This window comes from Dipodomys merriami, unplaced genomic scaffold (genome assembly GCF_024711535.1).
Source record: "Dipodomys merriami isolate MVZ:Mamm:240054 unplaced genomic scaffold, mDipMer1.0.p SCAF_130, whole genome shotgun sequence".
Classification (NCBI taxonomy): Eukaryota; Metazoa; Chordata; class Mammalia; order Rodentia; family Heteromyidae; genus Dipodomys; species Dipodomys merriami.
In genome coordinates this window covers 143094-215182 of record NW_027202605.1, presented here as the reverse complement: position 1 = coordinate 215182, position 72089 = coordinate 143094, and the positions used below count along the sequence as shown (strand labels likewise).

Genomic DNA, 72089 nt, shown 5'->3' with positions numbered 1-72089 from the left:
TATGGACAGTCAGACCTGACCGTGTGTCCACGTGGTGGCAGCGGCAACAACTAACCAAACCCAAGACAGCAATGGCGCTGTCCCCACTCTGACTCTATAGCATTTCCACCGCTGCCTGACTAGCAAGCTGGGCCATACCACTGAGTCACAGCTGCAGGGTAAGTTGGCGCCGCCAATGCAAGTGTTGGGCACTGTGAAGCCACCACAGACCCATGATTCCCTATTCTACACTTGCTAGCAAATGCTTGTATCACTCGCCTTCACCTTCGCGTGCAGATTCAAGTCTATCTGGGTGCCAACTGTGGGTCCAACACTAGAGGTCCTGTTATACCAAAATTCGGGGACCCCCAGAAGACCACCAGAGACCACGATCAATGCAAGCAACAAAGAGCCGGTTTATTGCAAGCTCGAGCTTGGTCCTCCGGGCACATGGTAACTGGTGACACTAAGAGGCCCTGAGCCTCAGGGCCGTTTTTATAGTATTGAACCAACAACTTTAAGGAACTTTTACATAAGAAATTACATGATTGGTTAACATTTACATTTAAAGCAAGCTAAACTGGGCAAATAATGATTGGTTGACCTTTACAGAAAAAATGTCCTTGGTCCATAGCTTGACCGAAAAAGGTTACGTCACACCCGGACCAACAGAATGCATGGCATGCCTTGCCCCGGGCACTGAAGAATGAGTTGGTTAACAACTCTTAGTCCTAGGTGGGTGGGGGGGCAACACCACTTGGGGGCTAACACCTGCCTTAAGCAAATGCCATCTATGGCTCCAAGGATTGTGCATGGCTTTCTGTCATAAATTCCTAGCATTGGGGCTAAAGTGGATCACGAGTCAAGTCGCAGAACTGAGATGGAGTGTTAAACAAAAATGGAGTTGCTTAGGTTTCTTAAAACATTATAATTCTTCCCTAGGGCTTTACTGCCTCAGCCTCCAGGAGGGGCGTTGCAGCTGTGGGGATAATTCTGAGGACTTTGCCCCCTTGGTCAGGGCTGTAAACCCTTTGAAGTCTTTTACTAAGCAACTCTAGGCTCCCAGGCTGACATTCCACTACTAAGTAACTAAAACCAGTCACAGTTAAAATCATACAAAAACCATACAATCATCCAGTACAAAGCAATTCATACAGAAGCAAAAATGGCTGTTAGGTGCTGTCATTATATATATATATATATATGATTTTTTTGCGTTCTTCAGTCCCTCTTCTGAAGCTGCGACCGTGCATCCTGCTCCCCGGTAGCTCCCTCACCCACTGGGCAGTGAGAAAGAGGCGGAGTTGGGTTGTTGGGAGCTAATTGGTGCTCGCTGGGCATTGGTGCTCCTGGTGCATTTTGGTGCAGTTGGAGTGCACTCCAGTCTGATCCCTGCCTCCTCTGCTGCTGCTAATGGTCACTGGAATCGAGTTCCTTGGGCTTTGGAGATAATGCTGGAGTCGCACCTTTGCTCAGCCCCCGGGGTCTGGGGCTCCCCTGAAGGCTTGGGTCACCTTGGTTCCAGTGCACATTCCTGGGGATGACACACAAGAGTTAATGAAATGGGGGGGAAGTAGTAGCTCATGCCTGTATGCCTAGCTACTCGGGAGGCCGCGATCTGAGGATCAATCTCTGAAGTCAGTCTGGCAGGAAGTCCATGAAAGTGTTATTTCCAATAAAGACTCAGAAAAAGCCAAAAGCAGGTCAGGGCTGTGGCTCAAGTGGTAGAGCACTAGCCTTAAGCACAATGAGGGTCAGGAGCAGGACCCAGGCCCTGGAGTCAACCCACAGGGCTGGCCAATAAAAGTAATCAAACTTCTGCTGTCTTTTCTGCCCTTCCTCATCAGCCTAGGGCTGGCTTTGTGTGCTCTGCTCTGCCACAGTGCTGTTGCACCCAGAAAGCTTGCTCTTTCTCACCCGCACTGACCGACTCATTCTCCACTCGAAGTTGAATTTTTTTTGCGCAAGGCTGATATTCTACTGTTGAGTCCCACTTCTACTTCTGACTTTTTGGTATAATTGGGTTAAGAGCCCCAGAGATTTTTCTGCCTAGCCTGGCTTCAAGCCTCCATCCTCAGTTCTCAGCCCACTGAGAAGCTAGTATTATAAATGTGACCCATGGGTACCCAGCAAATTTGACTTTTATTTATTTATTTTTACTATTGTTTAACTATGGATGTGGAAACAAATTGTCATTTTTTATATCTGGTTTATTTCACTTACAATATATAGATTCATTCATGTAGCATGGGTCCGAATGCCATTCCTTTTTAAGATTGAATAGTATTTCATTGGATGCATAGATCACATTTTGTTTATTCATCCATGGACATTTGGGTTGCTCCTACCTTTCCACTACTGTGAATGATGCGATGACTAATATTATAGTTCTTTTATATTGGGCACACTGCTGTAACAGAGTAGCCAGAGGAGCGGCTAGAACCCCAGGTGAACTGTGGGGACTCACCAGTACTTTTCCTTCACATTAACAATCCACAAGAATCCTTACAGCCTGCAAGGTCCATATGATATGACCGATTTACACCTTTTGCTTTTCTCCTAGTTAGGCTGATCTTGCTGTTTTCCTAACTAAATAAATACCCAAAAAGTTAACAAATCAGGCAGGGCCTTTGCAAACTTCTAGAAATTTCTTCTCTAAACCTTTGTGTGGACCTGGATACTTGAAGGCTTCTGCTTATAACCCTAGCTACTCAGTAGGCTGAGATCTGAGGATACTTGTTAAAAGCCAGACTGGGCAGACAAAGCTGACAGACTCCTATCTCCAATAAACTAGCAAAACACCTCAAAGTGGAGGTTTGGCTCAAGTGGTAGAGGATCTGCCTTGCACGAAAAGCTAAGCAAGGGCATGAGACCTGGAGTTCAAGCCCCCTGGCATGCATACACACACACACACACACACACACACACACACACACAATAAACCTTTGTGTAGTTCTCTCCATTTTCTCAGGAACAGGAGCAGAAGTTCTACCTCAGCAACCCCTTCCCTTGCCTGCTGACCTAAAATATTCATTTTCTCACTAGTTCTTTGATTTCTCCACAGAGCAGGTCTCAGTTTGGGCCTCCCTCCTGAGGATGTGAGCTCCTAGGTCACAAACTATTCTATACCATCCTTATCTCTAGCAGCACCTGCTACTGTTTATTGAGAATAAACTAGAGCTCTTTCTGGACAGAAGAATTTGCAGAAAAGGTCCCCCTCTTCCCTGAGCCAAGCAGCCAAAGTAAAGCTGAGACCTGAAGATTTTAGCTCATATACTTCTCCACCTTGGGAAAGTAAACTGAGGACCTTCCCCAGCTAGGTACATTGTAGCTATTGTATTCAGTAATTACTGCTTGAAGGAAGTATAGCAGTCAAAGTCATAAAAGGAAGGAAATTATTTAGTCTCTCTCCCCTTCACCTCTCTTCAACTAGCTTCCTAGAGTACTCTGAAGGAAATTGGAGTTGAGGTGTGTTTTGTTTTCCTTTTATCTTCACAGAGTCACTTTTTAATCAAAGTTGCAAACCAGGCCAGGCTTCCCCACAATACTTTAAGAACCCAGATTTAATCTCATGCCCTTTCATCACTTTTTTATTTTTTTTTTTGGTTCTGGTCATGGGGCCTGAACTCTGGGCCTGGGCGCTCTCCCTCAGCTCTTCAGCTCAAGGCTAGCGCTCTACCACTTGAAGCACAGCGCCACTTCTGGCTTTTTTCTTTTTGCTTATGTGGTGCTGAGGAATCGAACCCAGGGCCTCATGCATGCAAGGCAAGCACTCTACCACTGAGCCACCTTCCCAGCCCCTTTCATCACTTTTGTAATATAGGATGCACCAAACAAGGGATTTTTATCCTCCTCCCAGAGACAAGACTACTTTCAGTGGAAAAACAGACCTGATCATTGACTGAAAGTAAATGAGAACTGATACTTTCAGACTGAGCCCTCCTATTGGGGCAGCCATGGGCATTAAATGAGATAATATATAGTAAAAGGTTGCCTGGCTGTGGTGGCTCACATATGTAATCCTATCTACTCAGGAAGCTGAAGTCTGAGGACTGGGGCTTGAACTCAGGGCCTGGGCCCTGTCCTTGAGCTTAAGGCTAGTGCTCTACCACTTGAGCCACAGCTTTTTTAAGTAGTGTATTGAAGATAAAAGTCTCATGGACTTTAGTGTAGTGACCGTCTACTCGACCAGCGAGGAAAAACGACCACCACACCAGGAGTCTTCTCAGATCACGCTTTATTGGAGAGCCTTTTAGTTGTAGGAGAGCTTGGGCGCGAGAGAGCGTGCACCCGAAATACAGCCGCTTATATAGGGAATTGGAACACGGGTCTTTCTATTGTTGGTCGCCTGCCTTTCACCGTCACCAGGTGTCATGGGATTGGCTGGGAACTCTACCTGGCTCGTGCACGCGCACAGCCCAGGCCTCCCGCCAAGCACCGTCTGGGGTGGAAACCTCAAAGCTGCAAGGGAGTGGGCGGAGTCTCGCCTCGGCTCCCTACAGTTCCCCCTTCTTTGTTTTATGGCAACAGGTAAGAGTAGAGGTTGGGCCTCTGTCTAAGACATTAATGAGAGGACCTTGCACTGGCCTTCGCCTGAGGGGCGCGCCTTCCCCAGTGATGACCAGGCCCGTCCGATGCCTTTTTTGCAGAGGTGGGATCTTGGGCATCAACCCACTTGCAACCCAGCATGCTCTTCTTGAGGAGATGAGAACCATCTCCTCAAGTACAGTGCACTTGCCTTGCACCCTGTCCCAAATTGCAAATTGCATACCTGTCCCAGTGCAATGGGATCCCCTGATCCCTCGGGGTGCTAAGGCTATGCAGAATGGTAAGGCTTAACTGCCTCTTAGGGCCGACAGCCAAATCTGGGGTGAGGATCCACTCTCCAAAGCGGCTAATGCTTGCGAGATAACAACCTTGTCCCTTCTGGTTTGGGCTCGAAGGCGACAGACCAACCATAGGCAGACCACGCATCCTCCCAAGCAGCAGGCTAAAAACATTCCGACTCCCACCCGCTCTTTGACAAAGGACACCACAGAGGCAATCCAGTCAGTAAATTGTAACAGCCCACAGCATCATTGGTTTAGCTATCACAGGGATTGCTATTAGCACTGTTGCTAACAGCAAGAAGATCAGCTGCATCTTCAAGAGGGGGTTTTTCTGCAGTCTCCACCGGCCTGGTCAGTCTCGTTGGCACCCAGTGAGGTACTTCTTGACTCTGTGGAAAAACACAAACAGCTCCCCTGGATCTCGTTATTACCGGATCCGGTCCATACCATTTATTATTAATAACATCCTTCCACATAACCATGTCTTTAGTATCCATGGAGTCTCTTGTCATATGCCGATCTGCGGCAGACTGATCGTTGTCATTTAGAATTAAAAAATTAAGGGTAAAGAGCGCAAGAGAAAAGTCTTTCCCTGGGGGACGCGGACTCAGCAACTCCCCCTTTTTGTTTTTGAAGCATTTCTTTTATGCTTCTATTAGCTCTTTCCACTATACCTTGTCCTTGAGGATTGTAGGGCAATCCGGTGGTGTGGGCAACCTGCATTTGTGCGCAAAAGGCGCGAAAACCATGGGAAGTATAAGCAGGGCCATTATCCGTCTTGAGTCTAAGGGGCTTTCCCCAAGCTGCCCAAGCTTCTAAGCAGTGTATTCTGACGTGAGACACCTTTTCTCCTGCCAAAGGTGTGGCATGAATGACACCGGAAAAGGTGTCCACAGACACATGTAAATATTTCAACTTACCAAATTCCGTCAGATGAGTAACATCCATTTGCCATAGGGCGTTTGGTCTCAACCCCCTGGGGTTTACCCCCACATGGGGAGGATGAAGAAAGGTAACACAAGATTTACAGGCTTTAACAATATCTCTTGCCACATGCCTGGACAAATTATATCTTTTCCTAAGGGTATTAGCAGGTACATGATACAATCTATGAAAGGCTTTTGCCAATTCTACAGGATCAGCAGCGACCAGAGCCACAGCCCGAGTTGCCTGGTCCACCAAATCATTACACTTTGCCATTGGGCCCGGTAACATAGAGTGGGCGCGAATATGTCCAATATAAAAAGGATGTTTTCTGTTTAAGATAAGGGACTGAATCTGTAACAAAACATTAGAAATTGTACTGGCCTGCTTAACTGAAGCAGCAACTTCAAGAGAAGCAACGGCATTTACAACATATAATGAATCAGAAAATAAGTTAAAAGGTTGATCAAATCTTTTAAAAACTTCAAGCACAATTAAACATTCAACAGCCTGTGGGACATTCGGCCGAAAATTAAAAACTACCGGCTGTTTGTGTCCTTGAACAAAAAAGGCACCTTGTCCAGATTTTGATCCATCCGTAAAGATGGTCAGAGCATCAACCAAGGGCTCCTTTGAAGTGACAACAGGAAAATACACTAAATTTTTGTTAACTATGGCAAGCAGAGGATGCTTAGGATAATGATTATCAATTACATTTGGAAATGAGCAAACAAGAATTGCCCACATATCCATTGTGGCTGCTAAAATTTCAACTTGCTCACGGGTGTATGGAATAATTAATTTATCTGGAATTTTTGCAAAGTGCATCAAACAATACTTTATACCCAAAATTGCCTCTATTTTTTTTTATTTTTATTTTATTTTATTTTTTTCTCAGATCAAAATTGCCTGTTTAGCCACTAATTTAGGAAAATATTGAACAGTTTTTGTTCCCACAGAATCATAGCATTAATAGTTAGCCTTCGAAGCAAGGCAGTGGTATAATTGGCCGTCACTCCATAAGTCCGGACTGCCTCAACTAAATCCTTAAGCTGGAAGTAGGAAACCGGCTCAAGAATTCTCTCATTAGTAATGGGATTTTCAAAAACTGGAAAGGCGGCCGCTAACGGCGACCAGGTGCTGCCTTTTATAAAGTGACTCTTCCCTGCCGGCGGGCACGGCGGGGGGGCCGACGGGTGAGGGGCAGCTCCGTTTCCTCTCCCTGGCTGCTGCGGTACTCCCACCCCTAGGGGGCGCCACCCTCCATATCTGTCTGCCACGTGCTCCGCCGCAGCCTCTTCTAAGTCTTCACTATCAGCTGGATCGAGCTGCTCTCCCTCCTCCTCTAACATTTCTTCCTCTGAGTCACTCACAAGATTACTATATTCTTGGTCCCGCCCTTCCACATGTAGGGCTGAGAACCGGTTTGCTTTTAAAGAAGGGCAAGGGAGTCTCCTTGAGACCCCCTCCTCTCTGAAACCCTTCTCCTTTTGTGAGGGCTGCAGCCCCTCTTGCTTTAATTCTTTAGGATCCTTTTCTCTTTTTTCCCTTTTTCTTTTAGGCCTATTTTCCTCCCCCTTACTGTATGCTGACTCTGATAGACTATCCTGATGCTGCGTTAGTACTTTGCGTCCTTCCTGGATTAAATCAAACCCTCCCTCCTCGAGGCAAGTGCGCACCATCAAAAAGACAAGCCACAAAGGAAGAAGCAATGCAAGCAACCAATAAATATCTAAATCTACAGTGAACAGCATACCGGGGGATATTTACCGACGTCTCCTCTCCGCGTGTTGAGTTCTGGCTCCAATTCGGCCTCTCGCGCGGGTCCCGTCCCAGGTTTGTTCCCGGGTTTCAGCACCAGTTGTAGTGACCAGCGAGGAAAAACGACCACCACACCAGGAGTCTTCTCAGATCACGCTTTATTGGAGAGCCTTTTAGTTGTAGGAGAGCTTGGGCGCGAGAGAGCGTGCACCCGAAATACAGCCGCTTATATAGGGAATTGGAACACGGGTCTTTCTATTGTTGGTCGCCTGCCTTTCACCGTCACCAGGTGTCATGGGATTGGCTGGGAACTCTACCTGGCTCGTGCACGCGCACAGCCCAGGCCTCCTGCCAAGCACCGTCTGGGGTGGAAACCTCAAAGCTGCAAGGGAGTGGGCGGAGTCTCGCCTCGGCTCCCTACACTTTAGTGCCTGGGCTGGCTTTGAAACAGGATCCTCAAATCTCAGCCTCCTGAGTAGTTAGGATAACAGGTGTGAGCCACCAGCACTTGACTCACAATGACCCCTTTAAAGCCCTCTCACCTGCACTGTTGATCTTGCTATGGTTGCTTCACATATTTGTTTATTTACTTGGTTGTCACTGTGCTTCCTCAAATAGATGATTGGTTGTGACTTGGGTCAGCACCTTGTCAGCTTCTAGACTATTGTATTTGATGAATGGTAAGTCTCTCCTCCCACTGTCCCCTTGCTACTTCTCTCTTTATTATTTTTGTGTGGTCCTGTGCCTTGAACTCAAGGTTTGGGTCCTGTCCTTGAGGTTTTATTGCTTATGCTAGCACTCAACCCCTTGAACCACAGCCTCCCCATTCAGTTTTCTTGGTGGGTAACTGGAGATAAGAGTCTCAGACTAGTGGCGCTGTAGCTCAAGTGGTAGAGCGCTCGCCTTGAGCTGAAGAGCTGAGGGACTACGCCCAGGCCCAGAGTTCAAGCCCCACGACCGACAAAAAAAAAGAGTCTCAGACAAGCCTATCCTGGTGGCTCCCACCTGTAATCCTAGCTACTCAGGAGGCAGAGATCTGAGAATCTGGGTTTAAAAGCCAGTAAAGGCAGGAAAGTTCAGGAGATTCTTATCTCCAGTCAATCACAGAAAGAGCCAGATGTGGCTATTTGGCTCAAGTGATAGAGCACAATCCTTAGGCAAAAGTTTAGGGACAGTGCCCACGCCTAGAGTTTAAGGCCCAAGACTGGCAAAAAATAAAAAGGAAAGCAAGCAAGCAAGAAAGAAACTCATAGACAGGCTGGGAAGGTGGCTCAGTGGTAGAGCGCTTGCCTTGCATGCCTGAGGCCCTGGGTTCGATTCCCCAGCACCACATAAGCAAAAAGAAAAAAAAAAGCCGGAAGTGGCACTGTGGCTCAACTGGTAGAGTGCTAGCCTTGAGCTGAAGAGCTGAGGGACAGCGCCCAGGCCCAGAGTTCAGGCCCCACGACTGGACCCCAAAAAAAAAAAAAAAAAAGAAACTCATAGACATTTCTGCCCAGATTTGCTTCGAATAGTGATCCTCAGATCTCTGCCCCACAAGTAGCTAGGATTACGAGCATGAGCCACCAACATCCACGTCTCTTTTTATTTAAGTATTTATTTTAACAAACTGTGGTCTGTGTCTTCAACCTTCCTGGTGGGATACAAAATTTCCTACCAGGTGTCCTTACTTTGGCTTTTTTAGGGATCTTCAGTGTTGATGCTATTTATTCTGGGACCTCAAGCTGATGAAGCCAAAGCCTTAGCCAAGGGTTTTGAAAAAAGAATGGATTCACCTGGAAGTGCTGGTTTATCGGTCAGTATTTAAAACACATTTTATTGTGTGTGTATGTATGTGTGTGTGTGTTTGTGTGTGTGTGTGTGTGTGTGTGTGTGTGTGTGCGCGCGCGCGCGCGCATGCATGTGCGAGTACTCTGATACTAGGGCTTGCTCTCTTGCTTAGCTTTTCTGCTCAAGTCTGGTATTTACCACTTAAGCCACACTTCCATTTCTGACTTTTTTGGTTCGGGTTGTGGGGCCTGAACTCGGCCTGGGCGCTGTCCCTCAGCTCTTCAGCTCAAGGCTAGCACTCTACTGCTTGAGCCACAGCACCACTTCCGGCTTTTTTCTTTTTGCTTATGTGGTGCTGAGAAATCGAACCCAGGGCCTCAGGCATGCAAGGCAAGCGCTTTACCACTAAGCCATCTTCTCAGCCCCCATTTCTGACTTTTTAAAACTTAATTGTCGGTAAGAATCTCACAAGCTTTTTTGCCCAGGCTGACTACAAACCAAGGTCTTTAGATCTCAGCCTCTTTAAGTTGCTTGAATGGCAGGCAGGAACCAGTGCCTGGCTTGTTCTTAATATTCTTTTTTATTTTTTTTGTCTGTCGTGGGTCTTGAACTCTGGGCCTGGTACTGTCCTTGCACTCTTCAGCTCAAGGCGAGTGCTCTACCGCGTGAGCCACAGAGCCACTTCTATGTTTTTAATATTCTTTAACAAACTCCTGATTCAAAGACTGGGTCTCCATTTTCCCATCTCATCATCACAAACCTTTAATCCCCATTCATTCTCTTCTCTATGAAGAAAGGATGATGATAATGGTGTGATTTCCAGGCTGGCACCAGACAGATCGGCTTAGCTGAAAGCAAAGCCCAAAAATCATAAGTCTGAGACTTCTGGCAAAGATCCAGGAGAAAGGAGAAGGGATTGGAATGCAAGGGTTTAAGGACAATGTCTGTGAACTATGGAGGAAATGAAGGCTCAGAAGACAGAGGTGACCTCTCACAGTCCCAGTGGTGGCAGTGGGGTACAGGAGGAGCCTAGTGCCTTGCACCCCAGGACTTGGCATGTCTGCAGTGAGTGGGCATTCATCTAACTCCTTAGAGGTCTCCAAGAGGGCAGTGGCATTATCAGAAGCCCCAAGATCACTCATACTGTGGCAGATGTAAGAGGTAGCAGGCTCAGATTCCATACTGTCTATTCCTGGCTTATTTCCTTATGTTTGCCCTAGTCATCATAATAGCATTGCAGTAGATTCCTAGGACCAGAGACTGAGTGATTCATTCAAAATAGGAGGGAGTGACAATCAACACCAATGATAGCAAGGGAGTGAAAAGCCAGGGCAGGAAGCTAGGGAGGTTGGCGGGACTGAAAAATGGACAAGAAGAGAGCTGTAGCCAGGTGCTCGTTACTCACACCTGTAATTCTCACTACTCAGGAGGCTGAGATCAGAGAATGATGAAAAATCCAACAGACTCTTATGTCCAGTTACTCAAAAAAACAACAACAACAACAACAACCTGGAAGTGGAGCTGTGTCTCAAGTGGTAGAGGGCTGTCTTGAGTGAAAAGTCAAGTGAGGTAGATGCTGGTGGTTCACACCTGTAATCTTAGCTACTCAGGAGGCTGAAATCTGAAGATCATGGTTCAAAGCCAACCTGAGCATGAAAGTTTGTGAGACTTCTTTTTTTGAGTTACTACAGGGGGTAGGAGGGAGTCAGTACCAAGGCTTGAACTCAGGACCTAGGTGTTCCTGAACTCTTTTGCTCAAGGCTAGCACTCTACCACTTGGAGCCATAGCAACACTTCTAGTTTTCGTTTGGTTAATTATAGATAAAAGTCTCATGGAATTTCCTGTTTGGGCTAGCTTTGAACCATGATCCTCATATCTTAGCTCCCTGAGTAGCTAGGATTACAGGCATGAGCTATGAGACACTCATTTCCCTTTAATTACTAAAAAGCTGGAAGCACAGATGTTCCTCAAAAAGTAGCATGCTAGCCTTGAGCATAAACAGCTCAAGGTCAATGTCCAGGCTCTGAATTCAAGCCCCAGGACCTGCATACATACACACCAAGGACCTGCATACACACCAAGGGGGTCCACTAACAGCCAGAGTGATGAAGGCCATGAAGAGAACATTCATTCACCTGCCTACCACACTAGGACCTTGCAGAACAATCTAGAACTGTGTAGAGAGTTCTGTCTCCTCCCCGTTTGCTGTTCTCCCTTAGATTTGGATGCTGGCTCTTCCTGTTACTGAAGTCCCCATTCTTAGGCCTTTAGGAGACCCTTCCTCCAGTTCTGTCCCCAGCACCACACCCAAAACATGGCTCCCAGTCAGCCACCCCCTCTATACCCCATACCCCATGGTCATACTACTGTATCTTCCTCTGTGTGTGTGTGTGTGTATGCACGCATGCACACGTGTGTGTATGTATGCATGTGTGCATGTGTGCACGCTCATCCTGGGAATTGAACTTAGGACCTGCACATTGTCCCTCAGCTTTTCTACTCAAGGTTATCTCTGTATCTCTTGAGCCACAGCTCTGCTTTCAGCTTTTTGATAGTTAATTGGAGATAAGTGTCTTATGGACTTTCCTGTCTGGCTGCACACCATGATTCTTGCCTCACTCCCAGTCTCCTGAGTAGCTAATACCAGTACACAGAAAATCTATCTATCTATCTATCTATCTATCTATCTATCTATCTATCTATCTATCTATCTATCTATCTATCTATCTATCTATTATTGTTGGTAATGAGGCTTCAACTCAGAACCTAGTCACTATCCCTTAACTTTTTTGATCAAGGCTGGAACTCTGCCACTTTAAACACAGCCCAACTTTGGAATATTTGCTGGTTCTTTGAAGGTAAGTCTAGGGACTTTTCCTACCCAAGTTGTCTTTGAACCAAGATCCTTAGTTCTCCGCCTCCAGAATCCTTCCTATGTTATTTTTCCATATCTGTTTGTTACTATTTATCTGCTTTTGTCCAGAAAGCTGATCTGAGACCCTTCCCAGATCACGCATGCTGCCATGTGCAGTATGGCAAAGGAATGGCTTGCAGAATGAAGGAATGAAGTCTGTGTGTCCAGCCTCCATCTAGGGATGTGGCAGGTTTCAGGTTAAGGCAGTAAAGGTGGCTAATTTATGATCCCTGGCTCGTGAGCCCATGTTCTTCCCATAATGAGAAAGCCTACAGCTGGAAAGAAAGACATGAGCTCTTGGGGGTGGCAGCCCTGAACTCCCATTCTGGTAGAAAGGATGTTCTCCCTAGGAGAGTTTTGGGAGTCTGTGATGAGAAACAAAGTAGTCACCAGGAAGGAATAGGAATAGCCCAAAAGGCAGGGAGTAACAGAACACTCCCCTCCCCTCACCCAAAATCTAAGACCACTGGACAATAAATGGTTGGTGTGAACATTGCTCTGTCCTTTGACTGGGCTTGGACAATGTCCCTGCTTCTCTCTCTGTGTGTGTGTGTGTGTGTGTGTGTGTGTGTGTGTGTGTGTGTGTGTGTATGTGTGCACGAGGGTACACACACACACACCATGGATGAACACAGAAATATTATCTTATAAGAAATGTACTCATTATCTTGCCCATGTAATTGTAACCCCTCTGCACAGTATTTTCACAATAAAAAGAAAAAGAAAAAAATATTACTTTAAAAAATCATCTCTAAAACAACTCACTGATGGCTTACGACTGTAATCCTATCTATTCGGGGAGGCAGAGATCTGAAGATCTCAGTTCAAAGCCAGCCCCAGCAGATATATTTGAGAGATTCTTTTCTCCCATGAACCAGCAAAATCCCAAAAGTGAACATATGGCTCCAGTGGGAAGAGTGCCAGCCTTGAGAAGAAAAGCCAAGTAAGAGTGACAGACTCTGAGTTAAAGCCCCAATGCTAGCAAAAATCAGGCAAATAACTAATTTAAAAAATCAGCTCAGAGCTTTCCTCATCTGTAAAATGGAATGATGAGCAAGATAATGGAAGAATGAAGGAATCCTGAAGGGCCTCAGTTCACCCCATTCCACCCCCAACACCTGACAAATATACAAAATCACCTGCTCATTACTCAGATCCAACCAACTAGGCCTGCCTAACCTTGTTGTTTTAGTGCCACCTGCTGGTAAAGATGCAAAATGCTGCATGTTGCCATTCTCTGGTCTCATTGGGTCTCACCTTGTCTATCTCCTACATAAACACAGTAGACTCCTTCTGCTCCATATCCTGCATCTTCCTGGCTTGTGATTTTCAGATTATTTCTTTTCTATTCCTTCTGTTGATCCTGGGGCTTGATCTCAAGCCAGGGTGCTGTCCCTTAATATATATGCTCAAGGCTAGCACTCTACCAATTGAACCACACCTCCACTTCTGGCCTTTTGGTGATTACTTGGAGATAAGAGTTTCGTATGAGCTAGGTGTCAATTGCTCAGGCCTTTAATTCTAGCTTCTCAGGAGGCTGGTATCTGAGGATGTCAGTTCAAAGCCAGCCTGGGCAAGAAAATCTGTTAGTTTCCTATCTCCAATTATTTACAGAAAAATCTAGAAGTGGTGCTGTGGCATAGAGTGCTACCTTTGAGCAAAAGAGCTCTGGATAGCTCCCAGATGCTGAGTTCAAGCCATAGGAGTAGCAAAAAAAAAAAAAAAAAAAAAAAGTTTTATAGATTTTTTTTTTTGCCTGGGCTGGCTTTGAACCCTGATCCTCAGATCTCAGCCTCCTGAGTAACGAGGATTACACACAAAGGGCCCCTCTTATAGAGGTTCTGCCTCCTATCACCTTGACCTTCAGCCTTCCTGTATACAGGCTCCCAGACTTCATCTCATCCTGCCTTGAGCAGTTAAGCATGTGGGCCCCTGGGCATCACACTGTGGCCCATCACCCCTGGAAGACTTGTACATGAACACTGGACTGATTGGACCTCAGAGGTGTTTCCTTTCTTTTTAGTCCCCTTCTTTGTAGAGATCTTCATTTCTTTGATTTTCAATCCCAAATAATTTAATAATCTTACTGATATCCATCCCTTCTTTCAAAACTGATCACACCTCTTTTGTGGGCCTATTTTTAAGGCCCTGATAATACACCTTGTGTCCTGTTGTGGCTTCTCCTGACCAGCTAACTCAGGAGGACTAATGCTTGTGCAAAAGATCTGATAAGTTTACAGGTGTTATGAAGGAGTCTGGATGGATTCAATTGACTGGATGAGTTTGTACTGATTTATACAAAACACTGATTTAATATTTCATATTAATGAAATGTAATCTGATTACTCCAAAGCATTGTATGTGTGTTTATATACACATATGTGTCTGTTTCTTTGAAAGAATGGCAGTTTTTATTTTAGAACTATATCAAACTCAAGAATAGTAATTGGTATAGTTGATATTTCCAATGACAGCAGATTTTTTTTGCCTCCAATAATCAATATTTATTGAGCATTTACAGTGTACTGACATAATAGAACATACAGAAAATATTGTCCCTGCTCTGGAGGATCTTACATTCTGAAAGAAAAAAAATATATCTTTTTTTTTTTCTTGGTCGTGGGGCCTGGGCACTGTCCCTCAGCTCTTCAGCTTGAGGTGAGTGCTCTACCACTTGAGCCACAGCACCACTTCTGACTTTTTCTGTGCATGTGGTGCTGAGGAATAGAAACTAGGGCCTTATGCTTGTGAGGCAAGCACTCTATCACTGAGCCACCTTCTCAGCCCCACCTGTCTTTTAAAATGGCACTTTTATTTGGTGTCTTCTGTAACATTCTGAGGAAATACTCTGTAGGGTGAGATTTGGTATAACTCAGACCCATCATTACTTAGAGAAGATTTAAAGGCAAACAATGGCAGACCATTTGGGATAGAGTTTATAGGAGATATACAGTCTCATCAAGTAAGGTGAGATATGCTGCAGTAGAGGATGAGGTTAATAGTTTGTGGGATGCAAGCAAAGAAAGCAAGGGATCTTAGACAGTAAGTAGAGCCAGAAAAGTCATGTGACCTTTTCCAAAGCACATGGCCACCAAGGAGGAATGTTTGGTGACAAGACAGAAGACTAAAAAAAAGGAAGGTAATCCTGTGCACCTGACAAATAAGATGACCAAAATCAGAAGGCAAACAGAATCAAGAAATTCTCAAAAACCAAAACAGAATTTATAGTTAATGCTAACCAATGTCATGATGGGTCAAAAACGTTGTGGCTTCCTAAGTTAGAAAATGCTATATATCAAAATTTTAACTGGAACATATTACTTTTCAAATCAATTTTCCCCTCCCAAAGGAAAAACTTGGCTCTGTAGGAGATGGTCATTAGATAGATTAGTATTTTTGCTATTGTGATAAACTTTGCACTTTAAACTTGGTGAAAGCCCATTAGCTGCCAAAAGGGAGTAAGGAACAAGTTTATAATAATGTACAATTTCTTTTGAGGTGTTTCAAAACCAAAAGACTAATTTACATGAAAGTTGTAGAGAAAGTAGTAATAATGATTACCAAACAGTTCATTTTCACTGCATCTTTACTTTTACATTTGTTTGTAGGTTGCCTAAAACATTTAAATACAAATAAAATGTGTAGCAAAAATAATGAGCAAACATTACAAATAATGGAATGTGAACCATTTCTGCCCTTATCCAGAGTTAATTGAGACGCAACTTTGTGTCAAAGAATACTTCTAGTGCTGTACTCTAAGTTGTGCACACTGAGATAACTCTTCCACAGAAATACATGATTCCAGCATGTAACAGCCATGGAATATGTTTGTACCACAGCCCTGCAAGTGCGCCCAAACTTTCTAATATCCAGAATAACTACACCTGTGCCTGGAACCAGTTTTCCCTTTTATTCTCCACCAGTACAAACCAATATGTAGGAAAATTTCTTCACTTTGACCTGGAAGCAGTTTTAACACTGGCCTTTGTGAAGTCACCATGTACCAAAGTACATGCCAAACATTTACAACTTGTATAAAAATTCTACATCCTCATATTGGTCATCTCAAGATGAAAACAGATAGCTTACTAAATGTTAATGGGCAATATCTATTCCCCTAATATTAAGCAACAAAAAAAACCCTGGGAAATATAGAAATTCAAATAGAAGCAACGTAAACCTGTCATAAATCATAAACGACAAACTATTTGTGGGACAGTATGGATGACAAATGGTCTACTGTATAAATTTTAGAATGAGGCAGACAAAAGTTGGAAAGCCATTTAATTTCCCCTCCTTCTCCTGCTTTCACTTCATCTTATATCCACAATGTCAACTTTTCGCTCAGTAACTACGTTATTAGCGTGCAGTCTTTGAACCACTCTTCACTGAATGTATCAAGTTCAGCAATGACTTCATCAAAAGCTGTCTTTGCAAGAAAGCTAGCTTCCTCTGGGGAGTTCAGAATTTCATAATAAAACACAGAGAAGTTAAGGGGCAGACCCAAACTGATAGGTTTATCAGTTGTGAAGCTTGAACTCTGGGTCTGTGCACTGTCTCTCAGCTCTTCAGCTCAAAGCTAGTGCTCTACTACTTGAGCCACAGCGCCACTTCTGGTTTTCTGAGAGGTTTATCAGATATAAGAGTCTCAAATGTTTCTATCTTGCTATTGTTTCTAACATATTTATAAGATTTCTTTATTGCTTTGTATGTCCCTCCCTGATGGTATAACCCCTGTTTTCACTGTATTTGATGTTGTATAATTTGTGGAGGGGAAAGGAAAAAACAAATTGTTTAAATAGGGATACAGGTGGACCCATTGCAACAATATGAAGTACAACACGTTATGCCGAAAAACGAATTTTACAATTTTGGCACATGGGGGTGGAGGGTGTGATGAGATGTGAGGGGGGGATAGGAAGGGATGGGATGGGGAAACAAAGGAGGAGGCAACAATGCTTGATATGAAATGTACTCATTACCTTGCTCATGTAATTGTAACCCCTCTGTACACTATTTTGACAAGAAAAACAAAAGTCTCTCAGACATTCCTGCCCAGGCTGGGCTGGCTTTGAACGGTGATGCTCAGATCTAAGCCTCCTGAGTAGCTAGGATTACAGGTGTGAACCCCTAGCACTCAGCTTGCATTTCCTTTTGGCTGATCTCAAAAGCTTCTTGGTATGCTGGTTATGAACGATTCACAATCCCTTTCTTGTCATCAGCAGCAGCAATCTCAGCCAAGTAGTGGTAGTAGTCTCTCTTCATTTTCAAATACAAGACTGCTTTCTGCTTGTGAAGCACTAGGGATAGAGAACTTTTCCAAAAGTGACAGTGCATCATTGTAGCTATCTCCTAGCTCATTCTTGATTCTATGTTCTTCATCATCTGCTGTTTTTCTCAGCACCTTCCATTTTTTTGCTCAATACTTGAAATGACCCTCTAAGATGACCTATAGGCATCTATAACATTTCTGTAAGCAACTGAGAGAAGATTCCTTTAATCATTAGACAATTCAGCTCTTTGCTCAGTGAGACTTCATGTCACCATATTGCTCAGCCTGCTAGGTCAGTTTGGCCTTCTGTACCAGCTCATTTGTACCCATGACTGGATTTTGTGTCCTGAGTAGGTGGTGGAGGACAGACAGGGTTTCAGTGGCTTCTGGGTGGTGGCAGGAGTGGCATTAAGGCTGAGACTTGGCCCTGGATCTTGAAGTTCACGGGCTCCAGTGATGGCGTTTCCTCCAATCCAATTTTATTGTTTTTTTTTTAATTCACACTGAAATTTTCAATCAATGAAAGTACATTTTGATTGATGCTCTCTTTTGCCATTTTAAAATGATTTCATATCCAGACATTATAGTAACATGTGGTTGTGGGATTTATTTTTGAAACAATACGATGTCAATGTGTATGTTGGCAGGTGCTCAATGTGAACATTCTATGACCTCTTACCACAATGAGATGAAGAATGAAGTCTTGCCTTCAACTCCAACTGTCATTGAGAGCCAAGAGGTTCACATTTGTGAACAGTTGGGATATGCTCAGGTTCCTTCTAAAATTCTGAGAAATGGGAAATCTTTACTATTGTTATGGAGGTATGTTTAGAGTTTCTGAATGCTGCTTTTACAAGAGACTGCTCAATGTTACTTAATCTATATTCCTCATCTTTTTTTTTTTTTTTTTGGTCAGTCGTGGGACTTGAACTCTGGGCTTGGGCTCTATCCCTGTGCTTCTCAGCTCAAGGGGAGCTCTCTACTGCTTGAGCCACAGCGCCACTTCCAGTTTTTGAGTGGTTTTTATTGGAGATAAGAGTCTCATGGACTTTCCTTCCTGGGCTGGCTTTCAACCATGATCCTCAGATCTCAGCCTTCTGAAAAGCTAGGATTTCAGGTGTGAGCTACCAGTGCCCAGCTATTCCTCATCTTTTTAAAAATTCTCTAATAGGGGCTGGGAAGGTGGCTCAGTGGTAGAGTGCTTGCCTTATATGCATTAGGCCCTGGGTTTGATTCCTCAGCACCACATAAGCAGAAAAAGGCAGAAGTGGTGATGTGGCTGAAATGGTAGAGCGCTAGCCTTGAGCTGAAGAGCTGAGGTACAGTGCCCAGGCCCAGGAAAGACAAAAAAAAAGGAAGAAAGAAAAAAAACCAAACAATATCTTTACTTATTTTTAAATATGCAACAAAATACTACATTTTGACTTAAGGTTCTGCAATGAAACCATTTTTAAAAATACTTTTCTAATTTAAAATATTGTAGTTCTTTGAATGTAAACATCTTTTTGTAAACATCTTAGAAGAGAAAATGTAACAGGGGGCACACCTTCACTGCCCTTATCAGAAGGACTCGTGATACAAAATAGAACAATATCAAAATTTGATATGTGGCATAAGGAGTAGAGCACCAAGCTTGAGCATAAAAACCAAAGACTAATGTGCCATGAGTTTAAAGCTCTCTATGAGCACAAACAAAAAAAGATAAATATAGTAATAGAATATCATGAAACAAATTGTGCATCATCTTATTTGTGTTGATGTCCAAATAGAAAACATTAGACATGGAAATCCAGAAATTTTACATGGGTTTTCAGAGTAGTGTGTGTGTGTGTGTGTGTGTGAGAGAGAGAGAGAGAGAGAGAGAGAGAGAGAGAGAGAGAGAGAGAGAGAGAGAGAGAGAGAGAGAGAGAGAGAGAGAGAGAGAGAGAGAGAGAGAGAGAGAGAGAGAGAGAGAGAGAGAGAGAGAGAGAGAGAGAGAGAGAGAGAGGATAACTGTCCCTGAAAGAGAGAAGATAACTTTGTCCCTGTGACTAGGGGGATCCTGAGGAAGTAGTCACAAGGCGTAGTGTCATCAGGTCAGTAGAGTGCATAGTGGATGATGAAGGGAAAATAGCTTGGATGGTTCTCAGTGAGTTAAGGACTGTGGGAGTGACTGGGTATCTATCCTGAAGCACCTGGTGAGGGTAAGACTGACTGGGCCCCTGATTGTTGAGGAGTACCTGAAGAGGCAGATAACTTTTCTCAGCTGACCTTGACCCCTGGCGTGTTTGACTCACATCAGTAATCAGCAGAAAGTTGTCATTCCCTTCATAGCATCACTTCAGTAGGACAAAAGACTAACCGGGGCCAATCAGTCAAGGAAAAGTGAATTCTTGGCACAGATATCAATTGGTAATTGGTTCAGGATGTTCTGATCTGTGAACCATCTTGGGAGCCACGTAGAACAATGGTCACAGGTGGGGTCACCTACTGATCAGAAAGGGTCCCTAGAGGTCTTTGACAGCAAGATGGTGAGTGGATTGTACAAGTGTGCTCTTCCTCATGTCCTTCAGAAAAAGTCCATTTCGAAGAAGGTGACCTATTTTTCGCCAGGAGTGGAAATGTAGACTTGGTAGGCATTCATGATTTGAATCTTTTCCTGGCTTAGGCTATCTACTAGAGCATCAGTATTTCCAGGATAAGTTGATGAAGATTTGAAGAAAGGGAAAAAAACTTGCTCTGGCTTTGGATTCCATGACATTATACAGAGGAATGAAGGGTTCCAGGAGATAGCTCTCCAGCACTCAACTAGATTCTTTTCTCATTACCATTACTCAGGAGTGTTGGGATTCTGAGGAAGTATTTAAAAACAATCTACCCTTCCCTCAGGGCTGGGTTGAGATCACAGGAAACAGTAGATATTATCTATGAGCTGCAATATAAAGGATGTAGAGTTAAGGCTCACTTGACTTTCCCATGGTTAGACAATTGGAATAACATAGGCAGGAGTAACATGTCCACAACAACCAACATGGAACTGTGGCATAGAATAATCTATTCATTGTATAGATGTCATGTTCTATTTGAATCCAGGGCTCAGCTATGCTTTAATGGCTAAGGAATTTCCATATTTGTTACATTCATATGGCTTCTGTCCTCTGGGTATTTTCTGAGACAAACTGACCTATGTCTTCTTGAAAAACTTTCCACATTTGTTGTATTCATAATATGTCTCTCCTGTGGGTAGTCAATGAAGAATCCTAAGCTGTGCCTTCTGAGTGAAAAACTGCACATTTGCTACATGCATGAGGCTTCTATCCAGTGTGGGTTCTCTGATATAAATTGAGTTTTTTCCAGGTGAAAGATCTTCCACATTTGTTATATTCCTAAGATTTCTCATGTGTATGAATTCACTTATGCCTGCTGAGTTGGGAGGTTCTGGTTAAATGATTTTCCACATTTGTTACATCTATAAGGTTTCTCAACTGTGTGAATTCTATCATGTGTGACCTCCACTTAAAATCTTTCCATAGTTGTTGCATTCATAAGGTTTCTATCCTGTATGTGTTCTCTGATGCAAAGTGACATGTGACTTCCGGCTGAAAGACTTTCCACATTTATTGCATTCATAAGGTTTCTCACCTGTGTGAATTCTCTTATGCCTCTTGAGGTTTGACTTCTGGGTAAAGGATTTTTCACATATCTTACATTCATAAGGTTTCTCTGCAGTGTGTATTCTCTGATGGACACGAAGTTCTGTCTTCTGGATGAAAGACTTTGCACATTCGTTACATTTATATGGTTTCTCACCTGTGTGAATTCTTTTGTTTGTTGAGGGTTGACTTTTGGGTAAAGGACTTTTCACATATCTTACATTCATAAGCTTTCTCTGCTGTGTGTATTCTCTGATGGACATGAAGTTCTGTCTTCTGGATGAAAGACTTTGCACATTCGTTACATTTATATGGTTTCTCACCTGTGTGAATTCTTTTGTTTGTTGAGGGTTGACTTTCAGGTAAAGGACTTTTCATACATCTTACATTCATAAGGCTTCTCTCCTGTGTGTGTTCTCTGATGAATAGTAAGTTCTGCCTTCCAGTTGCAAGACTTTCCACATTTGTTACATTCATAAGGTTTCTCTCCTGTGTGTGTTCTTTGATGAACATGAAGGTATGCCTTACGGGTGAAAGACTGTCCACATTTTATACAGGCATCAGTTTCTCTCCTGTGTGTATTCTGTGGTGAACATGAAGGTGTGTCTTACGGGCGAAAGACCTTCCACATTTGTCACATTTATAAGGTTTCTCTGCTGTGTGTCTTCTCTGATGCAAAGTGAGGTCTGACTTCTGTCTGAAGGTGTTTCCACAGTTGTCACATTCAAAAGGTTTCTCTCCTGTATGGATTCTCCAATGAACAGTAAAGTTTGCCTTGTGTCTGAAAGATTTTCCACATTTGTTACATTCATAAGGTTTCTCTCCTGTGTGTGTTCTTTGATGAGCATGAAGGCATGCCTTACGGGTGAAAGACTGTCCACATTTTATACAGGCATAAGGTTTCTCTCCTGTGTGTATTCTGTGGTGAACATGAAGGTGTGTCTTACGGGCGAAAGACCTTCCACATTTGTCACATTTATAAGGTTTCTCTCCTGTGTGTCTTCTCTGATGCAAAGTGAGGTCTGACTTCTTTCTGAAGGTGTTTCCACAGTTGTCACATTCATAAGGTTTCTCTCCTGTATGGATTCTCCAATGAACAGTAAAGTTTGCCTTGTGTCTGAAAGATTTTCCACATTTGTTACATTCATAAGGTTTCTCTCCTGTGTGTGTTCTTTGATGAGCATGAAGGTGTGTCTTACGGGTGAAAGACCTTCCACATTTGTCACATTTATAAGGTTTCTCTCCTGTGTGTATTCTGTGGTGAACATGAAGGTGTGTCTTACGGGAGAAAGACCTTCCACATTTGTCACATTTATAAGGTTTCTCTCCTGTGTGTCTTCTCTGATGCAAAGTGAGGTCTGACTTCTGTCTGAAGGTGTTTCCACAGTTGTCACATTCATAAGGTTTCTCTCCTGTGTGTGTTCTTTGATGAACATGAAGGGATGCCTTACGGGTGAAAGACTGTCCACATTTTATACATGCATAAGGTTTCTCTCCTGTGTGTATTCTGTGGTGAACATGAAGGTGTGTCTTACGGGTGAAAGACCTTCCACATTTGTCACATTTATAAGGTTTCTCTCCTGTGTGTATTCTGTGGTGAACATGAAGGTGTGTCTTACAGGTGAAAGACCTTCCACATTTGTCACATTTATAAGGTTTCTCTCCTGTGTGTCTTCTCTGATGCAAAGTGAGGCCTGACTTATGTCTGAAGGAGTTTCCACAGTTGTCACAGTCATAAGGTTTCTCTCCTGTATGGATTCTCCAATGGACAGTAAAGTTTGCCTTGTGTCTGAAAGATTTTCCACATTTGTTACATTCATAAGGTTTCTCTCCTGTGTGTGTTCTCTGATGAAAAATGAGGTATGACTGCCTGAAGGTCTTTCCACATTTCTTGCATTCAGAAGTTTTCTCTTCTGTGTGAGTTCTCCGATGCCTGCTGAGAGATGACTTCTGGGTGGGAAATTTCCTACATTCCTCATATGCATAGGGTAGCTCTACTGTGCGTGTTTCAGGCTGGAAAGTCAGGTCTGACTTCTGAAAGATAAATTTTGCAAATTGGAAACTCATCAGACTACTCCTCTGGAGCTTTGCTCTGAGGTTTTGTAAGGTATATTGCTTTAGTGAAAGACTAATGGACTAATGTCCACTACATGGACAAGGATTCTGTCCTGAGTATATTTTCTGATGTGTAGTGACTATAAGGCTAAAGTAGAATGTTTTCGTACAGACCATACATTCAGGTGCTCTCCTTACTCTCTGAAGTATTTCTTAGACAAGGAGAGCTGACTTATAGTCTTTTCTATATTTACTAAGTGGAAGGTCTCTCTCACACAAACCCAGTTACATCTAAAAAATATGATCTCTAGCCGGGCGCTGGTGGCTCACGCCTGTAATCCTAGCTACTCAGGAGGCTGAGATCTGAAGATTGCGGTTCAAAGCCAGCCCGGGCAGGAAGGAAGGTTCATGAGACTCTTATCTCCAATAAACTGCTAGAAAAACGAAAGTGGTGCTGTGACTCAAGCGGTAAAGTGCTTACCTTGAGCTGAAGAGCACAAGGACAGCACCCAAGCCCAGAGTTCAAGCCCCATGACCAAAAAAAAAAAAGAATATGATCTCTAACCCAGGCACTGGTGGTTTATGCTGTAATCCTGGTTACTCAAGAGGCTGAGATCTAAGAACTGTGGTTCAAAGCCAGGCAGGGCAGGAAAGTCTGTGAGACTCTTATCTCCAATAAAGTACCAGAAAACAGGAATTGGTGCTGTGGCTCAGGTGGTAGAGCACTGCGTTGAGCTGAAGAGCTGAGGGACAGTGCACAGACCCTGAGTTCAAGCCCCACAACTGACAAAAAAGCTTTTTAAATAAGAAAAAATTTAAAAAAAGAATATGGTCTCTGAGTTTAATACTTCCCTTCTCCATATTCAAAATTCTGCAGCTCATTTGGAGTTCTCATACTTTTGACTAAAATGTTCTGAATATCTGCAGGATTCTTCAATTACAGGAGACACACCAGGCCTACATGCAGCATGCATCTCATCAGGCTCACTATACTGATACTCAATGAAATCCTCAGTCCTTATCTCTAAGGAGTTCACATTATTTCTAATCACCTCTGGCTTATGTTTTGAGCTCAAATTAAGGGTCATTACTAATCTCACCCTTTCCTCCACTGTGTTAATTTTCGTGACTGTTGCTTCACACAGACATTCATCTGGACTTTTCTGGCACATCTTAATCACATCCTCAATTCCTGGGACATCTAAGATGAGTCATAGAAAAAAATATAAAAAATAAGTAAAATCCAAAGTTCACTTAGTGTAGACATTTATTTCATTGTAACTGTTAGAGATTTTAAAATATCAAAGTCAGAAATGATTTATAGAAAATATATGCTTTTTTCTCAAATGTATTGAAGTAATACTGATTACTTCCAGTGGAAAATAATGTTTTTGTGTTTAAATTTTTTCTTCTTTTATATCAGAGGAAATATTTACTCAAATCACTCAACTATGTGCTGCTAGAATTTTAAGCCAAGTACTAGCCATCTGCCTTTAGTAATTACGGTGTTGTTTTTCTCAAATATACTTTTGTTTGATCATAAGGGGATAGCTGCTGTGTTTTTCATTTTTCTTGAAAAAATTTATGTACTGTGCTGCTTTTTTCTTAACTAGTAGGTTAGGAAAAGTAATATTTTCTAGATTCAGAGACCAAAAGAATGTTTTATACACCCCTTGTCCTTTCACTTAAACAGGAATTGTTCTCAGAAGTAAGGATTCATACCTATATCTCTTCAGTTCTAACTTCTTAGTAAGAATTACTTTTAGGTCCCTTTGAGAATTTTAAAAACCATTTCTCTCCATCTTTAACAAAGTTTCATCAAAATTCCTTTTCTAACACTCCTGCCTTTTAGATTCATGGAAGACCAAATATCCTCCAGGTAAAGATCACTCAATTATCCTCTCTATACTAAAATCTTTGGTTCTGAATCCCAGTCTCTGCCAACCATGACTGATAAGAAATTTGCCTTCTCTGGGGCTGGGAAGGTGGCTCAGTGGTACAGCGCTTGCCTTGCATGCATGAGGCCCTGGGTTTGATTCCTCAGCACCACATAAGCAGAAAAAAAAAGCCGGAAAGTGGCACTGTGGCTCAAATGGTAGAGCACTAGCCTTATGTTGAAGTGCTGAGGGACAGTACCCAGGCCCAGAGTTCAGGCCCACGACTGGACCCCCCCCCCCCCGCCAAAAAAAGAAATTTGCTTTCTCAAAGGATAGTAGCCCAGAAGTACTCCTTATTTCCACTTACCCGGATTGTGCTAGTTTCAAAGAAAATGATATCTCATTTCCTCCATTACTTTTTGTTGGTTTGTTTCAGAATGATTTCCATACAGAGAAAGAGAATTGCTAACTATAACTCAACTGCCACACAGAATTCAGGGTATCTCCATATTAATTCTTGATTCACAAAGGAGATAAAGGATCACATAATTCTCTGACTAGGAACATTATTGCTCAGTTCAGCACAAGATGAACTTACCAACTGGGGGCTGGATCCAATGTCACTATGCAAGGTGCATTAACTTACCTGAGAAATTCTTGTCTGAGGCTTCTCCTATCCATGGTTCTACACCTTGCTCCAGCTTGACAATCAAGTTAGGTTTAGGAACACAGTGCTCTGTTAATAAGAACCAGTGCAGAACTATTGTTCATGCTGAGTCATTATTCCTCTAACATCTCAGACATCCTGTTCACAATGTTGCTCTTAAATGTTGTTTCTCAGTTTTCACTGGCTTCATGATTGACTTTCCCCCAGCTTTGGATTTATTTTACTGGTTTTGTTGCTTAATCTCGGCCCTTGTGCTCTATGATAGCATTGTAAAAGTTTAAGTCCCCTCTACACTTTTAATTTTTGAGTGGTTAATTGGAGATAAGAGTCTCATGGGGACTATTCAGCCATTGCTGGCTTCAAACTGAAATTCCCCAGATTCAGCCTTCTGAGTAGCTAGGATTATAGGCCTGAACCATTGCACCCAGGGACAGGTTTGGATTATAAATAGCCACTTTCAACTAGTGATTTCCAGTTCATATTTCCAATAGTCATACCTCTTCTACTGTATACCACCTAAAATAATCACCTCAAGTTTGGAAGACAGTCTCCTGTTAGTGGAGCATAGTTTAAAACTTTTGTCAAATTTCTGATTTGCTCCTTGAAGAATGAGAATAAAATTGCCTCAAGAGTTACATGATAAAGTTGAAGTTTTCCTTTGGAAGACATGATACTTCTCACACACTGGAACTTTACATTTAAATACTATTGAAAATCTGAGAAATATTCAGATATCTACTGAAAACAAATCATTTGACTTTGCAAATTAGTATGACTTTTGCTCACCCAAAGACACCAGGTTGTTGTAGGTCTCCAGCATTACATCTCTATACAAGGTCCTCTGAGCAGTGTCCAGGTCCATCCACTCCTCCCAGCTAAAGTCCACAGACAAATCATCAAATGACACCAGCTTCTGTGAGGGTATATTTCCATCAAATAATTAGCCTTCAGTCATGGGAACAGTAGGTCCGGAATTTCACCCTTTTAACATGTATTTTGTGTCATCTATACATTGGGAGAATTAAAAATCAAATATTTTGCCTCTATGTTAACACTAATTAAAATACAAAGATTCCCTAATAAATCAGAACACATTTTTGGTGCTAGCAAGAGAAAGAAGATAACAATTCTAAGGAGCTAATAACCTGACATGATAACATTAAATATAAGTAGGTACCAGAAAGATGTTTTGATAAAATTTACTACATATTAGGGTAACAATATAGTAAAAAAAATTACTTTTTCTTCCCAGTGAAGAGCCTATTTAGATCTTCTATTAAAAAGTATTGTTGTAAGCAATCAAAACACATTAAGGACATCACATGGACTACATACCACTTTAGTAGATCTACAAAAAGCACAGTGTCCAGGTTAATGTTAAATGGAGTAATAGTACTCAAGAAAGTAGCTAATGATTGATAAGGCCATACAAGATTTGACTTAGTTCCCACAATAACAATATCCTATGTCAATCATTTTTGTTATTAATTTTCTAAAGAATGTAGTAAGGTCATAGATATTCTGATACTTCCTTCCTAAGTAAAAAAGAACTGCTAGCATGAATTTTTGTAAACACTGCCTACCTCCTACAATATAGACTATAGGTGAGGGAGTAATAAAATATTTCTTGAAAAGATTATTTGAAATAAAATACAACACTTAATTTGAATCATGAAATATTTGAGTTTAGGTTGAATATTAATTCTGCATAAACCAATAACAATAATCTTGTTTCATTGTAATATCCAATTAACTGTTAATGTTAAATATTCAGGTAAGAATAAACAAAACAATTGCTTCTGGCTCAACTGGTATCCTATCCTACTTACTTTGGAGGCTGAGGTCTATAAACCAGCCTGAGTAGACAACTCAATTTAAGCAGCTAATAAGCAGGTTGGACTCATGGCTAAAGTGATGGGCCCAACATTGAATGAAGAAGCTAACTGACTATGAGGGCTGTGAGTTCAAGATCCAGTACTAGCCCAAGAAAGGTATGATGGTGATTGAGGTAGGAATATCAAATGAGTTTCCAAGTTAGATACCAACTGTGACAACACAGCAATCCTCATCTCAGAGCTAAAGAGAAAAGAAAAAGTGGAACAGGGAGAGAAGGGGAGCAAAGGGGTAGGGAAAAGAAGAAAGAAGAGGGGCAAGAGAGGTGTGGAGAGGAGGGAAAGAGAGGGAAAGGGCAGGAGGAAAAGAAGAGAGGAGGGAAGAAAAGCTTCATGACATTAGATTTGACAGTAACTCCTTGGATAGGACACCAAAAGTATCTGATACAAAGCTAAACATTATTTAAATTCATACACTTAAAACTTTTCCTTCAAAAGGTACAATGAACCAAAAAGAAAAAACATGGTATAAAAGAAAATGTTCTCAAATATTTCTAAATATGTTAATTACTGGAATGCATTAGAAAATATAAAACCAATCCAAAACTACTGCACAGAAAATCTGATTTTAAAATGGGAAAAAAACTGAAGAATATATGCAAATAGTAAATAATAGTAATGAGAAAAATTCATATCAAAATTATAATGAAATAACTAACAATCTCTCTATGTGTATATGTCTTTAGGTTTTTCTAATTTTCTTTGGCTCTGGAATCCCATAGAACTATCTAGGCAACACTTTCCCTATATAATGGATAATAAAAATCTGAATTCTAAGAGCCACATCAGCAAATTAAATTGATCAGTAAGAAAAACTAGTTCCCAGATAGATCAGTTGAAGAAAAGAAAAAAAGAGACAGATGGATGGAAGAGGCCCTGAGAGAAAGAAAATGAAAAAGTGATAGAAAAATAGATACAAAAAGAGAGAGCGAGAAAAATAATGAAAGCTAGTGAGTAGAAAATCTAGAATAAATAGTTCTGGAATCCTTAGCCAGAGCAATAAGGTAAGAAAAGGACATTAAAGAGAGCCACAAAAGGAAGGAAGAAATTAAACTATCCCTATTTGCAGATGACATGATCTTATACCTAAACGACCCCCAAAATTCCACTCCCAAACTCACAGAACTTATAAGTCACTTGAGCAAAGTAGCAGGATATGAAACTAGTGCACAAAAATCAGTTGCCTTTCAGTATATCAACAATATACAAGAAGAAAGGGAAATCAGGAAAACAACATCATTCATAATAACCTCCAAATGGCTAGGAATTAACCTAACCAAAGATGTAAAGGACCTATTTAGTGAAAACTATAAAAGCCTAAAGAAAGAAATTAAAGAGGACATCAGGAAATGGAAAGACCTTCCATGTTCTTGGATAGGCAGAATCAATATTGTGAAAATGGCCATCCTGCCAAAAATGATATACAAATTCAATGCAGTTCCAATAAAAATCCCAATGACATTCTTTATGGAAATAGAGAAAACAACCCAAAAATTCATCAGGAACTGCAAAAGACCTAGAATACCCAAAGCAATCCTAGGCAAAAGGAGCAAAGCAGGAGGTATCACAATACCAGATTTCAAGCTCTTCTATAGAGTCATAATAACAAAACAGCTTTGTGTTGGCACTAAAATAGACCTGAAAACCAATGGAATAGACTAGAAGACCTAGAAATAAAACCACATACTTACCATCAGCTGCTGTTTGACAAAGGAGCTAAAGACATACACTGGAAAAAACATAGTCTCTTCAACGATTGGTGCTGGGAAAACTGGGCAGCCACATGCAGAAAACTATAGTGGACCCCAGCCTAATACCATGCACTAATATCAACTCAAAATGGATTAAAGATCTTAACATCAAACCTCAAACTCTGAAACTACCGCAGGACAGAGTAGGAGAGACACTGGAACTTAAAGACACAAGCAGTACCTTCTTGAACAGAGAGTCCCAGGGTCACAACAATTGGAGAGAGACTCGACAACTGGGACTACCTTAAAATAAAGTTTCTGCACAGCTACAGACATAGCTACCAAACTAGAAAGACAGCCAAACAACTGGGAAAAGATATTTACCAGCAATATACCAGACAAAGGCCTAATATCCACTATATACAGGGAACTCAAGAAACTAATCTCTCCCAAATCTAACAAACCAATAATTAAATGGGAAAGGGATCTAAAGGGAAATTTCTCAGAAGAAGAGATAAAAATGGCAATTAAACACAGGAAATGTTCATCATCCCAGGGCATAAAGGAAATGCAAATAAAAACAACCCTGAGGTACCACCTTACCATAGTCAGAATGGCTTAGATCCTAAATTCAAACAACAACAAATGAAGGTGGGGATGTGGAGAAAGATTAGTGGTGGGAATGCATTAGCAGTGGGAATGTAACTAATGCAACCACTCTGGAAAAAGCAGTCTGGAGGTTCCTCAGAAAACTAAACATACACCTTACCTATGACCCAGCTATATCACTCCTAGGTATCTACCCTGAGCAACAGGAACCAGGATACAAGGACACATGCACCTCCATGTTCATTGCTGCACTTTTCACAATAGCCAAGATATGGAAACAACACAGATGCCCACTACAGATGAATGGATCCAAAATTGTGGTACCTATATACAATGGAATTTTTTATGTAGCCATTAGAAAGGACAAAATAATGACATTTGTAGGAAAATAGAACTAGAACAAATCATGTTGAGCAAAATAAGCCAAGCTGACATATGGTCTCCCTGATATACAAGTGCACATATGAGGAAATCTAGGAGGAGGGTATAGAATCAGAAAGAAACAAGTGATAAAATACAGCAAAGGGGTCTATCAGCTGCCCTGGACATCCATGAAAGTGAACTACATACACAACTCAAGGGCAGTGGTGCAAGGGAGGGAATGAGAGAGAAAGAGGGAATAGCTTACACTAAGCACAAAGAAAGAAATGTGCATATCACCCGACATGGAAGAGATAGTTGTATTGTCAAAGTTTGTAGAGTTCACAAGCTTCATAGACCATGATGATGACAATTAGCCTTGTAAAGTTAAAAATGTGTTTTGACTTTGGCTAACTATCCCAAAATATTGTGGAAATTTAAGTAATCACTTCATCTCAATAAATAAATTTTAAAACATTGGAAACAAGCAAATCTGCACTCAAGACAAAAGGTGAGATTTTATAAACTACTAAATCTATAAGCAATTTTTAATTAATTTATGAACATGTTCCTCAAGCTGGACCTGTTTTTTCTGTTTTTAAATCTTAGACATACTTAGGTTCATAAAATGGAATGTACAGTAAAGAGGAATAAAAAGCAACTCACCAGAGATCCGTTCATTCTTTCTTGCTGTTGACAATGAACAGATGATTCTGGAAGCATGGCTGGAAGATAAGCCAAATTACAGAGTCAGGAAAAAACCTGTGTGATTTTGCCCCAGATTTTCCTGCTCAAACCATTATACATAAGCTGGAAAAGCATAAAGCCTTCTTATAAGGGAAGATTGTTTCAAGTGTGAAGTAAAGCATTGAACACTAAAGACAAATCCACAGTCCATTAGTTGGTATAGTATAAAAGCAATTCATGTCTATGTTTAATATACATGTAGAATTCATAAAAACTAATGTTCCCACAAAATAATTGAATAATTGAAACCAAAAAAAATTATATCACATTTTTAGTAAAACTAGTTATTACTGAAATACACTTAGGGACACATGAGCTATTAATCTATTAATGCACAGGTATCCATCTTAGGACTCCAGTGACCATTTGTGCTCTACCTCATACATACTTAGACACCATGGAATGCATGTATGTTATAACTTAATTTTTCTCACCCAGAGTTATACCGGAAAAAATATATACAATTCGTTTTTTTAATGTTATAGTGTTCCAATAATGGTTGTCAAATGGCCTAATTCCCTGTATCGAAATACTCAGAGCACCCTTGTGCAATGACTTGCTATTTGCCATTGAACCTGCTTGACACCAGTAAAGATGATGCAAACACAGGTTTGAGAAGCTCCTAATTCTCACTTTCCTAAACAGTCAAATTAAGAACCTTGGGGGCTGGGAAGGTGGCTCAGTGGTAGAGCGCTTGCCTTGCATGCATGAGGCCCTAGGTTTGATTCCTCAGCACCACATAAGCAAAAAGAAAAAAGCTGGGGCGACCCCTGCCACCGGCAGCAGGATGCGGGAGGGGCCTGGCCACAGAGAACTCAGAGAACTCTGGGGCCTGGAGCACGGCCCTGCCCAGCCCCGGCCTCGCCTCACCTCCCGGCCCAAAAGGCCGCGCACTCCCCAGTACCCTGATTTCTGCAGCAGGCAGTGGGATGTAGTCTCCAGAAAGCAGTGCTTCCTCCAGCACCTCCTGTTGGACTTTGTGGTGACACCTCCCTGGGATAGCTTCCCTGACAGCCTACAGTTCCATTAGACTGGTTGTATGTTTGTCATCTGGGTATGCAGAAGGGCCTGGGGTAAGTGCCACTGACCGCCAAAGCCTTGGTCCTGCTGAAGTGAACAGTCTTAGGGACCCTGCAAACTACTTACCAGCACTGAGGATGCTCCCTATTTGGAAGAGATTCTAAGTTGCACATTTCAAGTCCTGGAGAAGTAACATGTCCAAAGTGGAAAGGGAGCAATGACAAGGCCTTCAGCCTGTCAATGGCTTATGCTGTCAAAGCCCGGATTGGAAGCAGGCCCTGGGGTTTTGAAGACCAGCCGTGGAGTTAAGCTGGGAAATGCAAGATAGAGGGACCCTTCATGCTGCATCATCTCATAGCAGAAAGCAGAAGAGGAAGGGGCAATGAGAGAGAAAGAGCTTGGACTCACAACTTCAAGCTCTTTAATAATGAGCATGAAACCATTTGGGGATTTAAGTTTCCACTGCACATTCAAACCGCAACAGCACCTATCATGGGCCAGCAGTTTGTAGATGAAGTTGCATTGGCTACAAGATCTGGTGGATGTTGTGAATGAAGACTTACGAGTGAAATTGGTCTGTCTGTTACTCATCAGTGAGAAGTTCCTGGCTGTCACTCTTCCTTCTAATACTCTATTGAATTTAGAGATTCCCCAACTGCTTTCATCTGATTCAATAAGCAGAGCAAAGGAAAATGTGATCAACTACCTGAGGCTGTTACCATTGCTTTCAATTTGGGGATGAAAATGGAAGGAACTGGAAGAATGTTTTAATGGTCAGCTATTGGCTGGAAGCAGCCCCTAGAGCACATGACCTCATTTCTCGGCTTCTACAAGCAAATGCAGTCTGAAAATACTAAGTGGAGGATTCCAAAAATTAACTAACTTCTTACAGTTTGTTGTTGTGATTGTTGTTTTTGCCAACCCCTTATTGTACCTAGTTTACAAACGAAACATTATCCTAGGTGTACATGGATAGGAAAACCATTGGTCCTTCAAGGCTCAGTTCCGTTTGTGGTTTGGGGCATCCTCTAAGGGTTGTGAAATAGGATACAAGGGATTGTAACATGGCATGTCTATAGGCCAACTCCAGGTAGCAGGCCTTCGATGAGACACATGTTGTAAACATAGGCAGAAAGAGGAAATGTTTGTAGACAAAGAACAAAAATGTCACCCCATTTGTAGATTTAAAAAAATAAATAAAGCCAGGAGCCTATGGTTCAGGCCTATAATCCTAGCTACTTAGGAGGCTGAGATCTGAAGATTTCAGTTCAAAGCCAGCCTGGGTAGAAAACTCAGACTCATATCTCCAATTAATCACACACACACACACACACACACACACACACACACACACACACACACACACATACACACACAGCTAGGAGTGATGCTGTGGGTCAAGTGGTACTAGCCTTGAGCAAAAAAGCTCAGGGACAGTGCATGAGTTTCAGCCCAGGACTGGCACAAAAATAAATACATATATATACATACATACATGCATACATACATACATGCATGCATGCGTTCACGTCCTTCCATGAAGCCATGGAACAGCAACCACGTCAGAATTGCTTGGTCAAGAGGTAACAGAGAACTCAGCCTGCATTAGGTTCATAGGAGGAAAATCTTCCAGCTCAATATGAAACTAACTTTGACCCCATTTTACAGTTAAAAAGAAAGAAAGAAAGAAAAAAACATACCCAGAAGTCCCAATCCTTTAAAATCCTATCTTTAAATAAAACAGAATTCTACTCTCAAAAAAAAAAAGAAAAAGAAAAAAGCCAGAAGTGGCACTGTGGCTAAAGTGGTAGAGCGCTAGCCTGGAGCTGAAGAGCTGAGGCCCCATGACCGGACCCCCCCCCCCCAAAAAAAAAGAACCTTGGCCATCCTGCTGGAGATACAGGGCCTAATAAAGATGCAACATAAAATACTGCTCATAGGAGTGACACAATCCCAACCAACCACCCTCAGCAAAGGACCCAGAATATTAAAGTTTTCTATGTTTCTTAAACAACATTAACACAAAAGACTAAGCTGAGGACACCCCAAATTTTAGATTCATAAAAGTTAAATATAATGAATTAAATAGCTGTGAACTTTTGCTTATACTTGTTGGTTTATCACACAGGAATTGCTATTATCCACAGTTCTGGTTTTTTTTTTTTACACAATTACTTAGAATGGAAATTTGCTAATCTAAAATAACATGAACTGGGTTGTAGGGGAGGGAAAGTAAAAGAAAATTGAGGGAAGGAAGAACAAGTTTGAAAAGAAATGTACTCATTACCTTACTTATATAACTGCAACCCCTCTGCAAATCACCTTGACAATAAAAAAGGAAAAAAAAAGGAAGTAAAATCTGAAACACCATCTTACTGACCATACATAATTGCTCTGTGAGAAAACACAGAAACACATAGACCTACAAAGTCCTTGATCACCTATATAAATGTTTGGTAATAAAATTAGAGATAATTATGTTGAATTCTCTATTGGTGAAAAAAAAAAAGAACTTTACGGTGATATTTGCCAAGAATGAGAATCTACTCTGCAGATTTCAGTGAGGATGTTTTAGGAAAGACAATATGAATCATTTTAAAGCAACGTTTGTATCTTACTACTGGTTTTGTCCGCATCACCTGAATGCTTTCATACTTTAAAAAACTTTAAAAGATTTAATTATTGGCAATGTGTCTATATTCACAATGCTTGACACTGGGAGTGAAATATATTTCAGGGTGGGCATTTTTTTCTTTTGGGATTTGGACTATCATCATAAACATAAGTGACTGAAGATCACTCCTTAAACATTAAAAAATTTCTATTTCAGGTTGGCCGCAGTTGCTGGATGGTAGGCGGTGGCCGTGGCCTGCTGGAGAATGCAAACCCCCTCATCTATGAGCGCTCTGGGGAGTGGCCCGTGACTGCAGGGGAGGAGGACGAGGAGGTTCCCTACAGCACTGATGCACCAGAGATCTTCGATCTTACTCGCTCCATCAATGACCCAGGGCATCCCCTGACCCTAGAGGAGTTGAACGTAGTAGAGCAAGTTTGGGTTCAGGTTAGAGACCCTGAGAGCACAGTGGCGGTGGCCTTCATGCCCACCATTCTGCACTGCAGCATGGCCACCCTTATTGGTTTGTCTATCAAAGTCAAGCTTCTGCGATCCCTTCCCCAGCGTTTCAAGATGGATGTGCACATTACCTCAGGAACCCACGCCTCGGAGCATGCAGTGAACAAACAGCTTACAGATAAGGAGCGAGTAGCAGCTGCCCTGGAGAACACCCACCTACTAGAGGTTGTGAATCAGTGTCTGTCAGCTCGTTCTTAAGCTTGGCTTCTGACTCCCAGCCTGCATACTGGTCTCTACTGGCCCCAGCTGCATCCAGGGGTCATGACTTTGTTTTCTTGAATCAATGACAATGAGAAATTAACATTTTGCATTTTGTAATAAACCTTTAATTTATATTCATTAAAAAATTTCTATTTCAGATTATTTTATTAGACATATTACTACCAATTATAGCTGGGAGTAGAGATGTGGCTTAAGTGGTAAACATTACCCTTGAGCAAAAGAAGTTCATAGTGTTTAGACCTTGATCTCAAGAACTGGGACTAGCACACAAAAAGAGGGCATTGTATTTTAATTATAGTTTATCAATTGTCTTGGAATATATTTTTAGGCACTCTCTCATTTTAAGTGGTGTAAAATATGCTCATTATTCTTTTGGAGAAATTGTAATTTATCAACAACAGAAAGTAGAGGAGCTGGGAAGATGGCTCAGTGTAGAGCGCTTGCCTTGCATGCATGAGGCCCTGGGCTAGATTCCTCAGCACCACATAAGCAAAAAGAAAAAAGCTGGAAGTGGCGCTGTGGCTCAAGTGGTAGAATGCTAGCCTTGAGCTGAAGAGCTGAGGGACAGCACCCAGGCCCAGAGTTCAGGCCCCACGACCAACCCCCCTCCCCCAACAAAAAAAACCCAAAAAACAACAAAAAAAAAAGAAAGTAGAGAATATCCATGTTAGTAACATTTTAAAGTTGCACATGCCATAAGAAGTGCACAAAAATAGGACCAACATGTTCCTATAAGGTATTTTAAGGAATGTTTATGCCTTATTAACTTCAATTTCCAAAAGGAATTTCCTAAGTGAATTATTACTTTTTTAAGAAGATTGTGGCAAATGGGTAATACTAGCTAAATCTTCAGGATATACAACATCTACAAAGCATACAACCTTGAGCAATATATATTTTCTCAAGGTTTCTTCTACAATTTTCTTAGAAGGCCAAAGGTCTCTTCAACTCTCTGAACTGCCAGGAAGTACCAACATGTTAGAGCTAGCATCAGCAAATCCACAGATGGGGCACTGAAGATAAGTATGACAGATCACATACTATAAATAATTGTGGAAAGAAGCTGAATAAATCATTGAGAATTGGATTAGGGATTGGTACCTAGACCGATACTTTCAGTTGTGATAGTTTTCCTTCTACCCTAAACCATACCCTCCTGTACCCTCTGATAACTATGCTCTGGCTTATTCCTCAGCTCAGCTCACCTTCCCTCCTGAAAGTTGGTCTAAACCTTTCAAAAGCGGCAAGTGATTGCTCCTTTCCAAAGCATCAAGTGATTGCTTTAAGAAGTAGAACCAATTATTGCTTAGGGGAAGGAAAGCTAAAAACATCTTCACCTTCCTGTGCTTTTCTGCCTCTGTTCTTTAGGAGGGAGATTTCTATTTGTAGGGTGCCCTCCTTGCTAGGCTTCATTCCTGAAACTATAGGACCAGCACACACTACTCCAATATCCCATGTAGACCTTTCTCTAAAAACAAGGTTACGTACAAACATGAGTAAACAAGCCAGAAGTGCTAAGAAGGCTAACAAACAGAAGCAGAGTAAAAATGCCTCTCAGATAAACAACACAGAACCCCAAAATAGAGCTGCAATATAAGAAGATTCAAGGCACACACTTTACAATTTTACTGCAATTGTTACCATGCTCATGTTACAGCAGGGCAAAGTGAATTAAAGTCACATGGGTTAACAACAAAATCTCTAGGTCATAATAAATAATAAACATAAAGTTCCAGGGTCTCCTAGTCTGGAGAAACACCCAAATTGCTCTTGGAGCTTCAGAAGCCAGATTCTGGTGTCTGGAAGCACACAGGCAAATGGCAGCACAAGTTCATGACTCCCAAACAAATCATCAACCCCAGACTATAGGAACACCTGCAAGGTAGAATCACCGGGTCCTGTGCCCAACTTGCAGTTAGTGCCTGACATCGTATCTGTAGCTTGAGATCCCTTACAGGTACAACTCCCAAAGTCCACTGAAGAGAGGCTGAGTGCCTGCCTTGGGGCTTTCACCTACTGAATGCAAAACTGCACTTCAGAGCACTTCCAACAGCAATGCAAAGGGCCAGGAACCACAATTTATAAATGGAAAACACCAATCATGGGTGGGGAGGCCCACATGCAGAAGGATCTACTCTCTCTCTCTCTCTCTCTCTCTCTCTCTCTCTCTCTCTCTCTCTCTCTCTCTCTCTCTCCCTCTCAAACTATCTAGGTGCAATTGAGATGATATTTCCCACAAAGTGATGAGCCATCCTTGAGGAAGTAGGCTCCTTGCAGAGCTTGGACCAATGCTTGACCCTACGCTTGCTTAGATGCATGGGGACCTTCCTCTCCCAACTGTAAGTTGAATTTCTTCTTGAAAAATCAGTTTGCTTCCTGAAAAATTCCAAGACCAAACAGAGAAAGGAAATGTTTGGGGAGCATTAAATGAGTTGGCATTTTAGTTCTTTGTTCTAATAATGTAATTGAGGTTATGAGACTATTGTTTCCATTTTCTATTTTTGTTTAACACATATGTTCTGCTGAATGTAAGTTATGTCTCTGTTTTGCCTTAAATTTTGGAATAACTACCCTCTCACTGTAAAGATAGTCACAGCCACTAAATTGATTCTTGGATCATTTTCCACTGCTCAAATGTATACACTGGAATGAAACGGTATGACTGTTAGGTAGATATAAAACACAATGCTTGTGTCGTTAGATTTCTCAAAAATCTATTAATTAATTTCCCAGAAACTACCAAATTCCATCAATGAAACAATAAGGCATTTTTGGTTGGTTGTTTCTGAATTTTGACTTTCCTTTAATGTGTTTGTTGCTATTGGTCCTGTTGCTTGAACTCAGACCTTTGGCAAATTTGCTGTGTTCTACTTGCCTTTTCTTCATTAATTTCTTCAGCTAACTAGTGAAACTCCTACAGGAGTTTCTCAGAGCATGGTATATTACTTCTATTGCCCTTCAAGAAATGCTGGATTGCTGTAATCAGGGTGAATATGGGTTTGAGTAGAGGAATGAAGTTTAGGGTAGGTCTGAGTTGTGGTGACGTTTTATCACTTGCCTCAATCCAGTCTGTTTTTGTCTTGTTTTGCACGCCCTACTTTGTTTTGAATTCCTACCTCTTGTCTGATCCTAAAAGTTCCACTCAGTAACTCCAGGCTATATATCTAAGGGACCTCTAACTAGTCTTCCCAGACCTTATCAATCAGCAATAAATCTACTGTCTCCCTCCCTCATATCTGAGTTTCCATGCTGCTCTCTTAAAGGTTTCTTGTGATTTTGGATGATAAAATATGATTTGGAAAGACTGGATAGGAAACGTTCATGCCTGATATTCAGTCCTCCAGTGTATGGGATCTCCATGTCTCTTTTGTGGACCTTATCTATTCCTCATAAAAATGGAGATCATAGGGCATATTTGTAAGTATAAGCTTCAAATTGAGAGCATCTATACTAATATAAAGGAAAGAATAATTTCCTTCTATAAAAGTAAATTACTGAGAGGCAAGGAGGCAAGGATCAGGTAAAAACAGGGTGCTTTGAAGACTAGCTATACAGTGCAGTTTTCATTTTTCGAGATTACATTTTAGATCAATTTATTTTAAAATGTTTTATTTTTTATACTAGTATAAACAGAACTGACTCCCTACATTATTTTAAAATTGTTCATTGCTCACAAAGGAAAGTTCATTATTATTTTTGGGGGGAGGTCCGGTCATGGGGCCTGAACTCTGGGCCTGGGCACTGTCCCTCAGCTCTTCAGCTCAAGGCTAGCACTCTACCACTTGAGCCACAGCAACGCTTCCGGCTTTTTCTTTTTGCTTATGTGGTGCTGAGGAATCAAACTCAGGGCCTCATGCATGCAAGGCAAGCGCTCTACCACTGAGCCACTTTCCCAGCAAGTTCATTATTTTTATACATACATTATACCCTGTTAGTTCAGTGAATTCAGTTATTGACCATAATTACTTTTAATGAGTTTTGTGATTTTCTAAATAAAAGAAAATGTTAGCTTTAGGCACCAGTGGCTGTTGCCTATAATCTGAGTTTCTCAGAAGATTGACTTCTGAGGACTACAGTGAAAGCCAATCTGGACAAAGAAGTATATGAGATTTATCTCCAATTAACCATCAAAAAACCAGAAGTGGAACAACAGCTCAAGTGGGAAAACTCTAGCCTTGAGTAAAAATCTCGGGGATAACACACTATCCCTGAGTTTTAGGTCCAGGATTGCACAAATAAAAAGATAATTTTATCTGCACAAAAGATAATTACACCCCTTCCTTTCTACATAGATACTTACATTTCTATTGTCAAATTGACCTTACAAGGAACTCTGTAGCTTGAGATCCCTTACAGTTACAACTCCCAAAGTCCACTGAAGAGAGGCTGAGTGCCTGCCTTGGGGTTTTCACCTACTGAATGCAAAACTGCACTTCAGAGCACTTCCAACAGCAATGCAAAGGGCCAGGACCCACAATTTATAAATGGAAAACACCAATCATGGGTGGGGAGGCCCACATGCAGAAGGATCTACACACACACATACACACACACACTCTCTCTCTCTCTCTCTCTCTCTCTCTCTCCCTCTCAAACTATCTAGGTGCAATTGAGATGATAATTCCCACAAAGTGATGAGCCATCCTTGAGGAAGTAGGCTCCTTGCAGAGCTTGGACCAATGCTTGACCCTACGCTTGCTTAGATGCATGGGGACCTTCCTCTCCCAACTGTAAGTTGAGTTTCTTCTTGAAAAATCAGTTTGCTTCCTGAAAAATTCCAAGACCAAACAGAGAAAGGAAATGTTTGGGGAGTATTAAATGAGTTGGCATTTTAGTTCTTTGTTCTAATAATGTAATTGAGGTTATGAGATTGTTGTTTTCATTTTTTATTTTTGTTTAACACATATGTTCTGCTGAATGTAAACTATGTCTCTGTTTTGCCTTAAATTTTGGAATAACTACCCTCTCACTGTAAAGAGAGTCACAGGCACTAAATTGATTCTTGGATCATTTTCCACTGCTCAAATGTATACACTGGAATGAAACGGTATGACTGTTAGGTAGATATAAAACACAATGCTTGTGTCATTAGATTTCTCAAAATTAATCTATTAATTAATTTCCCAGAAACTACCAAATTCCATCAACAAAACAATAAGGCATTTTTGGTTGGTTGTTTCTGAATTTTGACTTTCCTTTAATGTGTTTGTTGCTATTGGTCCTGTTGCTTGAACTCAGACCTTTGGCACTGTCTGTTTGAATTTGCTGTGTTCTACTTGCCTTTTCTTCATTAATTTCTTCAGCTAACTAGTGAAACTCCTAAAGGAGTTTCTCAGAGCATGGTATATTACCTCTATTGCCCTTCAAGAAATGCTGGATTGCTGTAATCAGGGTGAATATGGGTTTGAGTAGAGGAATGAAGTTTAGGGTAGGTCTGAGTTGTGGTGACGTTTTATCACTTGCCTCAATCCAGTCTGTTTTTGTCTTGCTTTGCACACCCTACTTTGTTTTGAATTCCTACCTCTTGTCCTAAAAGTTCCACTCAGTAACTCTAGGCTATATATCTAAGGGCCCTCTAACTAGTCTTCCCAGACCTTATCAATCAGCAATAAATCTACTGTCTCCCTCCCTCATATCTGAGTTTCCATGCTTCTCTCTTACAGGTTTCTTGTGATTTTGGATGATAAAGTATGATTTGGAAAGACTGGATAGGAAACGTTCATGCCTGATATTCAGTCCTCCAGTGTATGGGATCTTCATGTCTCTTTTGTGGACCTGATCTATTCCTCATAAAAATGGAGATCATAGGGCATATTTATAAGTATAAGCTTCAAATTGAGAGTATCTATACTAATATAAAGGAAAGAATAATTTCCTTCTATAAAAGTAAATTACTGAGAGGCAAGGAGGCAAGGATCAGGTAAAAACAGGGTGCTTTGAAGACTAGCAGCTATACAGTGCAGTTTTCATTTTTCGAGATTACATAAAATGTTTTATTTTTTATACTAGTATAAACAGAACTGACTCCCTACATTATTTTAAAATTGTTCATTGCTCACAAAGGAAAGTTCATTATTATTTTTGGAGGGAGGTCCGGTCATGGGGCCTGAACTGTGGGCCTGGGCACTGTCCCTCAGCTCTTCAGCTCAAGGCTAGCACTCTACAACTTGAGCCACAGCACCACTTCCAGCTTTTTTTTCCCCTACTTATGTTGTGCTGAGGAATCAAACCCAGGGCCTCATGCATGCAAGGCAAGCGCTCTACCAATGAGCCACTTTCCCAGCAAGTTCATTATTTTTATACATACATTATACCCTGTTAGTTCAGTGAATTCAGTTATTGACCATAATTACTTTTAATGAGTTTTGTGATTTTCTAAATAAAAGAAAATGTTAGCTTTGGGCACCAGTGGCTGTTGCCTCTAATCTGAGTTTCTCAGAAGATTGACTTCTGAGTACTACAGTGAAAGCCAGTCTGGACAAAGAAGTATATGAGACTTACCTCCAATTAACCATCAAAAAACCAAGTGGGAAAACTCTAGCCTTGAGTAAAAATCTCGGGGGATAACACACTATCCCAGAGTTTTAGGCCCAGGATTGCACAAATAGCCCAGGATTGCACAAATAAAAAGATAATTTTATCTGCACAAAAAATAATTACACCCCTTCCTTTCTACATAGATACTTACATTTCTATTGTCAAATTGACCTTACAAGGAACTCTAGTACAGTGCAACTTAAAATTGATGAGAGTATATATATATTTATTTTAGGATATAACTACTTGTTGTTTCACCATTATGTATCATTATGTATGGCTATCAACTGTTCTTTTTAAAAAACAAATATTTTTACTAACATCTATCAGTTATGCAGGGAGTTTCATGATAACATTTTTTTTTGGGGGGTGGTAAGTTGTGTGGCTTAACTCTGGGCCTGGGCGCTGTCCCTGAGCTCTTCAGCTCAAGGTGAGCACTCTACCACTAGAGCCACAGCACCACTTCCTGTTTTCTGGTGGTTAATTGGAGATAAGAGTCTCTTTGGACTTTCCTGCTCTTGCTTTTCTGCCCATGCTGGCTTTGAACCATGATCCTCAGGTCTTAGCCTCCTGAGTAGCTAGGATTATAGGCGTGAGCCACTGGCGCCTGGCTTCATGGTAATATTTCAATACAATAATATAATTTACTTCATCAGCCCCACTCAATCATTCTCCCTCATTCACTCTCCTTCCTAAAATAATTTTAACCTACTTCATTGCACTGTTTTTGTAAATGGTTCTATATACTTTGACAGAAAGAGAATAAACATATTATTTGCATGTATAAGAATAAAACAATGAAACGTCCAAATTATTTTACATCATGATGAAGAGAATAAGGAATAGAATACATTATAAACATATATGAAAATGTCATAATGAAACCCTAAGTATATAACTAATATATTCAGTTTCTTTTGTTCCTTTCTTTGAACTGTCTTTGACCTTTTATTTTTTTCCCCTCTACCCTCTTCACTGGGCAGAGCCACTCCACACCCAGCTTTGACCCTGTTCTGCATCTTGCAGGCTCCATTAAAGGCAAAAAGTTCTGGCGATTTTAGGAACATCCATTATCTCAAAGTCTGAAAGCTGGGTGCCAGTGGCTCACTCACACCTATAATCCTAGCTACAGGAGACTAAGATCTATGGATCAGAGTTCAAAGCCAGCTCAGGTAGGAAAGCTAGTGAGTTTTTAGTTTTTTGTCAATCATGGGGTTTGAAATCAGGGTCTGGGTGTTGCCTTGAACAACTTTTCCTCAAGGCTAGTGCTCTACCACTTTCAATAACAGCTGGTTGTTAATTGGAGATAAGAGGCTTACTCTGGTTGGCTTTGAGCCTCAATCCTCAGATATCAGCCTAATGAGCAGCTACAAGTGTGAGCCATTATAGCCTGGCTGGTGAGACTCTTATCTCATAAGAACCACCAAAAAGCCGGAAGTGGAAGCCTAGCTCTAATGGTAGGGCATCAACCTTATCTAAACACAAAAGCTGAGGGAGAGGTCTTAGAGCCTGAGTTCAAGCCACAGAATCAGCACATGTCCATGCATGCATGCATGCATGCATACACTCATACACACACATACAAAGTAGTCTAATAGTGAAAAAAAACCCTCCAGAATGACATATGATAGGTGAGTTTTGAAAGAACAAGGAAGGTAAATATACAAACAAATGAAGTTGACATCTGTGGTGGTTAACCTTGAGGTTGAACTTAATTGGAATCAATTTAATTGGATTTAGATGCACCCAGCTGATTAGTAAAGCACCAATCTGGGGAGGGGGACCTTCCCTAGCAGATTAACTGAAGCAGAAATCGCTCCTGCTTGTGGGTAGCACCATCCTTTAGGCTGGTGTTCCATATGGAATTCAAAGGGGCCTGCAATCCAGGCATTCTCTTTCCCTCTTATCCCTCCCAGTGCTCCCTGGCTTCCATGAGTTATTCTGCTTTGTCCTGATTGCCTGAAATCTCTTGACACTGAGCAAAATAAATCCTTTCTCCCTTATTTGGGTCAAGTATTTTGCTATGGCAACAACATCAAAACACAACCTAATCTGCCTCTTTTCCTTCTACCTCCAGTTTTATTTATTTATTTATTTTTGCCAGTTATGGGATTTGCACTCAGTTCCTGAGCACTGGCCCTGAGCCTCTTTGGGCTCAATCAAGGTTAGTGCTCTACCACTTGAGGCACAGTGCCATTTCCAGCTTTTCCTGAATAGTTTATTAGAGGTAAGAGTTTCACAGACTTCCCTTCCTGGCTGATTTGAAACACATCCTCAGATCTTAGCCACTTGAGTAGCTAGGATTATAGGTTTGAGGCTAGCCACCTTCCACCTCTTCTCCTTCTTCCTCTTGGTTCTTCCTCCTCTTTCTTCCCCTCCCTCTTCCTCCTCACCATGCTAAATAAATATAGGCTTTACCACTGAATGAGACACCCAGCCGTAGGTTGCCATCTTTACTCAATGAAACAGCTGACTTTAATGGTTGCTGATTATATATCCCAGGAACCAACCCACCTTTTGCTATGTGAACTTGCTAACAGACCCAAGAGATAGGTAATGATTACCTTGGCCACTGGAACACAGAAAAAATGATCACCCAGGGCCAAGATCACAAAACTTGAATCTTGGCCCCACAAACATTTCATTCCAACTTCAGTAGTGAAGATGAGACTCAAACACAGACAGTTTCCTCACCAAATAGAGCCGTGTACTTAATCATACCTGTGGGTGTTGTTGATTCCATGCTAGAGGAATGTGAGGGTATGGGGCTGGGAATATGACTTAGTGGTAGAATTCTTGCCTAGCATGCATAAAGCACTGGGTTCGATTCCTCAGAACCACATAAACAGAAGTGGCACTGTGGCTCAAGTGGGAGAGTGCTAGCCTTGAGCAAAGAGAGGCTCAGGGACAGAGCTCAGGCACTGAGTTCAAGCCCAAAGACTGGCAAAAAAAAAAAAAGCAAGGAGGGTGAGGGTAGGGGATGACAAAGGCTATACACACAAATGGAATATTATTTGAGGATGAGCAAATTGGAAAGGCCAGGATAAAATTGGAAAGGATAAATTGGAAAGACCAGGATAAAAGACCCAGCTCTGGCATATACTAATTTGTGACATCAAAGACAAGTCATTTGAATTTGCTTGTCTCTATTTCTATATCTGTAAAATGGGGATAATCAGAGCCCTCATATCTAAGCTTCCTGAGTAGCTAGAATTACAGGCATGTGCCACCAACACCTGGCTAGTGATGATGAATTTTAACATATTAGTTCTGCTAGACTGTAGTACCTCATTTTTGAGGCAAACATCAGTATATGTTGCTACGAAAATACTTTTGGATGTGATTACCATTTTAATCACATGGGTAAAGTTTAAATGGGTAAGTCCAAATAATTTTAAACTTTGGGTAAAGAAGAGTGATTACCTTTCCTAAAAGGAATGGCCTTTACTCAATGACTCGATAAACTTCAGAAGGAAGTTGAAGTTACCCAAATTCTGTCACTTAGCTGCAAAGTAGAAATTCTACCTGCGTTTCCAATCTACAGATTAATGATGCAACATGAGTTCTTGTTGAGCTATCAGGCCTGATATCCCCCAATCTACATATATGCACATGCATGTATATACACATGTATGATACACATGCATGTGTAAATTTCCCTTTAGCTTTTTCTGCCTCAAACTAGTACTGTACTTCTTGAAATACACCTTCATTTCCAGGTTTTGCCTGGTGTGTGGGAGATAAGACTTTCTGGCTTTGAACCATGATCCTCAAATCTCAGCCTCCTGAATAGCTCAAACTATAGGCATGAGTCACTGTCATATGACACATATATGACATCTTGGTTCTGTTTCCAGAGAAATCAAAGACATTGGCTGTTCTTCCTTCATGTGGACCTTATACTCAGCCCCTTCAGGAGCTCAAGCCACCTAGTAGGAAGTCAATATACACCAAGGATCTGGGTCAGGCCTGGGGTGTCACACAGGATGCCAGGCTTATTCCCTGGCTGCTAGCAAAGGAGGTTCTGACAAAGGGGCAAGAAACTATGAATTTGTTTTGGGGGATGGTCAGAAATCTTTTTCTTTCTTTTTTTTTTTTTTTGGTGCCAGTACTAGAGCTTGAACACAGGATCTGGGTGCTGTCCCTCAGCTGTTTTATTCAGGACTAACACTCTACCACTTGGGCTCCTGATCCATTTGAGGCATTTTAGTGGTTAATTGGAGATAAGTCTCACACTGGCTTCAACCAAGATCCTCAGGTATAAGCCTCCAGAGTTGCTAAGATTACAAGCATCAACTACCAGCACCTGGCTCAGATAGTATTCTTATTGGTCATATTAATTTCATTTTTAGCTGTGTGGCTCTAATCAAGTGGCTTACTCTCTCTGACTCCTATTTCTTTTTTTTTTTTTTTTGTCGGTGGTGGGGCTTGAACTCTGGGCCTGGGCGCTGTCCCTCAGCTCTTCAGCTCAACGCTAGCACTCTACCACTTGAGCTACAGCGCCACTTCCTGACTCCTATTTCTTGATAAGTGAAATGAGGATTTTAAAAAAGCAGAATAATAATAATAAATACTTTGTGGGGGTGGCTATGGATATTAGATAGGATAAAGATAAAACAAATGAAATATCCCTCTCTCAAATACGGCAGTTATTAGTTATCAGTATTTATTTGTCATTACTTGGGCTGGCCTTGATCTGAGAAGCCTTCTAAGGTGCAAGGTAGATGAGAGAAGTCCCACTGCCACCTCTTCCCTGTCCCACCTCACTGGCCCCCTTTGAGGTCACCAGAGGCCCCTGGCCATGATAAATGTCCCATCCTTATAGGCTGACTTGCTGCCAGAATTAACTTTAACCACTAGTGCTCTGGCTGTATGTTTGAGGAAAGTGGCTAAATGCTGCTGGGGACAATGGGGAGATAGCAGCTCAATCTAGACTATGGTCTTTGAAGGTTCCCCTAGACAATAAGGAGAAAGAGAGAGAGAGAAGGAGAGGGAGAAAGAGAAAGAAGGAGGAGGCTGCTCCACAAGCTGTTTAGTCTATTAATCGTGGTGCTGACAGTCTTTTCTGGCTGGCCCAGGGCTGCCAACTGGGCCAGAGAGACCAGCCCTTCCTTTTCCTGGGGTGCTGATGTTGTAGGTATTTTTGTTTGTTTGTTTTTACATTTTTCCTGGCTACCACAAGAACATGGGATAGGAGAAAGATCAGATTGGAAGATTTTAGGAATGTCACAGAAAGGCTCGGACTCCAGGGAGTGGACACCCATCTCTGCCTCTTCTGGTCAGGAGAGGTCCTTGATGTCCTTAGTTTCTTAGTCTTCACAATAGAAGCAAAGGCTAGCACTTCCTTCCCAGGGCCCAGCCCAAGGAGGATTCAGTAGGCCTGAACTAAAGTACAGCAGGGGCTCTATAGGGAGAATCTGGCATTCAGCACCAGCCAGACAAATAGTTAAAAAAAACTCAAGTTTGGCTCCTGGCTCTCTCTAGGTTCTCAGATACCTAGCAGCTTCTATTTCACTCAGCTCTTGGAAATAGTTCTTTCCTTCCTATCCCTCCTTCCGTCTCTTCTTCCCTTTCCCCCTTCCTTCCTCTCTTTTATTGTCAGTCTTTGGGCTTAAACTCAGGGCCTAGGTGCTGAACTTTTTCTCTCAAGAGTAGCTTTCTATCACTGAGACACAGTTCCAATTCTGGTTTTCTGGCTAGGGTTACAGGTATGAGTCACTGATGCCCAGATCTTTGTCCCCTCCCTCCCTCCATCCCCCCCCAACTAACTCTTTCTGTTTTCTTGAACTCAGGGTCTGGGCACTGTTCCTGAGCTGTTTTGTTCAAGGCTGAAATCCTACCACTTGAGCCACAGCTCCACTTCCAGATTTTTGGTAGTTAATTGAAGATTGGAGCCTCACAGTGTTTCTTGCCTAGGCTAGCTTTGAACCGCAATCCTCAGATCTCAGCCTTCTGAATAGCTAGGATTACAAGTGTGAACCACCAACACCTGGCTTAGTTGTCCTTTTCAAGAACTATAATTGCAGGCAGAGTAGTTAGTGCTATACTGAAACACCAGCCAGACACTGTGAAAAGGACATACATGTCTCAACTGGCCTAGGATCAAACATTATTAAAACCATTCACACTGGGGAAACTAAGCTCACTTAAGCAGATTTATCTAGAAGACTCAACAATGAGATATACAAGCCATTATGTCGAAAACGAACTTTACAACTTTGGGGGTAGAAGGGGAAGAAGGATTGAGTGGGGGGAGGGAAGAGGATTAGGTGGGGGGTGGGGGGGGGGAGGGGAGGATGGGAAGGGATGGGAAGGGGAAACAAAGGAGGAGGCTACAATGCTTGATAAGAAATGTACTCAATATCTTGCCCATGTAATTGTAACCCCTCTGTACAGTATTTTCACAATTAAAAAAAAAAAAAGAATCTATGCCTGATGCCAATGGTTCACATCTATAATCCTAGCTACTTAGGAGGCTGAGTTCTGAGAACCATGGTACAAAGCCAGCTTGGACAGAAAGGTCTGTAAGTCTCTTATATCCAATGAAGAATTAAAGAGCAAGAAGTGGAGGTGTGGCTGAAGTGGCAGTGTGCCAAGCTTGAGAATAAAAGCTCAGGGACAGCATCCAGAGTCAAAGTTCAAGGCCTACTAGTGGTGCATGTGTGCACATGCATGCACACGCACATAAAGCACACACACACACACACACACAGGACACAGAATTTCTCTAGCTTGTTTTTCTCTTGGGTCACATATGTTGCTCGTAGGAAAGGTACTGGGACAGGGGCAGAGATTAGTTGTCCGATGCCATTGACTCACCAGAAATTTTTCTCCTCTGTAATATGGAAATGAGGATATCTGACTTATATGGTTGTTGGGAGCATTAGATGAGCTAACAATAAAGTTGTGTGTGTGTGTGTGTGTGTGTGTGTGTGTGTGTGTGTGTGTGTGTGTGTGTGTGTGTGTGTGTGTGCCAGTCCTAGGGCTGTCCCTGAGCTTTTTTGCTCAAGGTTGGCATTCTACCACTTGGGCCACTGGTGCACTTCCAACTTTTCTGGTGTTTAATTGGAGATAAAAGTGTCACAGGCTTTCCGACCCTGAGCTGGCACTGAACCACAACCATCAGATTGCTAGCCTCCTGAGTGGCTAGGATTACACATGTGAGCCACTGGCTTATGGCTGCAATAAGGTTTTAATGAAGGAGAGCTGGTGAGATTCTTCAGTACCTATTTCATGTGACCTCCTCTGAGACCCCTAAAGTACAATCAGTGGGAGACTCTGCCTTCAAAGCACCAAGAGAAGTCAAGACCAGCCAAGAAATGCTGCATTGACAAACAGCCTGGCATTTTTTCTACTCACAATATGAGTTCAAGGTGAGTCAGTAGGAGCTTCTGTTCTTCTTATGAGGGACAGAAGTCACTGAGCAGAGTCTCTGCTCTGACACACTTCCCTAAGATCACAGGCAAAGGGAAATGAACTCAGACTACACACTGACATGTTGTAATCATATGATTGTGCCTAACCATGAAAAGAACAGAAAGGTCTAAGTCTACCATGTTTCAGCCAACAATCAGTCAAGTCTGACCCTGCTACATGAATTACCCACTTCCCATGGGACCAGGAAAAATCCCCTAAGTAACTCTGAAATGTCCTGCTATATGAAGCAATTCAAGTATGCATAGACTTGCCAGGAGATGAGAGAGTTGAAGCATGTGACTCAGCAGGAAAATGCTGGTCAAAGCCAGGTGCCAGTGGTTCACACATGTAATCTTAGCTACTTAGAAGGCTGAGGTCTGAGAATCCTGATTCTAAGCCAGCTCAGGCAGGAAAGTCTGTAAGAGACTCCTACCTCGAATGAACCTCCAAAAAGCCAGAAGTGGAGCTGTGGATCAGGTAGTAGAGCACTGGCCATTAAAAAACTAAAAGACAGCGCCCTGGCCCTGAGTGTTCAAGACCACCCCCCCACACACACACACACAAAGAAAAAAAAAGCTAATTTAGTCCAAGTGCATGTACACATGTAAGTTTCAAAGAGGCAGAAACAAATATGATCACAGTTTTGAATGCAAAAAATACCAAGTCCCATCAGTTCAGAGGAGAGTGGAATGTATGTTCCCTCAGGGAACTGCATTCTGGGATATTTTGGGGGATCCTTCCACTAGGATACCTCTATACTTCTGGTGAGTCAAAGGTGGCAAGTTCTTCAAGAACCAGAAACTCACCTTTCACCCCAATCAAAGGGACTTGAAGTTCTAAGAGGATCTTTGCATTCACTCCCCAAGGAATCCACAGGATCTGAGAAAGAAATAGGATGGGGAAAGCTGGATAAGGAAAGAGAAGCAGGGAGGCCCAGGGGTCTCTGTGCAAATGGGAAAATGGGAAAGGGACTGACCTGAGTAGAAACAACAGGATCAGCAGGTGGGGATGAGGGAGGGGAGCAAAGATGATGAGGGAACCAGTCCTACAGAAGGCATCACACCCTGGGATACAGGCATATGTGGAAAGAGTACTCCCCAGAAAGAGAACACTGGGGACTGGGAAGGTGGCTCAGTGGTAGAGCGCTTACCTTGCATGCCTGAGGCCCTGGGTTCGATTCCCCAGCACCACATAAGCAAAAAGAAAAAAGCCGGAAGTGGCGCTATGGCTCAAGTGGTAGAGCGTTAGCCTTGAGCTGAAGAGCTGAGGGATAGCGCCCAGGCCCAGAGTTCAGGCCCCATGACCGGACCCCCCCCCCCCCAAAAAAAAAGAAAACAAAAAAGAAAGAGAACACTGGACGAGGTCAGGGGACAGGAGAGGGCAGCAGAAAGGAGGCCAGATTGTAAAGTATGGAAATTTGAAATAAGAGTCCCAGACTGGGGCACCAAGGACCCTGGGTTCTAATTCTGACTACTGAGTGGTCAAATCTCTGTCCTCAGAGCCTCAATTTACTCCATCTGGGAAACAAACAAACCAAAAAAACAGGAAGAAGCACCGACTTTTCTGGTGCTGCCTCTGAGGACATCGACCAGAAGAGGAGGGAAAAGGAGCTGCAGAGTGGTGTTGGGTAGGGGAGAAGGCCGCACAGCACCAAAGCACTCACCTGACCGGCTATGGGGACCAGCACAGCTCCTGTCTCCCTGCCCCCCCATCCCACCTCCCGGGCCACGAGGTGCCATCGGCCTGTTGCTGGTGGTCCAGAGCCCATAGCCCCAGGTTGGGTAGAAAGACCAGGGCCTCCAGTACCAAGGCGCCCATCTGCAGAAGCCCCTACTGCTTCTGCCAGTTCAGAGCCAGTCACCATCGCCGTCCCCCTTCTGACTCCGCCGACCCCGGCGGCCCCGCTGGCCCCGGAGCCCTGCTCCACACTCACCACAAGACCCCGGGTCGCAGAAGCCGCAACTCACCAAACTCAGGCAGCCGCAGCACCATCCAGGCCCCAATTCCCTAGCATTTCCGCCTCTCCCCAGGATGTAAGCCAGAAGATACCATTGACTCACTGCCATGGGGGGGGGTTGCAGCTGCCAATAACAATGTTGGGCCCTGAGGAGCCATCAGATCCACGATTCTGTATTCTACAATTGCTAGAAAACACCTATATTTATTGACCTCCGCCTCCTTTTGGAATGTTTCAGTCTGTCCTGGTGCCACCTGAGGGTCCGACCTCAGAGATACCCCCTCCATCGCTGCAATAGTGTATCCCGCTCCTCCACATCCCCTGCCCACCAGGGAGGGAGAAAGCAGATTTGAGTTCTTGTGGGGCGCTGAAATGGTGCGGGCTACACGCTGGTGAGAGGCCTCTGTTTGGGCGTAGTTGAGTGCGCTTCAGAATCCGATCCTGGCCTCCTTCTGCTGCTGCTGGGAGGGAGTCCTTGGGCTTTGCAGATAGTGATAGATCCCTGCCATTCCCAGCCCCTGTTGTCTGGGACTCCCCACTCATCTTGGCAGGGCCCTGAGGACAACCAGATCTCATTTGACCCAGGGATCACAGTGTCTTTTGGCATTCTTCCCTCCTCAGATCCTCAGCCGCTCCCACTGCCTTTCCTGGGGCAGCCCATAGCCCTCCAACTCCACCCAGAGCTGAGCTCCTTCCAGCCCTAGAGTTCCCACCAGAATAGCTGGCCACTCCCACTCTGCCCAGATCTACCTGCGCCTGCAGAGAACCTCCTCTACCACTAGCCCCAGAGTTATGAACTATCACCTATATAGGAGTAGACACCGTATTGCTCCCTAGCCCGTGGGCAACATGGCCCCACTAATCAATCTCTTTACAACAGTCCTTGTCCTGTATGTGCCTGCCCCTGCATGGTTCCCTGGCATGGCCAGAATGGATTCTTTCAGTGTCCTGTGTGGTGAAATGAGGCCCACACAGTAATCCCTGTGCAATTCTGCCCACAGGTCCTAGGTTTCTTCGTGCAGAAGATACTAGATGTTGGGTGTGTTCACTCCCATATGTAATCCAGACTGCAGTCAGCGCCCACCAGCCTGTGACACCTGTCTGCCATGCCTAGTGTTGGGGAGGTAACCCAAGCCTGTCTACAGGCTCCTTCCTCACGCAGGTCTAGTCCCACACATATCCACTGGACACTCAGCACAGGCTGAGCCCTTCCCAAAACCTCAGATTCAGGGTTTGTCTCCATTCAGCCCTATTTGGCAAGCCATCGGCCAGCACCCATGTGTGCCAGACCCTGTGCCAGGCTCCAGGAAGATGTGGAGGCAGTTCAAAACCCTGGGAGTTGAAATGGGGGTTGGGAACTGAAACATTAAACAAATATGCAGTTACCCAAGACAGTGAAATGTGTGCATCACTGTGGTAAGGGCTCTGAAGAAAGGCTGGACCACAGAGAATCTGGGCTTCTTGCTCCAGTACTCATTCCTTAACTGTTTCTTCCAACACCCTCCTCTCTGGCATACTCCACAGTGCCCTCTTGATTCTCTGCCTCTCCAGCCCAACTACTGATTCTGGTGACTTACCAACCCCAGCCCTAGACAGGCATCCTGATGACTCTCACCTCCCATTTCTTCTAGCTCCAGGCCAAACAGTAAGGGGTCTGCCGCGGACCGGGTTCTGTCTGGACGACGGAGGATACCTAGGGGAGGAACCTGGAATAGGACGGGGAGATGGCAAGCAGACAACTCACACACATTAGGAGTGGATGCTGAGTGCTGAGTGTTGAGTGCGATTTAATGCAGAGGATAACAAACTTTTATAACAGAAGTCTTCATAAGAAAAAGGGGCAAAAGGTTACACAATCTTGCTGCAAGGCTTCGTTCTTGGATGGTCACCAGCTGGTCGCCTGAAAGGGCAAAAGTTTACACAATCTTGCTGCAGGGCTTCATTCTTAGGTGGTCACCAGCTGGTCGCCTGAAAGGCACTTGTTTCCGGCTTATCTCTAAGAAATATAATGGGTTTCGATGTTTGTCACCATCTCACCATTACCTTATTTCTATAGAGGCCTTAATTATAAGGTTACGGAGGCCTAGATCTAGCAAGTCTCTTAGTAAATGAGAGTACCAGGAAGTTCTTTCTCCTAAGTAGTTATCTCAGCAACTGCCATACATTCCTTCCGTTCTAGCCGTGCCTACAGCTTCTTGTAAATTTCTTACAATTCCTTCTGCTGGAGTGACTTTGTGAAACCTCCAATACTTTTATATTTACTTATATTTGTCTACTAGCCTTCATAAGAGGGGTTTCAGGGTAGCACTTAACTCTGGTGAGTTAGTCATATTTTTAAGACACTCATCAGATATTGGAGTCATCAACACTCTTAAGAAAGAGCTTTGAATAAGGGAACGTTGACAATGAGTAAGTACAATGAACAGTAGAAACAGTAAAAGATTAATAGGCACTCTTATGAGGAAAAGATAGGCAGAAACACATCTTTTCCAGGGGTTTTTGCCAGCCTTTTCCCAGGAGTAGGCCTCTTAGAAGCCCTATTCTCCAAGGTAGACTTCGGTGAAGTCCCAAAACTTGGAGATAGGTTTCTGTAAAGCCCCATTCTCTGAGGTAGACTTCAGTGAAGTCCCAAAACTCAGAGATAGGTCTCGAAGCCCCTATCATGGTCTGATAGATGGTTTCCCATGCTAAGCAGACTCTACTGGGGTCGGCGTGGCAGGGGTCAGTTTTTCTGACATCACAGCTTGGTCTTAACACCTGTAACAAAACTTTGAAGGCTTGGGTCACCTTGGCTGAGTCTGCATTTCTGGGGATGACATGCAAGAGTTAATCAAACTGGGCAGTGGTGGATCATGCCTCTAATCTTAGCTACTCAGGAGGCTCAGTAGCTAGTCCATGTAGCACCCTCATAACACCTCTTCTCAGAACTGACCCTACCCACAAATTCCCATAGTCTTATACAATGTGACCTGTGATTGCCCATATGACCCATGAGACTACCACTAAAATTTTGTTTAAATTCAGCCTGTACCTGTCCATGGCTGCTGCCTCCATTTTTCCTTGGAGCAGCCCGGCAGGTCTGCCCCCCAATAAAGCGTTGAACTCATATTGGCTGTTCTCACGTACCTTTTATTTCTTACAAATTGGAGTCTCAGGCACTAATCTGACTTCAAGCCTCCATCCTTAGTTCTCAGCCTTCTGAGTAGCTAGTATTATAAATGTGAGCCATGGTTACCCAGCAAATTTGCCTATTTTTTGATACCTCATGGATGTGGAAACATATAGTTTTTTATATCTAATTTACTTGCTATATTTTATAGATTCATTCATGTTATTGCGTGGCTCAGAATGTCATTCCTTTCTAAGATTCAATCATATTCCCTTGGATGGATTTACCACATTTTGTTTATCCATCAGTGGACATTTGAGTTGTTTCTACATTTTCACTATAGTGAATAACGCAGTCAATAAAATTATATGTCTCATATTGAGCAGACTGATGTAACAGAGTAGCCAGAGTCATCCTTTCTTAAGAAACTCAGATGAACTTTGGGGACCACCTGTGGCTTTCCTTTACATTAACTATCCATGAGAATCCTTACAGCCTGTGAGGCCTATATGGTATGACCAACTTACATCCCTGAGCTAAGCAGCCCATGTAAAGCTGAGACCTTAAGATTTTAGCTCAAAAACCTCTCCACCATGGGAAGGTAAACTGAGGACCTTCCCAGGCTAGGCACATTGTAACTACTGTATCCAGTAATTACTGCTTGAGCAAAGTATAGCAATCAGAAAGGAAAGTATTTAGAATCTCTCCCTTTCCCATCTCCTCTTCTTGCTACCTAGATGATTTTGAAGGAATCTGGATTTGAGGTTTGTTTTGTTTTGTTTTTATCTTCCCAGATTCACTGTTTTTTGTCTCTTTTAGGGCTTGAACTCTGGTCCTGGGCACTGTTCCTCAGCTCTCAGGAAGTAATCTACCACTTCAGCCACAGTACCACTTCGGTTTTTCTGGTGGTTAATTGGAGATAAGTATCTCATGGACTTTCCTGCCCAGGCTGGTTTTGAACTGTGATTCTCAGACCTGAGTCTCCTGAATAGGATTACAGGTGTGAGCCACTGGTGCCTGGCCAGAGTCACTTTTTGATCAAAGATGCACACCAGCCAAGTCTTCCCACAATAGGGAATCTGCCCTAATAACACCTTTAATCTGGGACCTCTTTTATCACTTTTGCAATATAGGATGCACCAAGCAGGGGGAGGGGCTTCTTGAGCTTTCTCCTCCTCCCAGAGAAAAGTCTACTTCCAGGGGGAAAACAGAGTTGACCATGAACTAAAACTGAACCAGAACTGCTGCTTTCAAGTCTGAGCCCTCCTATGGGACAGTCATGGGCATTAAATGAGAATATATAATAAGGTGTTCCCTGGCCCTGATGGCTCACACCTATAATCCTAACTACTCAGGAAGCTAAAGTCTGAGGACTGGGGCTTGCCCTTAGGACCTGGGACCTGACCTTGAGTCAAGGCTAGCACTCCATCACTTGAGCCAAAGCACCACTTCCAGCTATTTCTGAGTTGTTTACTGGAGAGTTTCATGGACTTTCTTGCCTGGGCTGGCTTTGAAACATGAACCTTAGATATCAACCTCCTGAGTAGCTAAGATTATAGCCAGGGCCTGGATAGCCCCCCACCTTGCTCATGCCATAGCCTTATTCTCTTTCTCATTTGGAACCAGCCACACACCCTTTCCACCTTGTCTTGAGTTCATTCCAGCCCTAAGGCTTTCACCCTAGCTATTGCCTCTGCCTGATCATTTCCATATTGCCCCTGAAGCTGGCTCCCTCTCATCCTACAGGTGTTGGCTTCAATGCCACTTCTTTACAGAGACCTTCTTTGTGTGTGGATTCTGGGATTTGAATGGGTTTGATCTCAGGATTTGGGTACTGTTGCTTAGTTTTTGTATCTCAAGGCTGGCATTCTACCACTTGAGTTCTCACTTATGACTTATTGCTAGTTACTGGGAGATAAGAAATTCGCAGACTTTGCCCAAGCTGACTTTGAACCATGATCCTCAGATGTCAGTCTCCTGAGTAGTTAGAATTACAGCTGTGACTCACCATCACTCAACTCACAAGCACTCTCACCTGCACTGTTTATCTTGCTATGGGTGCTTCATATAGTTGTTTATATACTAGATTTCCACTGGGCTTCCCCAAATAGATAATCAGTTGAGACTTTGATAGATGCCTTGTCTGCTCCTAGACTACATTGTGAACCATTTGCATTTGATATGTATCTGATGAATGGTGAGTTTCTCCTTCCATAGTCACCTTGCTACCTCTCTGTCTCTCTGTCTTTCTTTCTCTCTGTCTCTGCCTTTCTCTGTCTGTCTCTCTCTCTGTCTCTCTCTGTGTCTCTTTCTCTCTGTCTCTCTGTCTTGTCTCTGTCTCTGTCTCTGTCTCTGTCTCTCTCTCTCTTTCTCTCTCTCTCGCTCTGTTCCTCAGCCTTGAACTCAGGGTCTGGGCACTATTCCTGAGGTTTTTTTGCTCAAGTATAGCACTCTATTACTTGAACCACAGCTCCACTTCCAGCTTTTTTGGTGGTTAATTGGAGAGAAGAGTCTCACAAACACCCAGGGCTGGTGGCTCATACTTGTAACCCTAGCTACTCAGAAAGCTGAGATCTGAGGATCATGGTTTAAAGGCAGCCAGGGTATGGAAGTCCATGAGACTCTTATCTCCAATTAATCACAGAAAGAGCCAGAGTGGCACAATGGCTCAAGTGATAGAGTGCTAGCTTTGAGCAAAAGGATCTTAGGGACAGTGCCCAGGCTCAGAATTTAAGGCCCAAGCCTGGCAAAAATGTAGTAGTAGTAGTAGTAGTAGTAGTAGTAGTAGTAGTAGTAGTAGAAGCTCACAAACATTCTTGCCCAGACTAGTTGCAAATCATGATCCTTAGATCTCAGTCTCCTGAGTATCTAGGATTGCAAGCATAAGCCACCATCATCCAGGTCCCTTTTTATTTATTTATTTTAACAGACTGATTATTCATGGACTCTGTCCCCAATTTTCTATCTTGTTGTTAGTAACTGGAAAAGTCAACCAGAAGAATGGTAACAAGTGCAGGCCTTCAACCTTTCTGGTGGGGATACAAAAACCTTTTCTACTATGTGTCCTTGCCTTGGCTTTTTAGATACCTTCAATGGTAATGCCTTTCATCATGGAACCTCAAGCTAATGAGGCCAAAGCCTTGAGCCACAGATTGTGAAAGAATAGATCTATCATTCTAGAGGTGCTGGTTTATGGGCCAGCATGTTTTAAACACATTGTATTGATTGATAATTGATTGTGTGTGTGTGTGTGTGTGTGTGTGTGTGTGTGTTTGTGTGTGTGTGTGTGTGTGTTTTGGTACTAGGGCTTACTCTGTTGCTTAGTTTTCTGCTCAAGTCTGGTGTTCAACTACTTGAGACAAACTTCTATTTCTGGCTTTTTTGTAAGGTTAATTGGAGATAAGAGTCGCACAGGCTTTTTTGCTTAGGCGAAAAACCACCAGTGTGTGGCTTGTTTTAATATTGTTTAACAAACTGCTGATTCACAAACTCAGTCTCCAATTTCCCATCTCATCACCAGAAACCATTAGCCCCCATTTCTTTTTTTATTTTTTATTTTTTATTTTTTGCTGGTCATGGAGCTTGAACTCTGGGCCTGGGCACTGTTCTGAGCTCTTCAGCTCAAGGCTAACACTCTACCACTTGAGTCATGGCACCCACTTCCAGCTTTTTCTGGGTATGTGCTGAGGAATGGAACCCAGGGCCTCATGCATGCAAGGCAAGCACTCTACCACTGAGCCACCTTCCCAGCCCCTAGCCCCCATTTGTTTCTCTTCCAAGTGAGGATGATTGTAATGGTATGATTTCCAGGCTGGCAACAGAGAGATCTGCTTAGCCAGAAGCTGTAAGTATACCAGGAGCTGGTGGCTTAGGCCTGTCATCCTAGCTACTCAGGAGGCTGAGATCTGAGAATCATGGTTCAAAGCCATCCAGGGCAGGAAAGTCTTTCAGACTGTTACTTCTAATTAACCACCAGACAACCAGAAGTGGTGCTGTGCCTCAAGTGGTAGAGCACTAGCCTTGAACAAAATAGATGAGACACCACCCAGATTCTGAGTTCAAGCCCCAGGATTGGTGTGAACATGAAAGACAATGTGTGTATGCACCCTCTCTCCACCAATCACACACTGGAAAGTAGAGAAGTGGAGGGAGTGGCACCAGAACATCCAGACACATGTCATGAACCAATCAAGCTGGGGCATTGCCTTTCCCTTCTGGAATGCTTGGGGATTTCCTTTCTAGCCTCCAAATCAGAGTCACTCTTCCACTGCAATTCAGATTCTGGATAGTGTCTACCTGAGCCAGGACAAGTTCTTACTTTCCTCTCCAACTCTCTCCAGGAGCTGGTGTCCACCAAAGCTGGTGGGAACATGTTGAAATGCTTTAGCTTGGGGGTGATTTCTATTCCAAATGTTCACTGGATTTGTCCAGGAACTGCCAGGCTTGATTTTGAGCAGGTGACCAAGCCAGCTGGGCTTGCTTGGTCACTGAGCTGTAGCCTGTTGTTTGCCACTCAGGACTCTAGATCAGCCCATGGGGAGGAAGAGCAGCGGTGGGCCTCCTGGCCCAATCCATGACTCTACAGCATCCTCTCCTGGCCAGCCACAGAATTACAGGCACTCTTGTCTGGTTCTGGTTTCATAGTTTATGTTTCCATTCCTGGGGCTTTAACTCAGGGTCTGGCCTATTCTTGAGTGTTTCGTCCTCATGCCTAGTGATCTACCACTTGAGCCACAGCTCTACTTCCAGCTTTTTAGTTGATCATTTGAAATAAAAAAAATCTCAGGGGGCTGGGAAGGTGGCCCAGTGGTAGAGTGCTTGCCTTGCATGCATGAGGCCCTGGGTTCGATTCCTCAGCACCACATAAGCAAAAAAAGCCGGAAGTGGCGCTGTAGCTCAAGTGGTAGAGCGCTAGCCTTGAGCTGAAGAGCTGAGGGACAGCGCCCAGGCCCAGAGTTCAGACCCCACAACCGGACCCCCCAAAAAAAAAATCTCAGACTTTCCTGTCAGAGCTGGCATTGAATGTTATTTCTCAGCTCTCAGCCTCTTGAGTAACCTAGGATTGCAGACATCAATCACCACCACTGGCATCCAACTAATCCTAGCTTTGCTCCTCACTGGCAGAAAGACATTGGGAAAATTATTTAACTTCCTAGTCACTTGTTGGAATGTTGAAAATGATTTGTTTTTGTAATGCTGATCCTAGGGCTTGGTGCTGTCCTTGTGTTTTTGTTTGTGTTTCTTTTTGTCTTGTCAATTGTGACTTTAACTCAGGGCCTAGGCACTGTCCTTAAGCTTTTCTGTTCAAAGCTAGTTAGTGTTCTACTATTTAGAACCACAACTTCACTTCAGGGTTTGTGGTGATTAACTGGAGATAAAACTCTCAATGACTACCCTACTCTGGTTGGCTTTGAATCCCAATCCTCAGATCTCAGCCTTCTTAGTAGCTAGGATTACAGGCACGAGCCACCACCATCACCCAGATCCTTGAGCTTTTTTTTAACTCAAAGTTGGTGCTCTACCATTTGAACCCCAGCTCCACTTCCTGGTGTTTGGGAAGCCCCATGACTGACAAAACAGTCTCATGGGCTTTCCTGCTTGGACCAGTTTCAAACCACAATCCTTTAACCTCAATTGCATGAGTAGATGGAATTATAGGCATGAGCAACTGGCACCCAGTTTTTATGTTTCTTAAACCAAATTAAGTCACTTTCCAACCCCAACCTTTAAGAACTTCTGTTTCAGAATAAAAGTCAAATTCCCCACCATAGCCTGAGGGGCTCCACCTTAGCTAGTGGTTCTCAAACTCCTCTAGAGAGCTTGTTTGAAGCAGGAATGTGTATGTGTATGTATACACATTCTCTAACCCCCACTCACACTAACGTGTTAACCTTCAAAAATAAAGCTTTTCTTTTTTCTCATTGTTACATCTATAGTGTCTACAACTAATAAACACAATAGACATAAAAGTAATGAACCAGACACAAATATATGCATTATTAAAGTCCTTGAAGTCATAATGAATTTCCCAATTTTTATTTAAAGCATGTACCTACATATACCAGAATTTAGCAACTCAACAAACTTCAACCGTTCCCCATGGTATAACCCCTGCTTTCACTGTATATGATGTTGGTATAATTTGTGGAGGGGAAGGGAAAAAACAAATCGTTAAAACAGGAATACAGGTGGACCCACTGCAACAATGAGATGTACAAGTCGTTGTGTCAAAAAACAAACTTTACAACTTTGGTGGGGGGGGGGGTAAGGAGAATTCAGTGGGGGGGGGTCGGAGGGAGGATGGGAAGGGATGGGAAGGAGAAACAAAGGAGGAGGCTACAATGCTTGTAAAAAATGTACTCATTATCTTGCACATGTAATTGTAACCCCTCTGTACAGTGTTTTCACAATAAAATAAAATAAAATAAAATAAAATAAAAAATAAAATAACCAAACTTCAAGTAGGATAAACTCAGAAATCCACACTGTCACATTGTAATTAAATTGTTGAAGACAGAGAACCTCCAGAGTAATACACACAACTCATCATACACAAGAGATCCTCAATGAGATTATGACCAATTTCTCATCAGAAACGTAGGAGGACAGCAGACAGCAAGAGCAACAAAGTTAAAGTGCTAAAAGTAAGACTATCATCCAACCTTTCCAAAAGAAGAAAACCTGGACACTAGTAGCTCATGCATGTAATCCTAGTTTCTCAGGAGGCTGATATCTGAGGATTGCAGTTCAAGGCCAGGCTGGTCAGAAAAGTCCCCATGAAACTCTTATTTCCAATTAACCACTCAAAAACCAAGTGGTAGAGCACTAGCTTTGACCACAAAGAGGCTCAGGGACAGTGTCCAGACCCTGAATTCAATACCACACCTGACAAAAAATAAAATTAAAAAATAAAAAGAGAAAAACTTTCCTCAAAAAATGAGAGCTGAGCTGAGTACCAATAGCTGGGGGCCTGTCATCTTAACTACTCATGATTCTAAATTTTGAAGATTATCTCCAATTAACCACCAAAACAAAACAAAACAAAAAGCCAGAGTAGAGCTGTGGCTCAAGTGATAGAGGACAGGCCTTGAGGGAAAAAAAAAACTTAGGCATGGCATGTATGCCCTGAGTTCAAGTACCGGGACAAGCCCTCTCCCCGCCCTGAATCTTTCCCAAAAGAAAAAGCCAAATAAGAGCAAAAAGGTAAAAAATTCAATCTTAGTAGCCCTCTCAAACACACAAAAATTGAAATAAAAGCAATGAAGTGGACATGCTGGTAAATCTAAATAAGACTTTATTGTTATAAAACAACAGCTATGGGGGCTGGGAAATGGCTCAGTGGTAGAGCGCTTGCCTTGCATGCATGAGGCCCTGGATTCCATTCCTCAGCACCACATAAGCAAAAAGAAAAGAAGCCGGAAGTGGCGCTGTGGCTCAAGTGGTAGAGTACTAGCCTTGAGCTGAAGAGCTGAGAGACAGCGCCAAGTCCCAGAGTTCAGGCCCCATGACCGGACGCCCCCCCCCAAAAAAAAAATCCAGCTATAAACAATAACTAGTTACATATTGTTGTTGTTGTTGGTTGTGGGGTTTGAAGTCTGGGGCCTGGACGCTGTCCCTGAGCTCTTCAGCTCAAGGTTAGTGCTCTACCACTTGAGCCACAGTGTCACTTCCAGTTTTCTGGTGGTTTATTGAAGATAGGAGTCTCATGGACTTTCTTGCATGGGCTGGCTTTGAATCATGATCTTCAGATCTCAGCCTCCTGAGTAGCTAGCATTATAGGCGTGAGCCATTGACCCCTGGCTAGTTACATATTTTTAAAAGAGAAGTTCTATGTTTCAAATGTAGAATCTCTAGTTTCAAACTAGATCCCTCTCACTAGGCAGAGGATCTACCACTGGAACCCACTCCCCTAGACCTTGCCTTTCATTAATTTGAAAATATCAACCCACTGCCTCTTGATTGCAAAGCAAGAATCATATGATAAATTATTTTTCTCATAGATGGTATTATCTGCCAGTAACTCCTAGTGGAAGTGGATATTTCCACCACCAAGTGAAGTGGGAGAGAATAAAGACCCAGTGACCCAGTGCTCCCAGTGCAGGGAATCCTGCATAAAAGAAGAGAAATGTACATGTAAATGATGGAAATCCACAGGAGGTAGAGAAATGCAGCCTGCACCTGGCTTCACCTCCTGACTTTCCCTTTCCCATGCCTGGTTGAATCCTTCCTGGCCATATTTATTACAATGTATCCTTTCTTAGCAATACCTCCTGTACCTCAGTTATAGGTTTGAAGTTTCTCTTATTCTGAGAGTTTGTTTGCTTTGTGGTTTCATCTTGTATATTCTTACAGCCTTTTACTTTTAATAAATCATTTCTTCAAGTGGTGTGCCAGAGATTTTGAGTTTTTTAAAAATAAAATCGTATGGCATCAAACATAAACAATCAGGGTTTAATTTTTAATCTGGATATCACTCTGGTAGTCTCTTTGATAAGCTCTGGTGTGCCTAGGACTTCATTGTGGTGCACCATGGATTCACACATTGTTGGACCAAGTCCTAGGACCTACCCACAAGAAAACTGAGGTCTTTGCACTGGGAGCCTGGGGTTAGTGTCTGTGCAGGAGCAGATCCTAGGATCCCATGGCCCTGAAGAAGGACAGAGGTGCTTGGCCACTGTCCCAAAACATTGCCATGGTGATGAACATAGTCATCCACCTTGACCTACCTGAAGTCATTGACAACAGTCCTCAAGGTCTAAGAGCTAGACCCCGGCTGTAATTGGCCCATTCTTCCCTGATGTCACTGGGTCCAGCTGGATTGGTCCATTTCCTCACTGATCTCACATGCTATTGTGAGGTCTCTGCAGTGGTTCCAGAAGGTAGGTAGTTTCTGTGCAGTGCTGAGATCTCCTTTGATGACTACTGGACTAAGTCAGAGCTAGGTTGATAGTTTTTTAGCTGGGAGGGAGGTTTTGTGTTGTGTGGGTTTGGGGATTTCTGTTATTCTGTAGTTTAGATTGTGCTAATTTCAGTTAAGATATACTACCACTGAATTGATTTAGCTGTTTCATTAAGATTTGATACCCAACACATTGATTTTGCTAATTTTAATTATGATTTGCTACCTACTGTATTTACTTAGCTAAGTATAGTTAAGATTTACTATGCATCATATTTAAGGAGCTAAGTTTAGTTAGGGTTGATTCCCTGCCATCCCATAAAGAAAATGGAGTCAAATGACAATGGATACACTACATTCTCCTCCAGGGAAGATGAGATCTTTGCCAGTCAATACCATGTACAGCATGTACATTGTCTATGACAGCTATGGGGAAGTGAAGGCCTATCTGCTTCACAGACAGTGAGGTAGCAGTAAAAATACTGGAGAGAGAAGACTACCGTATGCTGGTAGAAAATGAAGTGGATATTGTTAAGGCTCTGAATCACCCCCACATGATTAGGGTGTTCCAAGTGATCCAGGGAGAGAAACATGTCTACCTGGTAATAGAAATGGCCACCAAGGGAAACCTGCAAAAGTGGATCAGAGCATCATGCCACCTATTTGAGAATGAATCTAAGTTTCTAAAGCAGATAGTAACTCCTGTGCAGTACTTTCATCTGAATAGGATGGCCCACCTTGACCTAAAGCCTGACAACATCTTACTGGATGAAAATGGCAATACTAATGACTTTGGGTTAAGCCCGAGGATTGCCCCAGGGCAGTTGCTCACAGAAATGTGTGGTGCCTACATATTCCATGCCCCTGAAACCTGAAACAGGTTTCAAGGTGGATCTCTGGGGCCTGGGCACCAGCTTGGTTTTTATGATTACAAGAAAATTCCCATTTAAAGGGACCACTTCCATCCAGCTATGTATACCAATTATACAGGGCAGGTATGATGTACCATATCACCTGACTGCAAAAGGACATAACATCCTTTCACAGATGCTAACTGTAAACCCACAGCAGAGGCCAGATACACACCAGGTAATGGTTTGATAGAGTTGAGGAAGGCTGTCTGTGTCCAGGTGAGCCACTGTCCAACAAGTTAGGTCCGACAATTGTCACCAGAATGTGTTTCATGGGATCCAACAAACTTCAGACCTACACATTGGTACTACAGAGAATATTTGATGAAGTGATGGCCACTTACTTTCTGATAAAAGATGGCTTAAAACAAGATAGTGCCAGCCCTGTGAAACTAAATCAGTGCACCTGCTGTGTTCAACCATACCCAAATGTCACAAACCTTCCCACTTTTCTTGTAAAGAGATCAAGTTTAACATGACCATTTCAGTCTCTTCTGCCAATGTGCAGCTAGACGCAGTGCCGCCTCCCTGCCATTCCCCTCTGCTTCCTGCAGAGGAGCTCCATTCCCAGTATCTCACACCATACTTCAGTGGCTGCCCTCAACTGCTTCTCCCTCCTGATGAGCTATGAAGAGACAGCTGTAAAGCAAAAGCCCTGCCCTCTGCAGAGCCCCAGGATGAGAACAGAGTCTGCAGGGTTAGCAAGAGACAGTGCTGCAGTGAGCCTGGAATGAAGCTTAGAAGATATAGGGTCTGGTATGGAAGAGCTGCCAGAGGAGGCTGCACAGAAAGTTCATACTACTGTGTTCCCAGCATACCTAGCAAAGACTGCTGCTCTTGCCTTGGGAACAGAGATAAAACATCAGAGGAAAATGCCTTTCCCTCTGAGCAGCCTAAGAATGATAGCAGAGACTCTATCTCGAAAAGAAAATGGGGCAAGAGGGAAGTGGTTAGCAGGATAGTAGTCCCTGCTCTTCACAGATGGTGCTGCTGTCTGCGAACCAGGGAACAGAACAGTTACAGGGAAGGCAGAGAAGAGCCTTGAAAGACGTCAAAGCCATTCAGAGCCAGAAGCCCTATCACTGACATATGAAGCTTCTCACACACCCATCTGGAGACAGCAGAACAACCCCAGCCCCAGGGGGTTTGGAAGAACAGGGTCATGCAAGAGAAATGAGCCTGAGTCTCTGAACACTAATAACCCTATTAGAAGATGGCTCTAGTCACAAATTGTACTGCCTGAATACACTTAAAACTGATTTTCTTAGGGAAAACAACGTGAAAGTCTTTCAAAGACAAAACAGGAACAATCATTATCATAAGGAAACAATTGAGGTCAAACTGTCTGTGGTTGCCTAGAAATGCTGTCCTCTAAAGAGAGGACATCCTTAGAACACTTCGGACGAATGAGAATAGCTTAGAAGTGTTTGTCTTCTCACTTTAAAACTAGCTAAATGACTTCAGCTTTTAAGCTTGAATTCTAATTTTACTTAGAGTGTGTAGACAAATCCCTATTGCCTTTGTTTAGAAATGTATGTGGTGTAAATCTGTGTATTTTATAAACCTATGAATCTATGAATACTATAGTCTATAAGAACCTGTAAATTTATTCCCTTATGTAACTGTAACCTCTCTGTATATCACTTTGACAATAAAATTAAAATAAAAAATCTGAATTCTAGAAGTAATATTATAAGCATTATGTAACTCTGTTCTTAAAATCGAGAAAACCCAACTTTATTTGCAAGCAACAGAGAGAGAAAGAAGAGAGAGAGAGAAAGAAAGAAAGAATGAGAAACCAGCATCAATTGCTGCTGGTGAAGATCTTGAATTCTGCACCTCCTCTCCTGTGAGAAAGAGACTCACGAGTGATTACCACTGCCTGTGGTCACGCCCCCATCACCATGACTAGGCACATAACACAAAGGAAATAAGAAAAGTCAATAACACACATTCTATCCATTTCCCCAAGGCTGCACAGCCCAAGGGATCAGAGCATGAAGATGCATCTTAACATAGACTGTGAATTTTCAGTTCTAGACAAATGACCGCCCTGGCAGAAAGAAAAACTAAAGGTTTTTGTTGTTGATGGCAGTGGTGGTTGGGGTAAAGTTTTGGTAAGATCAGCTTGGTTTTACTTTGACCTTTTTCGCTTTGTTCTTTTCTCCTTAAAAGAAATTCTTCATTTTTCCTTGTATCTTATGAAATAATTCTTTGTTTTTTTTCTATTTTCAAAATTATATTTTTCATTTTAAAATATTTTTCCTCTCTCTATCCATGCCCGCTCCATGTCTCCTAGTCACAGAGCTTGAAGTCAGGTCATGAACACTGTCCCTGAGCTCATGTTAAGGTCAGTGCTCTACCCCTTGAGGCACATTTCTACTTCTACTTCTGAATTTTTTGGTGATTAATTGGAGATGAGTATCCTGGACTTTTGTTCCCAGACTGACCTCAAAACTCAAACTTCAAATCTCAGGTGTACAGGTATGATCCACCTGTGCCCAGCAGCTTTAGATGCTTTAATTTACATGTAGGGCTAGGTGCTGACTCTGAGCTTTTATGCTGAAGACTAACTCTAGCACTTGAGCCATATCACTTCAGGTTCTTTGGGGATGAGTTAGAGATAATAACCTCATGAGTTAGAGATAATAACCTCAATGTCTTCCCTACCTTGGTTGACTTTGAAGAGCCTCAGACCTCAGCCTCCTGAATAGAGGAGTACACGTGGGAGCCATGGGTGCCTGGCCAATTAATAAGTCCCCAAACTACCTTGAATACTTTAGAATGACAAACAGTTTTCTACTGCCTGGATTTCAGACACACTGCAGGTTGTAAGGGAGGAACAAGCTGTGTTGGAGAACCAGAAATACTTGCTCAAGGTGCTAATGTATCAGAGAAACTATTCACTGTGAGGTGAAATGTGATTTACTCTTTGAATCAACTAAATTCCTTTCTTTCAAGTCTTTTTCTTAATAGAGCACTTCACTTCATTGTTTTTCAATTCCAAAAAATTTAAACTTAAATTTATCCCTTCTTTGAGAATTGATTACACAATAAATGAGTTTCCTCATTTGTGTGCCTGTTTTCAAGGGCCTGATATGGGTCTTGTGTCCTATTCCACCATGGCTCCTCCTGAGATGAGCTTCCCCAGGAGAGTCAATGATTGTGTAAAAGGTCTGATAAATTGACAGGTGTTATAGAGGAGTCTGGGTGGACTCAAGTGACTGGATGAGATTGTACTCATTTATACATAGCACTGATTTAATATTTCAAATGAATGAAATGTAATCTTATTTCTTACTACAAAGCAATATATATACATTTACATATTATATATATGTCTGTCTTTGAAAGAATTGCAAACTTTATTTTAGAACTATATGAAACTCAAGAAAAGTAGAAATTGGTAAGGTTGATATTTCAAAGTAGAAATTGGTAAGGTTGATATTTCAAATCAAGTAAACAGGTTGTATTTTATTTTACTTTTTTGCATGTCAACTTTATGCTTAATTCACACTGAAATTTTCAAAATCAATGAGAGTGCATTTCAAAAGCTGCTCACTTTTGGCCATTTAAAAAACTTTTATAAGCATGTATTAGTATAACATGTGGTTCTGGGATTTATTTTTTTCCACATAAAACTATCCATGATAAACTGTCTGCCGGCAGGTATTCAGTGTGAAACATTCCATGATGACCTGTCACCACAGTGATGAAATGAGGCATGTCTTGCCTTCTATTTCAACTGTCAATCAGAGCCACGTGTCACATTTGTGAGTAGTTGGGACATTCTAAGTTTCCTGTCAAAGTCCTAAGAGATGGGAAATCTGAGAAGCCACTGTAGAGGTATGTACATACTGAGGTTCTGAATGCTGCTTTTATCCATGGGACTGCTCTATCTTAATCTATATTCCTCATTTTTTACATTCTGTAATAGTTTTATTTTTTTAATCTTTTTTTTATTTTTTTGCACTCCACGTGGCTGGGAAAGAGAGGAGAGAGAGAGAGGAAAGAGCTAGAAAAGAGCAGAAAGAGGGGTAAGAACAGCAGCACTCACGTGGTATTCAGGTAAGAGGTAGGTTTATTCAGTAGACCTGATGGGACCAGGCAAGGTTGGCACTCCACGTGGCTGGGAAAGAGAGAGGAAAGAGCTAGAGCAGAGAGAGCTAGAAAAGAGCAAGAGCAAGAGAGAGAGAGAGCTAGAAAAAGGCAGAGAGAGCAATAGTTTTATTTTTTAAATTTAATTGCTACAATGATGTACAGAGGGGTTACATTTATATCCATAAGGTAATGAATACATTTGTAAATGTTACAAAATTTCATTAAAATATTCAATTAAGTTATGAAACTAATTTTTAAAATATTTTAAATTCTAAATATTGTAGTTTTTCCAATGTAGGGTTTGTAAACATCTTGGAAGAGAAAAGATAACAGGGAACACAAGTACTCTCCCTCCAACAGGTGAGGGGACTCGTGATACTGAATAGAACAATGTCAGAATTTGAGATGTGGGTTAAGGAGTAGAGTGCCAAGCTTGAGCATAAAAGCTAAAGGACACTAAAGCATCATGAATTGAAGGCTAAGTATCAGCACAAACACAAGGAAAAGGTGAATATATTAATAAAATTCCATGAAACATAGGTTGTATATCTTCTTCTTCATGTAGATGTCCTTAGACATGGTAATCCAGAAGTTTGGGATGGGTTTTCAGGGTATAGTGACTGAGAGAGTACTGATAACTTCGTCCCTGTTAGGCAGATAATGGTGTAGTGATGACAAGGAATTGGGTTATCAGGATAGTGGAGTGGACACGGGGTGATGGAGGGAAAGTAGCTTGGGTATTAGTATTAGCATTAGTTTGTGCGAGTTATGGACTGTGGCAGTGAATGTGTATCTACAAGGGAGATCAACTTCTGCTCTCTTGTCCTGAGGCAGCTAGTGAAGGTGAGACTGACTGAGCTCCTGGCTGGTGAGGAGGACCTGAGAAGGAAGATGCCTGTCCTCAGCTGCCCTTGTCCCCTTACTTGTTCTTTCACTCAGCTCAGTAATCACCAGATAGTAATCACCCTCTCATGTCCTTCAGAGAAAGTCTATTTATAAGAAGCTATCCTATTTTTGGTCAGGAATAGAAAGGTAGAGGCATTCGGCACAGGTTCATGATTTGAACCTTTCCCTGGCTCAGGCTGTCCCCTAGAGCATTAGTATTCCCAGAGTCACTTTGTTACAGAGGAGTTAAGACTAAGACTTGCTCTTGGTTCTGGATTCCATGACATCATGCAGAGGAATCAAGAGTTGGGGGAGCTCTGTATCCAGCACCCAATCAGATTCTTTTCTCGTTACCATCACTCAGGAGTGTATTGAATCTGAGGAAGTGTTCAAAATCTCTTACTTTCAATTCTTGCTATGATTTTTCCTCAGGGCTGGGTTGAAATCACAGGAAACAGTAGATGTTTTCTATGACTTGCAAATTATTTAATCACATAAAGAAAGTAGACTTCAGGCTCACCTGTCTTTCCCCATGGTTAACCAATTGGAACAACATAGGCAGACAACTCCAAACATGGAACTTTGCACAGAGTAATCTATACATTGTATAGATTCCATATTCAATTTGATTCCAGGACACCAGGACTCAACCCTTTGATTCCTGTCACCTTTTTCTCTGTCTGATGTACTATTTCTATGTAAACTGCTCTCAGTGAAGGTATTTGCCCATATAATCACTCTGTGATGTTTAAGCACTTGCCACACTGGAAAATCTTCATGTTAGGTTAATTAGGTAGGTGCTCAATGAGAACACCACATGTTATTCAGGCAAAGAGCTGTTTATTTCTGAACTTCTGGTTTAAGGCCAGTTTGGGGATTCTAGGTGGCTAGAAATGGCCAATTCACCCCTGGGCCATGTCTTATCTAGGGCATGGGTGAGGAGAAAGTGTGGTCAGGTGGGGGAAAGCTGTGGCCAGGTGGGAGAAGGTGTGGCCACCTCAGATGTGGCTATGATCTCAGAGCCTGGGACCCTCCCACAGTCAGATGAGAGGAGTGACCAGGGGCAGACCAATATGTGATCTCAGAGAAGGGGGAGATGACTGCTTCCAGGTATGCCAGTTATATAGTTCACACAGGTACTGGTAGAAGACATATACGGATGCGGGGGGGGGGGCGGGGGGGAGAATAGTCATCTGCATGGATCCCTCCCGGGGTGTACCTTACAGTACTCAAGCCCACACTGACTCAGTCAATTTGACCAAAGGATTAAGAAGAGCAAAATCTTGAACAGAGAGTCCTGACAAAATGGACCAATCTCTCATGCTTCTGCTAACAGCTATTCTACTCTCAACTTCTGTGAGAAATTACTTCTGTTTTTGTTAGCTTCCATGTTTGTGTGAGATTGCTCAATGTTTTTCTGTACCAGGATATTTCACTTCATGTAATATCTTTCATGACCCTTCAACAGTCTTCTCATCACACAAAGAAAAATGTGTTCCAGATGTTAGATATGCAAGCAATGCATAATGAAAACATAGAACATCACATCGTACTTCAAAATAACAGCAATATAATTTGTAATCAAATAAAATCTTTGAAAAAAATTATTATGAATTGTGACATGATCAGCTAGTCTACTCCCAATCTCTGTGAGAAGTTGGTTCTAGTTTTCAAAGCTTCCATTTTTGTGTGAGATTGCTCAATAGCTTTCTGCACCTTGTAATTTAACAATATAGGATCTTCCATAGTCCTCCAAGAGATTGTAAATGACAGCCTTCTTCTCACCTCTGCTTTAATACTTCACGCTTTAGTTTTCATTTGCATTTTGAAGAACCCCTTAAAATCTTGAGGGAAAGCTAGGCACCGGTGGCTCATGTCTGTAATCCTAGCTACTCAGGAGGCTGAGAGCTGAGGACCGTGGTTCAAAGCCAGCCTGGACAGGAAAAGTCCATGAGACTCTAATCTCCAATTCACCACAAGAAAACCAGAAGTGGCACTGTGGCTCAAGTGGTAGAGCACTTTCCTTGAGCTGAAGAGTTGAGGGACAACACCCATGACCAGAGTTTAAGCCCCATGACGGACAAAAACAAACAAAAGAAATAAAATCTTAAGGGGCTAGGTAACACACATTGCCTCTTGTCTTCTTGTTTTAAAAGATACATTTTATTTTTTTATTCTGAATTACCTCTTAGAAAACTTTTGAACTCAAATGACAGTTTTCCTTAATGCAAGAATTACAATCAACAGCACTGTACCAAGAATCTAGACTTAACATCTTTTTGTCTTTTGAAACACATATCCAATATCATCAGTATAGCATTGAAACCAAGTCGCATTACACAGATAAGCTTTTTAACCCTCTTTGTAAACCTTTTTAAAAAATGTTTAATACATCCAAGGGGCAGTTCTAGCAATACCAATCATATTACTCAATTTACCACTCCTTCCTGTGCAGAGCTCTAGTGATTTTCAGAATCACCGCACATCATCATGGAGTGGTGATTTTTGTTTTTAAATTTCATTTCTGTCTAGAACAGATAATCTGCAGATTGGCCCTACATTGGTAGGGAGGATAATGAAGGAATCTACCTGCTTGGGATAGAGAGCTATTCTGTTGCTCAGATCCAACCCCTCCCTCCTCCATGGATTCCTTCCTTCATGTCACTGGGAGTGTATTCACTCACAAACTCATTTGCAAAGCATTCTTCACCATGTTGTTCTGTTGCTCCCAAAGCACCCGTGCTCACTGCTAGCTCTTCAACTTAGGCTTATGAAGATAGCAAATATTTACTCTGGAGCATTTTATCTGGAATTGATTGTGATCTTCATGGAAATCATAGAACATCCAGAGAAAAACTCACACAATCCCCCCTCAACACACAAACACACAGAAACACACACATACCTCCTTTTCAATGC

At 42.4% G+C, this 72089-nt stretch overlaps 1 protein-coding gene and 1 pseudogene across 1 annotated transcript; one reads left to right on the top strand and one right to left on the bottom strand.

Moving 5' to 3' along the window:
• Window positions 1-20982: 20982 nt before the first annotated feature.
• LOC138824945 (zinc finger protein 420-like) lies at window positions 20983-30956 on the bottom strand. The gene is made up of 6 exons (XM_070019339.1): window positions 30900-30956; window positions 26468-26594; window positions 25661-25750; window positions 24238-24338; window positions 21638-23116; window positions 20983-21234 (listed from the first exon to the last, which is right to left on the bottom strand). Exons 1-6 carry the CDS (start codon window positions 30954-30956, stop codon window positions 20983-20985), a joined length of 2106 nt encoding a protein of 701 aa, XP_069875440.1.
• A 3892-nt stretch (window positions 30957-34848) lies between these two features.
• LOC138824931 (cytosolic iron-sulfur assembly component 2B pseudogene) lies at window positions 34849-35331 on the top strand (annotated as a pseudogene).
• The last annotated feature ends 36758 nt before the right edge of the window (window positions 35332-72089 follow it).

Coding starts and splice junctions, on each gene's coding strand:
- LOC138824945 (XM_070019339.1), bottom strand. CDS start 30,956: ATGCTTCCAGAATCATCTGTTCATTGTCAACAGCAAGAAAGAATGAAC. Junction 25,751..26,467: donor CAACAACCTGGTGTCTTTGG/GTGAGCAAAAGT, acceptor TCTTATTAACAG/AGCACTGTGTTCCTAAACCT. Junction 24,339..25,660: donor CTCAGACAAGAATTTCTCAG/GTAAGTTAATGC, acceptor GACTCATCTTAG/ATGTCCCAGGAATTGAGGAT.